At 35.0% G+C, this 72,089-nt stretch overlaps 1 protein-coding gene across 1 annotated transcript; it reads left to right on the top strand.

Annotated features, from left to right (window-relative positions):
• Positions 1-25,218: 25,218 nt before the first annotated feature.
• LOC142242843 (uncharacterized) lies at positions 25,219-37,087 on the top strand. The gene is made up of 4 exons (XM_075314364.1): positions 25,219-25,265; positions 25,482-25,571; positions 32,171-33,151; positions 36,913-37,087. The coding sequence occupies exons 3-4, from the start codon at positions 32,175-32,177 to the stop codon at positions 37,085-37,087; spliced, it is 1,152 nt and encodes a 383-aa protein (XP_075170479.1). The 5' UTR covers positions 25,219-25,265; positions 25,482-25,571; positions 32,171-32,174.
• Positions 37,088-72,089: the final 35,002 nt, after the last annotated feature.

Here is a 72,089-nt window from a genome sequence, read left to right as displayed (position 1 = left end):
CAGGGAAAAAAGTTGATTTTATGCCAAACTATACTATTCGTTCGGGTGTTGCGTTGGCATGTGTGATTGTGCTGTTCCAGAGAATCACATCATGTGTTATTAAAATGTCACACAATTGTTAAGCGGGATCGCTTAACTTACTTGCATAAATCATGTTCCAATAGACGACTTTTTTTATATAGAACAACATTTCCCCCTGCAGTCATTGTATTCATAGTAATAGAAAATTTAATTTATATTGCATATTGTAACTTTATTATCGTGTATTTATAATAAAGGGATATGGGTCGTTAAAAATATAGGACGAGTACTTTAACGCTAGGGTGGTTAGGAAAAATCGACTTCGAATTAAAAGGGGAATATGATACAAATATTTTAATGGTAAATGTGGGAGTGCATGGAGACAATAACCGTTATTTTAAAAGCGTTAAATATACACAGACATATGATAAATATTGATATTTAAAATTATCCCGTTTTACTCCGATTAAATAATTACAAAAAGTCGGTAAGTCAAAAAAATAAAAACTCGTTTTTCCCAAATTTTAAAAAGTCGACTTTGCAATTTTTGTCTATTCATAACCACCCTATTATTGTATTACGCGTCCTATATTTTTAACGACGGGGCCGACTATATTGTACCCTGCACCACTTTGTAGATCTAAATTTCGATACCATATCACATCCGTCAAATGTGTTGGGGGCTATATATAAAGGTTTGTCCCAAAAACATACATATAAATATCACTCGATTTGGACAGAATTTGATAGACTTTTACAAAATCTATAGACTCAAAATTTACGTTGGCTAATGCACTAGGAAGGAACACAATTTTAGTAAAAAAATTTGGGAAACATTTAAATCTGAATCAATTTTAAGGAAACTTCGCAAAAGTTTATTTATGATTTATCGCTCGATATATATGTATTAGAAGTTTAGGAAAATAAGAGTCTTTTTTACAACTTTCCGACTAAGCAGTGACGATTTTACAAGGAAAATGTTGGTATTTTGACCATTTTTGTCGAAATCAGAAAAACATATATATGGGAGCTATATCTAAATCTGAACCGATTTCAAATTTGGCACACATGACTATACTACCAGTTGTACTCCTTGTGCAAAATTTCAAGCTAAACGGGATAAAACTCTGGCTTCTGGGTCCATATCGGGCGAAAGATATATATGGGAGCTATATCTCAATCTGAATCGATTTTAACCAAATTTGACACGCATAGCTACATTGCTAAATCTAATCCATGTGCGAAATTTCAACCAAATTGGACCAAAACTATCAATCAAATTTTGCACACTTGACTATACTACTAATTGTACTCCTAGTGCAAAATTTCAACCAAATTCGGCCAAAAATCTGGCTTCTGGGGCCATATAAGTCCATATCGGGCGAAAGATATATATGGGAGCTATATGTAAATCTGAACCGATTTCAATAAAATTTCAATTTTAATTTCGATTTCAATTCAATAAAAATTGACTATACGACTAAGTGTTATGTTTGTACAAAATTTCAAGCAAATCGGTATAAAACTCTGGCTGCTGGGTCCATATTGGTGCATATCGGGCGAAAGATATATATGGGAGCTATATCTAAATCTGAACCGATTTCTTCCAAAATCAATAGGGTTCTATTCTGACCCAAATTAGGAACATGTGCCAAATTTGAAGGCGATTGGACTTAAATTGCGACCTAGACTTTGATCACAAAAATGTGTTCACAGACAGACGGACGGACAGACGGACGGACGGACGGACAGACGGACAGACGGACAGACGGACAAACGGACATGGTTATATCGACTCAGGGACCCACCCTGAGCATTATTGCCAAAGACACCATGTGTCTATCTCGTCTCCTTCTGTATGTTACAAACATATGCACTAACTTATAATACCCTGTTCCACAGTGTGGCGCAGGGTATAAAAATACACGATAATATAGATACAATATGAAATAAAAATTAAATTTTCTATTACTATTTGGAGTGGACGACTTTCGACTTTGGTATTCCTATGGGTGGTCCGATGAGTACTTAGCCAGTGTTGGCTTTAGTAGTTGGACCTCTCCCCCATCACCTCCATGATACTCCCGTGAATAAAACCCTATATAATCCAATATAATATTTAACTTCTTGGGCATTTTACAGTTTTGTGCAGGGTTGCCATTTTGGTCCGATCCTTTTTCATTTTCGTCAAATCGGTATTTTTTCAAAATTTTCTATAAAAATTAAATTTTGACAAAATTTTCTATAGAAATCAAATTTTGACAAAATTTTCTATAGAAATAAAATTTTGACAAAATTTTCTGTAGAAATATAATTTTAACAAAATTTTCTGTAGAAATATAATTTTAACAAAATTTTCTGTAGACACAAAATTTTGCCAAAATTTTGCACAGAAAAAAAAAACTTAAACAAATTTTATATAGATACAAAATTATGCAAAAATTTTTGTGTAGGAAGAAAAATTTTGTAAAAATTTTCTGCAGAAATAACATTTTGCGATAACTATCTATAGAAATAAAATATTGACTAAAATTTCTATAGAAATAAAATTTTTGCTAAATTTGCTATAGCAATAAAATTTTTGCTAAATTTTCTATAGAAATGAAATCTAAAATTTTAATAAAGATTTCTACAGAAATAAAATTTTGACAAAATTTTCTAATGAACTAAAATTTAAATAAAGTTTTCTACAGAAATAAAATTTTGACGAAATTTCCTATAGAAATAATTTTTTTATACAAAATTTTCTAAAGAAATAAAATTTTGACAAAATTTTCTAATGAACTAAAATTTTAATAACGTAGGTCTCAAACAAAACATATTCTACGTGATACACTCTCAGACATTCATTTTCATGTCATTCATCGAGTAAACCAAACATTTGACCCACTTATGCGTTCTTTGGGGAAATGAAATACACTCTTAAAATATAAGTTTTAGGTAATAAAAAAAAAATAATGAAAAACGGCCGATAGTTCGAATATTACATGCGAAGAAAAAACAAAATGAAATCTAATATTTTATAAAGATTTCTACAGAAATAAAATTTTGACAAAATTTTCTAATGAACTAAAATGTTAATAAAGTTTTCTACAGAAATAAAATTTTCACGAAATTTGCTACAGAAATAATTTTTTTTACAAAATTTTCTAAAAAATAAAATGTTGACAAAATTTTCTAATGAACTAAAATTTTAATAAAGTTTTCTACAGAAATAAAATTTTGACGACATTGTCTATATAACGAAAATTTTTACAACATTTTCTAAAAAAATTAAATTTTGACAAAAATTTCTATAGAAATAAAATTTTAACAAAATTTCTATAGAAATAAAATCTTGACAAAATTTTTTTATAGAAATAAAATTTTGACAAAATTTTCTACCGAAGTAAAATTTTGACAAAATTATCTATCGAAGTAAAATTTTGAAATTTTTTTTAATTTTAAATGATATCAATTTGGAAAAATGGTCCGATGGTACGAATTTTGGTTCAATTTTGGAAAAATGTTGGTCCAAAATAAAAACTCATTGTAACGGTAACGCTGGTTATGTGCACAGTACAGTTTAAAACTTCGTTAGCAAACGAAACACTAACGGAGATTCATGGTATTTGGCGTGGGATTGGTGAACATGTCCTGTCATTATATATAAGTTAGTGCATATGTTTGCAACACCCAGAAGGAGACGAGATAGACACATGGTGTCTTTGGCAAAAATGCTCAGCGTGGGCTCCTGAGTCGATATAGCCATGTCCGTCTGTCCGTGAACACATTTTTGCTTGAAATTTTGCACTAGGAGTACAACTAGTAGTGTAGTCAAGTGTGCCAAATTTTATTGAAATCGATTCAGATTTAGATATAGCTCCCATATATATCGTTCGCCCGATTTACACTCATATGACCACAGTGGCCAATCTTTTACTACGATTTAATTGAAATTTTGCACAGGGAGTAGAATTATCATTGTTGCTATGCGTGCCAAATTTGGTTGAAATCGGTTCAGATTTAGATGTAGCTCCCATATATATGTTTTTCTGATTTCGACAAAAATGGTCAAAATACCAACATTTTCCTTGTAAAATCGCCACTGCTTAGCCGAAAAGTTGTAAAAATGACTCTAATTTTCCTAAACTTCTAATACATATATATCGAGCGATAAATCATAAATAAACTTTTGCGAAGTTTCCTTAAAATTGCTTCAGATTTAAATGTTTCCCATATTTTTATACCCACCACCATAGAATGGTGACGGGGGTATAATAAGTTTGTCATTCCGTTTGTAACACATCGAAATATCGATTTCCGACTATATAAAGTATATATATTCTTGATCAGGGAGAAATTCTAAGACGATATAACGATGTCCGTCTGTCCGTCTATCTGTCTGTCTGTTGCAATCACGCTACAGTGTTCAATAATGAAGCAATCGTGCTGAAATTTTGCACAAACTCGTCTTTTGTCTGCAGGCAGGTCAAGTTCGAAGATGGGCTATATCGGTCCAGGTTTTGATGTAGACCCCATATAAACCGACCTCCCGATTTGGGGTCTTGGGCTTATAGAAATCGAAGTTTTTATCCAATTTGCCTGAACTTTGAAATCTAGAGGTATTTTATGACCATAAAGAGGTGTGCCAAAAATGGTGAGTATCGGTCCATGTTTTCGTATAGCCCCCATATAGACCGATCTCCCGATTTTACTTCTTGGGCTTATAGAAACCGCAGTTTTTATTCAATTTACCTGAAATTTGAAATCTAGAGGTATTGTAGGACCACAAATACGTGTGCCAAAGATTGTGCGTATCGGTCCATATTTTGGTATAGCCCCCATATAGACCGATCTCCCGATTTTACTTCTTGGGCTTATAGAAACCGCAGGTTTTATTCAATTTACCTGAAAGTGGAAATCTAGAGGTATTGTAGGACCACAAATACGTGTGACAAAAATTGTGAGTATCGGTCCATGTTTTGGTGTGGTCTCCATATAAAACGACCTCCCGATTTGGGGTCTTGCGCTTATAGAAACCGTAGTTTTTATCCAATTTGTCTGAAATTGGAAATCTAGAGGTATTGTAGGACCATAAAGAGGTGTACCGAAAATGGTGAGTATCGGTACATATTTTGGTATAGCCCCCATATAGACCGATTTCCCGATTTTGTTTTTTGGGCTTCTAGAATCCGAAGTTTTTATCCTATTTGTCTGAAGTTGGAAATCTATAGGTATTTTCGGGTCATAAAGGGGTGTGCCGAAAACGGTGTGTATCGCTCCATATTTTAGTATAGCCCCCATAAGAACGATCTCCCGATTTAACTCCTTGGGTTGCTAGAAACCGTAGCTTTTATCTGATTTGCCTGAAATTGTAAATATTCTGGTATTTTAGGCTCACTAAAACGTGTATCGGATTAAGTTTTTATCGGTCTATTTGGTAATGCCTCCATATAGACCGACTTCACTTCTTGAGGGTGTTGAAGGCGCACTGATCATGAAAAGTGCTTGAAACTCAATGTAAAATTTCCAGATTTTACTTCTACAGATTTAAGATTTCAAATCAAGACGTTATTTTATAATTTTCTTGCACACTTACAAGAGATGTTAATGATTCCTCTAAAACTCAAACAAAAATGGTTCTTATAAATCCAGAATCTGATATAGTCCTCATAGGTGAAATCTTTAAATTTATCTTCGGGAAGTGTCCTCAAGTTCTAAAGCCCTCCTGAAATTTCAAAGTGAACCCTAATATTTGGTTCATGGTGGTGGGTATTTAAGATTCGGCCCGGCCGAACTTAGTTCTGTATATACTTGTTTTTATTTTCTTTTGTCGCTATCGCACGCAATCCCTGCATACAGAAAGAAGAGTTTCTTTTCTGAGGAATACATTTATAGACAAGCAAAGTTTTCATTTGATGCAAATTTTTTTCTTTAAAAGTAGCCCAGTAACAAAAATTGGAAGTACTTCCCCTTCTCCTCCCAAGGGTTAGGTAAAAAAAAAATGTTAAATCCTTTCTATGAAAATTTCGAATTTTAGAAAATATTTGAGGTCAAATGTTTCAGACATAGAAAACATTACAAATCATAAAATATTATAAAAATTATTTATTCATCAAAATATCACAAATTTTTTTAATTCATATCCAAAACACTGAATTCGGTCACACATTAAGAAGTAATTCAAAATCAGTGTAACGGCTGTTGAAATGGTGGACATCCGTCCTGTGATAAGCCCATGTTAAATTCATCACTTCTGTGTCAATTTTGCACCACTTCCGCATCCAAAAAGAATATTTTCACTACTTATTTGGTGTCGCTTTTTTACTGGGAAATAAAAACAGATTTAAGTCAATCGTTGCAACGTTTGCCAAAAATTCGGATTTATTTGTTCTAAAAGAAAATATTTTGTAATCAAATGGAATTTTGTTTGTCTAAAATTTCTTTCGGGGAAAAAGTATTTTTTCTTTGGGTGTATTTTCTGCGCAAATATTTCATTGTGTACTTCCCTCATGGATGGTAAACTGAACTTAATATTCATGTTAAATGGTATAACATTACATGTGAAAAAATGCCACAGAATCAAATGCGAAAGGATAACATACAACATAGTAAACTGGACATGGATGGAGTTATACAATATGGTGAAATATTTAAATCTCCCCACTCGAAATGTGAATAAATGGTCGCAGTCAGAAACTATGACATAGACAAAGTAAACGCATTCAGTGAATTCTTTTATCACCTCTACATACGTATCTACTTGGCCCACTAACTGGGTGACAAGCACAAAGTATGAATGCCTTACGAAATATTATAATTTAGCATATAACTGCCATTGTAGTAGTACTTGTCCTTACCATGCCCATATAGCTTATATGCGAATATGTTGGACTGTGAGAGCCCTATCATATGCCCAGGATATTAATGTTTGTGATTGTAAGAGGACTACTGGCTTAGAGCCCAGTACAAGCTTTGTCATTTGATTTAATGTGCTTTGCTGTTGCCCTTACCATTTCCAACAATACGTAGGTCTCAAACAAAACATATTCTACGTGATACACTCCCAGACATTCGTTCACGTCATTCATCGAGCAAACCAAACCTTTGACCCACTTATGCGTTCTTTGGGGAAATGAAATACACTCTTAAAATATAAGTTTTAGATAATGAGAACAAGATAATGATAAACGGCCGAAAGTTCGAATCTTACACGCGAAGAAAAACATTTGAAAATAGAGTATAGTAGTTTTTTCCTACAGGTTTTTATACACCATCAAAAAAATCGGAGTAAAATCTGGAAATCTTACTTCCAGTGTCAAGCAATTTTCATGATCAGTGCGCCTGCTATACACTGAAAGACGAGTTTTCTATTCTGAGGAACGAAATTTTAGACAAGCAAAGTTTTTTTTGGACACAGAGTTTTGAGACAATCGTTGAATCGCTTATCAAAAATTCTGATTAATTTGCTCTAAACACAAATACTTTATACGAAAGGGGAATTTCGTTTGTCTAACATTTCATTCCGGAGGAAAATAGGAATTCTAATTTCAGACAAATTGGGTAAAAACTACGGATTCTAGAAGCCCAAGAAGTAACGTCCGGATATCGGTCTATATGGGGGCTACACCAAAACATGGACCCATACACCTCATTTGCGACACACCTATTTGTGATGTTAAAATTTTCAATTTCAAGCAAATCGGTTAGAAAATATAGTTTCTAGACGCCCAAGAAGTAAAATCGGGAGATCGGTCTATATGGGGGCTATACCAAAACATGGGCCGATACACCCCATTTTCGACACACCAATTTATGGTCCTAAGATACCTCTAGATTTTAAATTTCAGGCAAGTCGGATAGAAAATACAGTTTATAGACGCCCAAGAATCAAAATCGAGAGATCGCTCTATATGGGGGCTATACCAAAACATGGAGCGATACACTCCATTTTCGACACGCCAAGTTATGGTCCTAAAATACATCTATATTTTAAATTTCAGGCAGATCGGATAGAAAATACAGTTTCTAGAAGCCCAAGAAACAAAATCGTGAGATCGGTCTATATGGGGGCTATACCAAAACATGGACCGATATAGCCCATCTTCAAACTTGAGCTGCTTGCGAACAAAAAACGAATCTGTGCCTAATTTCAGGACGATAGCGCCATTATTGAAGGCTATAGCGTGATTACAACAGATAGACAGACAGACAGACGGACATTCTTATATAGTCTTAGAATTTCTCCCTGATCAAGAATATATATACTTTATATAGCCCCAAATCGATATTTCGATGTGTTACAAACGGAATGACTAACTTATTATTCCCCCATCACCATTCTATGGTGGTGGATATAAAAATGTTATGTCTCAGACAAGTGTTTTGGATGTGAATCAAGAAATTTTGTGATATTTTGACAAATAAATAATTTTTAAAATTTTTTATGATTTTTAATGCATTATTACGCTTGTCTGGAACTTTTGTGATCAAATATTTTCAAAAATTCGAAATTTTTCTACAAAGGATTTAGCTTTTTTTTCGGCTAAATTTAAATAATTTGTAGCATTGTATTAATCTTAATCGATTTTATCGAAACACAAAATAAAAAAAATATCACATTAAAAATATGAAAAAAAGCGAGTTATAAAGAAATTGACTCAAATAAACTTCCTGTACAGTTAAAATAAAGAACATATTTGGGAGAGCACTTTTGGAAGTTCTTTTAAACTTGTGCCTTGAGAAGAACTTTCAAATTTTCTTATACACAAAAAATTAGGCATAAAGATTTACTAAATTCGAACTTCTGACAAATAAGCTCATGATTTCTTTAAATAAAGGCTGGTTAAAATTTCAAGGGCCGATGTTGATTTTGAATAAAACACAAACTATTTAGGAAATGATTGTAATTGTATTTTATTATGATATATTGGTATTACTCAATTATGTATGGAACAAAATATCGGCCAAATGGGTGCCGCGACCTCGGTGGCACACCTTCATCCGATGGTCCAAATTTTCGATGACGTTGAGGCATAATGGAGGTTCTATGCCGTTAATGTGCCGAATTATCTCATCCTTTAGCTCTTGAATATTTGATGGCTTATCGACGTACACCTTTTCTTTCAAATAACCCCAAAGAAAAAAGTCCAACTGTGTCAGATCACATGATCTTGGCGGCCAATTGACATCGCCATTACGTGAGATAACACGGCCATTGAATTTGTTGCGCAAAAGAGCCATTGTTTCGTTAGCTGTGTGGCAAGTGGCACCGTCCTGCTGAAACCACATATCGTCCACATCCATATCTTCCAATTCGGGCCATAAAAAGATCGTTATCATCTCACGATAGCGAACACCATTCACAGTAACTGCCTGACCGGCCTCATTTTGGAAAAAAAAAATACGGCCCGACGATGCCGCCAGCCCATAAACCGCACCAAACAATCACTCTTTGTGGGTGCATTTGTTTTTCGACAATCACTCTTGGATTCTCATTCGCCCAAATGCGGCAGTTCTGTTTATTGACGAATCCACTGACGTGAAAATGTGCCTCATCACCGAAGATGATTTTCTTCGATTTCCACGGTTGTCATTTCTTGGAACCATTTAACACGTTGTTGGATTGTTTATCTCTCCATGGTTCAAATTGAGTAAGTCTGAAATAGAGAAATGTCAAATAAAATTCGGAAAAAAACTTGGCGTTTAGGTGTGGTTCACATTCAACATTGGCCCTTACAATTTAACCACCCTTTATGTAAATTTTACTACTAGTGCGTCCATTGTGAACTTCGTATGGCACTAAAGACATTCTCGGAATTTTGAACTCCAATTTTCTCCTCCAAACAACAAAAATTTCTTTAACAAGTGAAAAAATTCAATTATTTATAATAAATTTTCTTGAATTTGTCTAAAAATATTTACTTATTTTTGTGATATCGACGTGATGTTACCGTTTGTAATATTGTTTATTTAAAATTTTCTAAAAATAATCTAAATTTTCTAGAATTGACCAAAAGTCTTCTTCCTGGCGGGTTCACTGTTTTTTTCAGTGTAATTTCAAAATGTGTGGAATCTAAATCGGAGACCACATTTTATTTAAAATCTATGCTACCAAAAAAATAAAAAAAATTTTCTCGTTGTAACAAACATTGAATTAAGAGGTATATTCATTTTTCTCAGTGTAATTGAAACAAACATTGAATTAAGAGGTATATGCATTTTACACAGTAACATCAAAAGTAGTACAAAACTATAACAACAATAGCTGAAAAGGAAAATTCCAGGTAAGCATCCCCCGGGGCATATTCATTGTCCCCATTTCAACTTTACGTTCCTTTTCACAAAATGAGCATTTTTCTCAGTGTAATTGAAACAAACATTGAATTAAGAGGTATATGCATTTTTCACAGTAACATCAAAAGTAGTACAAAACTATAACAACAATAGCTGAAAAGGAAAATTCCTGGTAAGCATCCCCCGGGGCATATTCTTTGTCCCCATTTCAACTTTACGTTCCTTTTCACAAAATGAGCAACAACTGGATTAAAATTCATTTGACTTTTAGTTTTACAAGTTCTCGTTTTAGTTGCTTCAGAATATTCTTTTGTATTTTGTATTTTTTTCTTGTTTAAACACGTGATTATATTCACTTGGTTACGTATAACACAATGGGATTGGGGGAAAACTTTAAAAAAGAGCTGTGTGAAAAAATAACTCTTACATACTTTTACAATATAATGAATAACAAATGTGTGGGAAAGAAGCGTGTTGCAACAATTGTAGCAGTAATTGTTGTAGTTTTTCGTTTCGAAAAACTACAACAATTCGAAGTTTCGAAAATATAAATATGTTTTTTTATATTATGTTTGGTAAGAATATTGCAATTGATGAATAAATTCAGTTTGATTCTTTAATAGTTAAAGAATAGAGTTGAAGATAACACATTAACCTTTTCAGTACCCAATATAACCTAATTATTATACTATTTTTTCTTTTCTTTTTTACCTGTACACCGAAAAAAATATTGACCTAATATGGAAGAGTATGCAACTTAAATTTTACGACTCGAAATTTACGCAATGCTAAAGACTAAATTCTTTAAAATAATCATATTTTAATTAAAAGAAAGTTTATAATTCTTTTTTCATTAAATTTAGGAAACAAATCTTAGAATTTTGCGTCCCTCTGTTGAAGTTGTCCTAGATTTATAGCCAAGGAGGTCCCTAAAAAATGTCTTTATTTTAAAGAAGCCGCATCTTTGGCTCGGAATCAATACCAAAATCCTTAAAGGAAAGTCAAAATCTTTGGATCCAAGTAAATTTTTTTTGAGTGTACTAATAGCATTTACAAAAAGAATTATAATTTTGATGGCCTTCCTCAATTAGCTACACGCAAAAAAATAATTCTTTCCTCCCAAACGAAATTTTAGACAAACAAATTTCGTTTCTCATTTGCTGGGAGTGCTGGAAGGAAGTGTATTTGGAAGACAAGTGTATACTTTTTGTGATAAACGTTTATTCTTTTCCAGGATGTAAAAACAATTTCATAAAGACAAACTCAAAAAAAAATATTATTTTCTTGCTAATTGCATTTTCCCTCACAAATTTCTCACATCCACGAGGTTTTTTAGTTCTTAACACCTTTTCCTGTAATAACAACAATGTAGAAGAAATTATACGATTTTATAAATTTTTAAAATTTTTATTACCTTTCGCCTGGACGGAGAATCGAACCGCGGACCATGCACTTTGTAAGCCAAAGTGATTAGTGTCACAGAGCTATGTACCTGTTATGGTCATCAATAGATAATTATCCATATAAGTTATATTTATATAGCATAGCTTGCGGCGCCCACGAACCGAATAAACAAAGTTTATTTAACAGAAACAAACATTTAGTTTGGCACCGTGGTGCAGTGGTTGCTACGTCCGACTTGCATGCCAAGGGTCGTGGGTTCGATCCCTGCTTCGACCAAAGTTTTTTTTTTTTTTGTTTTTTTTTACATATATTCCAGATATGTTCGGAAGATTCCGAAAAAATGTTCGACATTACATTGTAGTGTATAATATGTTGAACTGTCAAATGTGTCTTATTAAAGACCTAAAGTCAGAAAAGAACAGTGTTTGATATAAACGAAATGGACTATGTCGTTGTTTCAAAAATAAAATTTTTTTTATAAAAAAAATAAAAATTTTGTAACAAACGAATTTTTTTGGTGATAAAAGTTTAAAATTTTCGAAGCAATTCAAAAAACTCTAACAAAAGAAAAACGTTTTAGGTACACGTTTTCCAAACGTTTTTTTTTTCTTTGAGTGTAGAAACTTGTACTAAAGACTGTCATCCACAATCGAATTCCTTGGATTGCGGTAACACCTGCCGATGGTAAGTTATCTTAAAACTTCTTAACACCGTCTTCTCAATTGTAAGTTAGTCCATACGGGGTATATATTAAACAAAAGAAGGCTGATTAAATACGTATATAATTCAGTTTGACAAAATTTTCTATAGAAATAAAATTTTGACAAAACTTTCTATAGCAATAAAATGTTGACAAAATTTTCTATAGAAATAAAATGTTGACAAAATTTTGTATAGTACAAAAATTTTGACAAAGTTTTCTATAGAAATAAAATTTTCGTAGATTATTTTTGGGGATCGGCTATATATAACTATAAACCGATACGGACCAACTTTGGCATGGTTGTTAGCGGCCATATACTAGCGCAATGTACCAAATTTCACCACGTACCAAATTTCAACCGGATCGGATGAATTTTGCTCCTCCAAGAGCTCCGGAGGTCAAATCTGGGGATCGGTTTAAAAGGGGTTATATATAATTAAGACCGGTATGGACCAATTTTTGCATGGTTGTTAGAGACCATATACTAACACCACGTACCAAACTTCAAACGGATCGAGTGAATTTTGCTCTTCCAAGGGGCTCCGGAGGTCAAATCTGAGCGTCGGTTTATATGGGGGCTATACGCAATAGTGGTCCGATATGGCCCATTTGCAATACCATCCGACCTACATCAATAACAACTACTTGTGCCAAGTTTCAAGTCGATAGCTTGTTTCGTTCGGAAGTTAGCGTGATTTCAACAGACGGACGGACGGATGGACGGTCATGCTTAGATCGACTCAGAATTTCACCACGACCAGGAATATATATAATTTATGGGATCTTAGAGCAATATTTCGATGTGTTACAAACCGAATGATGAAGGTAATAGGGTGGAGGGTATAAAAAGAATTATAATTTTGAGGGCCCATAATATCCGGATCCGGAAGTGGTGCAAAATTGGCGTTTGACCAAGTGTTTTATTTTTTCAAACTTTTCTAGACTCAATTTAGCATTTTTTCGACAAAATTTTAATAATTTGTACCATATTATTAGTTCGTAATCTGTTCATAACATATTTGAGACATAACAAGTATATACAGCGATATGTTTGGTCGGGCCGAATCTTAAATACCCACCACCATGAATCAAATATTATAGTTTCCTTTGAAATTTCAGGGTGGTTTGATGACATATACATGACATTCTCCCAAGCAGAGCAGATTTATAAGAACAATTTTTGTTTGAGTTTTAAAGGAATCATTAACATCTCTTGTAAGTATGCAAGAAAATGATGAAATAACGCCTTAATTTGAAATATTAAATCTGTAGATTTTCACCCCCATTATTTAAATGATTACGAGAAGTAAAATTTGGAAATTTTACATTCAGTTTCAAGTAATTTTCATGATCAGTGCGCCTTCTATACCCTCAAGAAGTGAAATAGGTCTATATGGAGGTCTTACCAAACAGACCGATAAAAACTAAATCGATACACGTTTTGTGAGTCTAAAATACAATTATATTTACTATTTCAGGCAAATCGGGTAAAAACTATGATTTCCAGAAACCCAAGGAGTTAAATCGGGAGATCGGTGTTATGGGCGCTATACCTACACATGGACCTATAGGTTAGGGTAGGCTAGGTGGCAGCCCGATGTATCAGGTTCACTTAGACTATTCAGTCCATTGTGATACCACATTGGTGAACTTCTCCCTTATCACTGAATGCTGCCCCATTCTATGTTAAGCCCAATGACATGGGACCTCCTTATTATTGCCGAGTACGAATGGCGTTCCACATTGCAGTGAAACCACTTAGAGAAGCTTTGAAACCCTCAGAAATGTCACCAGCATTAGTGAGGTGGGATAATCCACCACTGAGAAACATTTTGGTATTCGTTGGAAGCAGGAATCGAACCCACGACTTTGTGTATGCAAGGCGGGCATGCAAACCATTGCACCACGGTGGCTCCCATGGACCGATACTCAACGTTTTCGGCACAACTCTTTATAGTCCTAAAATTCTTCTAGATTTAAAACTACGGTTTCTAGAATCTCAAACAATAAAGTCATTTCTTGCACATCTATTTATAGTCCTAAAAATCCTCCAGATTTTCAATTTCAGGCAAATTGGAAAACAATTTGACTGAAATTGTAAAGTAAAATCAGGAGATCGGTCTATATGGGGGCTATACTAAAACATTGAGCGATACTCACCATTTTCGGCGCACCTCTTATGGTCCTACAATACCTCTAGATTTCTAATTTCAGGTAAATTGTATAAAAACTACGGTTTCTATAAGCCCAAGTAGTAAAAAACGGGAGATCGGTCTATATGAGGGCTATACCAAACCATGGACCGATACTCACCATTTTTGGCACACCCCTTTATGGTCCTAGATTTCCAATTTGAGGCAAATTGGATAAAAACTACGGTTTCTATAAGCCCAAGACCCCAAATCGGGAGGTCGGTTTATATGGAGGCTATACCAAAACATCGACCGATACTCACAGTTTTTGGCACACCTCCTTGTGGTTCTAAAATACCTCTAGATTTCCAATTTCAGGCAAATTAGAAAAAACTACGGATTCTAGAATCCCAAGAAGTAAAATCGGGAGATCGGTCTATATGGGGGATATACCAAAACATGGATCGATACTCACCATTTTTGGCACACCCCATTATGGTCCTAAAATACATCTAAATTTCCAATTTGAGGCAAATTGGATAAAAACTACGGTTTCTATAAGTCCAGGACCCCAAATCGGGAGATCGGTTTATATGGGGACTATATCAAAACCTGGACCGATATAGCCCATACTCAAAATGCGGACAAAAGGCGAGTTTGTGCGAAATTTCAGCACGATTGCTTCATTATTGAAAACTGTAGCGTGATTACAACACACGGGCAGACCGACAGGCAGCCAGACAGACGGGCAGACGGACATGGTTATATCGTCTTAGAATTTCTCCCTGAACAAGAATATATACTTTATATAGTCAGAAAGCGATATTTCGATGTGCTCCAAACGGAATGACTTCCCAGCAAAAGAATTTGGAAGTTCTTCCAAAGGCAAACCTTCAAATCACTTCCAGAAGATGCACTCCCAATGAAGTTCTTTTAAATGTTGAAATGAAGGACATTCGTCCTATGATAAGCCCATGTTAAATTCATCGCTTCTGCGTCAATATTGCACCACTTCCGGATCCAAAAAGAACATTTTCATTACTTTTTTGGCGACGCTTTTTTTGCTGGGTTATTACACCCCCGTCACCATTCTAGGTGGTGGGTATAAAAATATGACAAACGGGAGTTATGTTAAAGTGGCGCCCGATTTAGTTTCAGGCTCGCTTAGATATTTAGGTTAGGTTAAAGTGGCATCAAAATGCAGTTTTAAAAAATTGAATTAAAAGAACTTCCTGTGTAGTTAAAATAAGGAACCTCTTTGGGAGGACATTTTTGGAAGTGCTTTTAAAGTTGGGCTTTTGGAACAACTTCAAAATTTTTTTGCTGGGTTGTCAAAGGGTTAAGTATACACTAGTATTTTATAGGAAATATTATCTATCTTGATAAGTATTTATGTCCGTGCATTTCAAGTTTTATTTTATTATAGTTGTTCAAACTGGGCTTTTTGATATACGGTTTCTGTGAGTCCATCTACACTGAAGCAAATATCTAATATTATTAATTATTTAAGGTTTGTAGTTAAGCTTGAGGTCTGACCATTGATTACAAACCTAAGAGAATTAAGAATTTGAACAAAAGGTCGATTACCAAACACAAAACAACAACTGAATTTAATTTTTATTAAAGAATACGCATGCAAAATTTTAGGGTGCGCAATTTACACAATATTAAGGACAAATTTCTTTAAAATAATGAAATTTTAATTATATGAAAGATTTATTCAAATAAAAGTAAGGTTTATAGTTAAAGTTTTTAAAAAAATATTAAATTTTGGATCCAAATTTTAGAAATTGGCGTCCTTCCATTAAAGTTGTATATCATTGGACTAAGGCAAATTTTCCCTAAAGTAAAGAAAAACATTGTTAATGTAAACAAAACATTAAAAATCGTCCCTAAATTAATTAAATAAATAAAAAAAGCTTCATATGTAGGGCAAGGCTTATTTTGAGGATTTTTTGTTTTTGGTTTAAAGTTTTTGGGCAAATCATATTTTACTTTGAAGTGTAAAACTGACATTTGTTTGTCCGTGAATGGCTTTAGTAATATATGTATCGCAAAAATAAATAAAAAATCATTTTTTTTTTTAAGAAGCCACATCTTTTAATCGGAATCAATACCACAATCCTTAAGGGAAGGAGTGTAGCAGTAGTATAGCTCTCGTCAAGATCGAGATTTTATGTTAATATATATCGGATTATTCATCCGATCAATCGATCGGATGAAAAAACCCTGCAAAGGTTCAGTGTTTGGTTTCGTTTGTAGCTAATTAAACCTACGAGTACTTGTTAATTTGTTGCTCTTTTTCTGGCATGCAAATGTAATTTCTTCTCTTGCATGGGGCAAAAAACCAACACATGCATATCGCAAGAACTTGAAATAACTGTTTCTGAAGAGTATGTGACATTTGCAGTTACATTCATATTTGGCTTCTCTGTGTCAGCGAGTGTGACAGTGATAAAAGTCAAATATTTATTTTATCCATAGCCCAGAGCGAAAGAAAAATCCTCCAAAGCCAGAGAAATACTTTCAACTCAGCTAGCTTGGCAGGGAAAATTCTTCCATCCACAATGCGCGAAGCTTCACCAAGCTTCAGAGAATTATTTTGCGTAATTTCCACAACGATTTGGTTTTGTTGTTTTTTTCTTCTCGCTTTTATATTCGCATAACATGGAATTTATTGCGGCGATAATAAAAAGCACAGTCTCGCTTCACATGACTTTATTTTACAGCAATAAATTTGAAATTGCCAAGAGGGGAGGGCAAGGCTGTGGATGCTGACATATAAAACGCAATTCCAATGCGTCAAAGAGTGGAATCTGATGTTGTATGGAGTTTTTCCTCTTTATTTTTGGGGAGTGTAGAGTAGAATGTGTAATAATTTAATTTCCTTTTTTTTGCCTTATAGACTTTTACCAAAAGCGAATGAAAACTTGATTCGTTTGGCAAAATGGTGTCATCATGTGATAGCTCAAGATATTCCCTGACTCGGGGCCATTTGCCATTAAGAGAATTGTAGATTTTTTTTAATGTTTTGCATTTTGAGTGGTACAGCATAGGGAAATTGAATATTTCTCGGTACTTCTCACACAAAATCATACGCACAAAATCAATTAAAGGCAGAATAAAGTCGGGGCAAAGGATCTAAGAAATAACATTTAATAGGGAAAACGAAGCACATAGAAAATTAATTTAAATTTCCTTAAATAATCCATTATAGCCATATAGACAAATAGCTAAGATTCTTTAGATCCACAGGTAGATTTTACACAATATTCTCCCCTAACTAAGAGGTAACTCATAAATAGAAATAAAATTTTGACAAAATTTTCTATAGAAATAAAATTTTGACAAAATTTTCTATGGAAATAAAATTTTGACAAAATTTTCTATAGAAATAAAATTTTGACAAAATTTTCTATAGAAATAAAATTTTGACAAAATTTTCTATAGAAATAAAATTTTGACAAAATTTTCTATAGAAATAAAATTTTGACAAAATTTTCTATCGAAATAATATTTTGACAAATTTTTCTTGAGAAATAAAATTTTGCAATTTTTTTTAGAAATAAATGTTGCACAAATGTTCTACAGTAACAAAATTTTGCAAAAATTTTCTATAGAAATAAAATTTTGGCAAAATTTTCAATAGAAACAAAATTTTGACAAAATGTTCAATAGAAATAAAATTTTGCAAAAATTTTCTATAGCAACGAAATTTTGACAAAATTTTCTATAGAAACAAGATTTTGAAAAAAAAAAAAAAAAATTCTAGCGATATAAAAGATTGATAAATTTTCTATCGAAATAATATTTTGACAAATTTTTCTTGAGAAACAAAATTTGCAAAATTTTTTTAGAAATAAAAAGTTGCAAAAATTTTCTACAGTAATAAAATTTTGCAAAAATTTTCTATAGAAATAAAATTTTGGCAAAATTTTCAATAGAAATAAAATTTTGAAAAAATGTTCAATAGAAATAAAATTTTGTAAAAAGTTTCTATAGCAACAAAATTTTGACAAAACTTTCTATAGAAACAAAATTTTGACAAAATTTTCTATAGATATGAAATTTTGAAAAAATTTTCTATCGAGATAATATTTTGACAAATTTTTCTTGAGAAATAAAATTTTGCAGTTTTTTTCGAAATAAAAGATTGCAAAAATTTTCTATAGAAATAAAATTTTGCACAAATTTTCTATAGCAACAAAATTTTGTCAAAATTTTCTATCGAATAATATTTTGACAAATTTTTCTTGAGAAATAAAATTTTGCAAAATTTTTTTAGAAATAAAATATTGCAAAAATTTCCTACAGTAATAAAATTTTGCAAAAATTTTCTATAGAAATAAAATTTTGCAAAAATTTTCTACATAAATAAAATTTTGGCAAAATTTTCTATAAAACGAAGCACATAGAAAATTAATTTAAATTTTCTTAAATAATCCATTATAGCCATATAGACAAATAGCTAAGATTCTTTAGATCCACAGGTAGATTTTACACAATATTCTCCCCCAACTAAGAGGTAACTCATAAATAGAAATAAAATTTTGACAAAATTTTCTATAGAAATAAAATTTTGACAAAATTTTCAATAGAAATAAAATTTTGACAAAATTTTCTATAGAAATAAAATTTTGACAAAATTTTCTATAGAAATAAAATTTTGACAAAATTTTCTATAGAAATACAATTTTGACAAAATTTTCTATAGAAATAAAATTATGACAAAATTTTCTATAGAAATAAAATTTTGACAAAATTTTCTATAGAAATAAAATTTTGACAAAATTTTCTATCGAAATAATATTTTGACAAATTTTTCTTGAGAAATAAAATTTTTTTTAGAAATAAATGTTGCAAAATTTTTTTCTACAGTAATAAAATTTTGCAAAAATTTTCTATAGAAATAAAATTTTGGCAAAATTTTCAATAGAAACAAAATTTTGACAAAATGTTCAATAGAAATAAAATTTTGCAAAAATTTTCTATAGCAACGAAATTTTGACAAAATTTTCTATAGAAACAAGATTTTGAAAAAAAATTTTCTAACGATATAAAAGATTGATAAATTTTCTATCGAAATAATATTTTGACAAATTTTTCTTGAGAAACAAAATTTTGCAAAATTTTTTTAGAAATAAAAAGTTGCAAAAATTTTCTACAGTAATAAAATTTTGCAAAAATTTTCTATAGAAATAAAATTTTGGCAAAATTTTCAATAGAAATAAAATTTTGAAAAAATGTTCAATAGAAATAAAACTTTGCAAAAAGTTTCTATAGCAACAAAATTTTGACAAAACTTTCTATAGAAACAAAATTTTGACAAAATTTTCTATAGATATGAAATTTTGAAAAAATTTTCTATCGAAATAATATTTTGACAAATTTTTCTTGAGAAATAAAATTTTGCAATTTTTTTAGAAATAAAAGATTGCAAAAATTTTCTATAGAAATAAAATTTTGCACAAATTTTCTATAGCAAAAAATTTTGTCAAAATTTTCTATCGAATAATATTTTGACAAATTTTTCTTGAGAAATAAAATTTTGCAAAATTTTTTTAGAAATAAAATATTGCAAAAATTTCCTACAGTAATGAAATTTTGCAAAAATTTTCTATAGAAATAAAATTTTGCAAAAATTTTCTACATAAATAAAATTTTGGCAAAATTTTCTATAGAAATAAAATTTTGACAAAATTTCCAATAGAAATAAAATTTTGACAAAATTTTCAATAGAAATAAAATTTTGACAAAATGTTCAATAGAAATAAAATTTTGCAAAAATTTTCTATAGCAACAAAATTTTCTTTATAGAAACAAAATTTTGACAAAATTTTCTATAGATATAAAATTTTGACAAAATTTTCTAACGAAATAAAAGTTTGATGAAATTTTCTATCGAAATAAAATTTTGACAAATTTTTCTTGAGAAATAACATTTTGAAAATTTTTTTAGTAATAAAATGTTACAAAAATTTCTACAGTAATAAAATATTGCAAAAACTTTCTATAGAAATAAATTTTTGGCAAAATTTTCAATAAAAATATAATTTGTTCAATAGAAATAAAGTTTTGCAAAAATTTTCTATAGAAACAAAATATTAACAAAATTTTCTATAGAATTAAAATTTTGACAAAATTCTCTATAGATATAAAATTTTGGCAAAGTTAGAAAATTTTGGCTTTAGTGGTATATGGGGTACACTTTTGTTTTGAGTGCGTTAAAAATTCTCTTAATTTGCAAAACCTTCTCAAACGAACTTCCATGGAAGTGAGAAAGTCAAACATCATAGGTTTAAATCTCAGCAGAAAGGGAATTTATTTTTATACCCTGCTCCACACTGTGGAACAGGGTATTATAAGTCAGTGCATATGTTTGCAACACCCAGAAGGAGACGAGATAGACACATGGTGTCTTTGGCAAAAATGCTCAGGGTGGGCTCTTGAGTCGATATAGCGATGTCCGTCTGTCCGTGAACACATTTTTGTAATCAAAGTCTAGATCGCAGTTTTAGTCCAATCGACTTCAAATTTGGCACAAGTATGTGTTTTGGCTCAGAATAGATCCCTATTGATTTTGGAAGAAATCGGTTCAGATTTAGATATAGCTCCCATATATATATTTCGCCCGATATGGACTTATATGGCCCCAGAAGCCAGAGTTTTAACCTAATTTGCTTAAAATTTTGCACAAGAAGAACAATTAGTACTATAGTCAAGTGTGCCAAATTTTATTGAAATCGGTTCAGATTTAAATATAGCTCCCATATATATCTTTCGCCCGATATGGACTAATAGAATTAGCAGAATTAGCATTGTAGCTATGCGTGCCAAATTTGGTTGAAATCGGTTCAGATTTAGATATAGTTCCATATATAGCTTTCGCCCGATATACACTCATTTGCCCACAGAGACCAATTTTTTGCTCCGATTTAGTTGAAATTTTGCACAGGGAGTAGAATTAGTATTGTAGCTATGTGTGCCAAATTTGGTTGAAATCGGTTCAGATTTAGATATAGCTTCCATATATATGTTTTTATGATTTCGACAAAAATGGTCAATGTTGGTAACATTTTCCGTGTAAAACTCTAATATTCCTAAACTTGTAATACATATATATCGAGCGATAAATCATAAATAAACTTTTGCGAAGTTTCCATAAAATTGCTTCAGATTTAAATGTTTCCCATATTTTTTACTAACATTGTGTTCCACCCTAGTGCATTAGCCGACTTAAATTTTGGGTCTATAGATTTTGTAGAAGTCTGTCAAATTGTGTCTAGATCGAGTGATATTTAAATGTATGTATTTGGGACAAACCTTTATATATAGCCCCCAACACATTTGACGGATGTGATATGGTATCGAAAATTTATATCTACAAAGTGTTGCAGGGTATAATATAGTCGGTCCCGTCCGACTTTAGACTTTCCTTACTTGTTTTACCCCCATTTGCATAAAGCTCTGTTAGTGTTCCGTTAACTAACCAACTTTTAAACCGTATTATAAACGAAGCTGTCATCTTGCATATATGTTCCATATACTAGTTAGGATCTTAACTGACGAAAATTTTTCAGTTAAAGTTAACTGGAGAGAAGATATTTGCAATTTACTTTCTGTTAACTGGCAGTTAAAGCCTAACGGAGCTACATGAAAATGGCCGTTATTATTATTTTTTATTGGTTTACTGTTTTGTTTTGCAACATTTAATTGTCTAAAACTTAAAATTTCACTTTCTAAACTTATAAATTGCAGGACTTGAACGCGTTTGAATTCTTTGTATTATTTTTTTCTGAGAATCTCTGAGTCCCATTGATTTACATTAAAATTTCTGCACTTCGCTACAATAAATCTAAAGATGTTCTACAATAAATGCTTTATATACCTGATGCTGTCGTGAGTCCTGAACAAAATCTATCTGACACTTTAATGAGTTTTCATTTGATGTGATGACATCATCGTAAAAGGTTGTTTGATTTCTACTTTTGACGTTTATGACGTTCCTGCCAGACAATAACTGCCATCAACACTGTGCACAAAAAGGGATTCTTTCGTTCCAATTTTACATCCTGACATATGAAAAGGTTCCATCATTGTATTTGTCACATAGAATAAGCTGCTTGTTAAATGTGTGAGAGTGTGCCAGAAACGAACATAAAAATTATGTGTTAATCGATTTTACGCTTTTAACAAGCGCTCACATATATACACGTACACAACACACAATCACATTCTCATATGTAGCCCCAACAAATGATGAAGGATATTTTTCTGTTTCTATGCCTGAGTGCATATGAGAAAAGGATAGTGAATGTCAATGTGTATGTGGTTGTGTTTGTTGGTACTGTTGATATATTGTTTGTTGTGTGTGTACAAGCCATTGGTACAAGACATGCAACATCTGTTGTTTATGTGTATGAAGTTTTATTTTATTGCTTACAAGGTTGATAATTGTTATCGTCATCGACGCCAGTGTCGATACTGCATCAATGTTGTGCAATTTTTATTCTCTGCATGTATAGCCATTTACTCACCCTTCGAGGGTGGTATAAGTTTGGGGTACTAAGATTTCAATGATTCCGTATTTAAAGATATTGTTCGAGATTATTAAGAGAATTTCGTTGTTTGATTTATTTTCGCAATTAGTTACCATTTTAGTCAAAAGGGGGAATGTCGACATATATTCAGTATTTTCCGACACCATAGCAAACCTAAAAAAATTGGTAGTTGTTCCACAAATATTTCATTCTCTGCTATCAACTTGATGTTCTCTTGGGCAGCTCTTATACTTTACGCTTTTTGGTCGCTTTAAGTATTTTAATTTTATCATCAATCAATGTAACAATACAGAAGCGAAAATTATTATTAAAAATTAAAAACAAAACAATGAAGATAGAATTTAACCCCGACTTCCTGCCGGGGTGAGCTGACTGATTTCACTCCCAGCAATATAAAAGTCGCCAAAAAAGTAGTGAAAATGTTTGGATCCGAATGTGGTGCAAAATTGGCGCAGAAGCGATGAATTTAGCACGGGGTTGTCTTAGGACGGATGTTCCCCATATGAACAGCTGTTCCACAGAATTTATATGACTTCTTAAGGAGTTACACGTGTTCAGTGTTTTAGGTGTGAATTCAATTTTTTTAAATATTTTGCCAAATAAAAAATTTTTATAATTTGTTTTAATGAATTTTAATGCATTCGAACGCTTGTTTGAAACGTTTTACCTAACAAATTTTTTAAATTAAAAGTTGCATTTTTTTAGCATTTTAAAAAATTTCACCATCTTTTTAATTCTTACTCTGTTTTTAAGGTTTAAATTACCAATTAAAAATATGAAAAAAACGAGTTATAAACAAGTAAGGGGCCGACTATATTATACCCTGCACCACTTTGTAGATCTAAATTTTCGATACCATATCACATCCGTCAAATGTGTATAGCACATATAAAGGTTTGTCCCAAAAACATACATTTAAATATCACTCGATTTGGACAGAATTTGATAGACTTTTACAAAATCTATAGACTCAAAATTTAAGTTGTCTAATGCGCTAGGGTGGAACACAATTTTAGTAAAAAACAAGTAAGGAGAGTCTAAAGTCGGGCGGGGCCGACAATATTATACCCTGCACCACTTTGTACATCTAAATTTTCGATACCATATCACAAATGTGTTGGGTGCTATATATAAAGGTTTGTCCCAAATACATACATTTAAATATCACTCGATTTGGACAGAATTTGATAGACTTTTACAAAATCTTTCAAATTTCAGTTGGCTAATGCACTAGGGTGGAACACAATTTTAGTAAAAAACAAGTAAGGAGAGTCTAAAGTCGGGCGGGGCCGACTATATTATACCCTGCACCACTTTGTAGATCTAAATTTACAACTTTTCGACTAAGCAGTGGCGATTTAACAAGGAAAATGTTGGTATTTTGACCATGTTTGTCGAAATCAGAAAAACATATATATGGGAGCTATATCTAAATCTGAAACGATTTCAATCAAATTTGGCACACATGACTATATTACTAATTGTACTCCTAGTGCAAAATTTCAACCAAATTGGGCCAAAACCCTGGCTTCTGGGGCCATATAAGTCCATATCGGCCGAAAAATATATATGGAAGCTATAGCTAAATCTGAACCGATTTCAATCAAATTTAGCACACATGACTATACTACCAATTGTACTCCTTGTGCAAAATTTCAAGCTAATCGGGATAAAACTCTGGCTTGTGGGTCCATATAAGTGCATATCGGGTGAAAGATATATATGGGAGCTATATCTAAATCTGAATCGATTTCAACCAAATTTGACACGCATAGCTACAATGCTAAATCTACTCCCTGTGCCAAATTTCAACCAAATTGGGCCAAAACTCTGGCTTTTAGGACAATATTAGTCCATATCGGGCGAAAGATATATATGGGAGCTATATCTAAATCTGAACCGATTTCAATCAAATTTTGCACTCTTGACTATACTACTGTTTAAGTTCGAGTAAAGATTAATTGGACTTAATAGTGTTCGTTAGAATTTGTATACTACTTTTTGGTACATCCCTGCCAGAGTAGAAATGTCATAATTTGAATATTAATTTATCTTGTCAAAAGCCCCGCCTTCCGCCATCTTGGTTGAGAGCATCTCTCACTTTACTTGTTATCGATAAGCCAATTGGTGCGGTTGCAAATTTATCCATATCGTTGGAAATTATAGGTAATATTGTTTACCATTAATTATAATAGAAAACACCTTAATAAAACCTTCTGCTCTTGTTATATATTGAAAATATTAAACTATCGTGTTTTTATTTTTCTCTATATTTCCATACTTTTCGCATTCGGCGAACATTTTGATCCATTCGTACCGGATAATTGGACTTCGGAGTGGAAGAATTGGTTTAACCGGTGTTTTTCTTGGTTTTTGTTATAGACACAGTCCACCTGACCTGGTCATCAATTTCACCTTAAACTCAAACCAATCAGTTCATCATCCTCAACATCTGTTTCATCGTTTTATAAGGTAAGTGCAGTGCATTTTCCCTTATAAAGTGAGTTCGCGGTCGGTGCAACAACAAATATAGTGGTCGTCCGTCCATTTAAAGAAAAAAAAAGGTTGTTTTACAACGCTACGCGATCGGTTTTTATTATAAATATTCCTAAAAGTGGTGTACAAGTTCAGTGATATCAGTGAATATTAGTGTTTTTTTATTTAAAGTGGTTTATTTGCCTTTATTTGCGTGAAAATATCGTTTTTCATTGTTTTTAAGTAAATTTTCATTTGCCGACGGCAAAACGCATTCAAGGTTTTTGTTTTTGTATTTCCATTTTGACGTCTGTGCAAATAATTTCGGAGAGAAATAACTTAAAGTACATATTTTCACCACTTTCGTACACTAATATTCACTATACACATATATCACTCTCTTTGTTTCGTATATTCACCACTTTTTCGCGTTTTCTGTGCTGAAATTTCATTTATTAATTATTGTTTCGTTCATTTGCATACATTTGAGAACATACAAAAGCTTTCATTTTGTTTTGTTCTCATCAGTGTTGCGCTCTTAGTCGATTGCTATAGTATAGTGACTAATCGGGCACATCTCGTACTATCGTGTTATCGGATATCGATCATCATTTGAATTCTTAAGGGGGCTATACACTACGTGTAATTCCCACATTAGAATTCAAGTTGAATTCAAAGGTTTGAATATTTCCCGGTTGGAATCGGGGCTTGAATTAAAACTCGGTATATTTTGAAACTTTTACGCTCTCACACTGAGAGAAATTATTCGATCATTCAAATATTTGGTAAATTTTGAATATTTATTGGACAGGTATTTATTATTATTGATTTATTTATACCTTTGTTTATTATTATTATTATTATAATTTTTCTTGTGTCAAGCGTTCGGGGGTAATATTTTGTGCACCCTACATTCAGTATTTTCGGTTTCTGCGAACGTTTGATCTTTTGTCGGATTTTCGCGAGTTGTGGACTCGAATTAATCTTTGTAACTCGAGTTACTTTTGCGTATTTTGCTATTTTTATTGAACGGAACCTTGTCTGAGTTTGGTAATTTTATTGGCCGTTGCTTCTTGGCTATATTGTAATTTCGTATTTGGTTACATTCTTCAATTTGGTAGTTGAACGTAAAGTTAGAATGTCTGTATCTCCCTTTGATCGCTTTATTCGCGTTTCGGACGCTCTTATTAAATTCCACGCCCATTTTAATGCCATGAAAGATGAGGAGTTAGACGTCTATAGCCTCGAGATTCGAAGTGAGGAATTGGGGAAGTTGTGGACAAAGGTTCAGGATTGCTTTGAGGAATGCGTGGCTAGTTTACAGGGTGCCGGAACAACGCAAACGAGCGATATTGAATCGGTGGACGGGAAATATGACGCGTCCCATCAGGCTTATATGAATTGTTTGTCCGCGATAAATCGAAAATTGGGCCAGTTTCGTCGGTCACGTAGATCATCGATCACTTCGTCTGCGTCTTCGGTCGTTGCAGCATCGAGACGGAGTATCGGGTCTCATAAATCGACTCAAGGATCCGAAGCGATTTGGGCTAATAACGCGACTACTTCGATACCGGCTGATCGGGATGGGCAGTCGCTGCCTAATGGCAAAGCCGAGTTTAGGGGTGAGGTGGCCGTTAGTGGCCCTCCACTTTGTGATATGGTTCACAATTTGGCGTTGCCACCGTGCGATACGGATGTATTTGAGGGCAATTTTCTAGACTGGCCTACATTCCGGGATTTGTTTCAAGCAGTTTATGTTAACAATTCAAGATTAACGGACGTCGAGCGTTTGTGTCATCTTGTGCGGAAGACCAGTGGCGAAGCTAGGGAAATTGTCTCGAAGTTTCCGCTGACACATCGAAGTTTTGCCCTCGCGTGGAAGGCCCTCGTTGATGCATACGACAATAAGCGGGTTCTAGTTCACAATCAACTTAAGTCTCTCTTTGCAATTTCGGCAGTATCGGTAGAGACAAGTGCGGGTTTGAAATCGATTCAACGTGGAATCAATGGCTGTCTTTCGGCATTGAATACGTACGAAGTTTCGACCGATAATTGGGACCAGATACTCGTTTTTATTTGCCTTCAACGTTTGCCGCGGCTCACACAGACTCTTTGGGAGCAGAGTGTTAGGGACAAATCAGCCCTTTCGTCGTGGGCGGATTTAGACGCTTTTTTGTCCGAAAGGGTTCGTACGTTGATGTGTTTGCATGATTTGCGGGAAGACACGTCTTCGAAGCGTTCTCAGGAAAAGAAGGTAAAAGCGCATTTTACCAATGCGTCTTCTTCTAAATCGTCGCGTGCTTCGTCGGAATCTAAGTGCGTTATTTGTCCTAAACATAATCATAGACTTTCGGCTTGCGTTAAATTTGGTAAACTCTCGGTATCGGAACGTTACATAGTGGTAAAACGTAACCGGTTGTGCTTGAATTGCTTAATGAAAGGTCATGAGATGAAGGATTGTCCAAGACAATATTCGTGTGCAAAATGTAATTCGAGACATCATTCGCTATTGCATCGCGATTCTACGCCGTCTAATAGCGCGACTTCGGCGACGGGTTCGACCAACACCTTGTCGAGTTCAGCGGCTAGTTTTCAACCGAGAACTATGCCTTCGGTTGATCAGCCGCAACCTTCTACCTCGTCGGCGTGCCTACCTCGCCAGGCATTTCATACGACGCAAAATAGGGCCGTGCTTTTGGGAACTGCGATGATTAATATCATGCACGATGGGGTTTCATATCCGGCACGCGCTTTGATTGACCCCGCTTCAGAATCTTCGTTTCTGACGGAACGCTTTCGAAATCGGGTGAAACTACCGGTTCACGCGGCTAATGTTACAATTTCGGGGGTAAATAGCGCAATTTCGGCCAAATCGAGTAAAATGTGTAATTTGAAAATCGGATCTCCACTCAACGCGTCGGTTTTGTTGGAAACTATGGCTATAGTGCTCCAATCTATATCCGGGAATTTACCTTCCTTTACGGTGTCGCAGGAAGTTTTGTCTCAGATTCCGGATATTCGCTTAGCTGATCCGAATCTTTTCGTGTCGAGACCGGTCGATATTCTACTAGGCGCTGACTTGTACCCGAGAATACTATTAGAAGGTTGCCGGCAGATTGCGGCTCAATCATTGATAGCACAGAACAGTGTTTTCGGCTGGCTAGTAACGGGTCCGATTTCTACATCGCAAATTCAAACATTTACTACGACTATAGCGGTTGATGAAGAGGAAAATTTAGATAGAACGCTTTTACGGTTTTGGGAGTTGGAGGAAACACCACGTAAAGGGGTTTTGTCCCCCTCCGATAAGTTCTGTGAGGAAAATTACGTTCGGACAACGCGCAGAGATTCGGAAGGTAGATATATAGTTACACTTCCGCTAAAGGAAGAGCTCGGTCCTCGTGGATATTTGGGTGAGTCCCGAACAACTGCTTTGAGGCAATTTTATCGTAATGAATCGTCATTATCGAAAAAGCCGGACGTGAAATCAGTTTATGATAGTGTTGTTAAAGAATATTTGCATTTGGATCACATGAGGCCAGTATCCGCCATTTCTGCAAGTGATACACTTTCGTGTTATCTTCCACATCATCCTGTCATTAACCTCGAGAAGAAGACTTCCAAACTTCGCGTCGTATTTAATGCGTCTAATAAAACGTCCAACGGGAATAGTCTTAACGATATCCTTCACGTAGGTCCCACTTTGCAGCAGGACTTAGTCCTTCTTATTGTGCGATGGCGACTATTTAAATACGTGTTCAACTGCGATATTACACAGATGTATAGGCAGATTCGAGTGGACTCTTCTCATGCTCCGTTGCAGAGAATTGTTTTTAGGGATTCTCCGACAAGGACAGTCCAGGACTATGAACTACAAACGGTGACCTTCGGTGTAAACTGTGCACCATATCTCGCGATACGGACACTGTTACAGTTAGCTGAAGACACTGAGGAGGAGTTTCCACTCGCGGCCGATATATTACGTAAATGTATGTACGTTGATGACGTTTTGACCGGAACTCATGACCTTGAAACTGCGATAATGGCTCGGGATCAATTAATCGCGGCGCTTGCGACGGCTAAATTTGAACTGCGGAAATGGACATCGAATTATAGAGAAATTTTAGATTCACTACCGCCGGAATATTTGGTTGATGCTCAATTGCTGGCATTTGTCGAGGCTAGCAATTCGAAACCATTGGGTGTGAGATGGAATGCTCAATTGGATGCATTCTACTTCGCGGTCGAGCCTATAGCAAAAAGGTGTGGATACACTAAACGGGAAGTGTTGTCGGCTATCGCGAAATTATTCGACCCTGTCGGTTGGTTAGGTCCAGTGATAATTGTGGCAAAGATTATCATGCAGAAAGTTTGGCTTGATCGCGTCGGCTGGGATGAAATACTGCCTTCGGCAACGGCATCCGAGTGGGAAAAATTTGTAGATAGTTATCCGGATGTCAATTCGATAAATATTCCTCGGTGGATTCGTTACACACCGTGCACTTCGGCCGAGCTTCACGTATTTTCAGATGCCTCGGTTAAGGCATACGCGGGGGTAGTATATATTCGAGTTTTGGCCCCAAATGGCGAGATTGTCGTTAATTTGCTATCGTGCAAGACGAAAGTTGCTCCGTTGAAATCGGTTTCTTTGCCTCGTTTGGAGCTTTGCGGCGCTGTTTTAGCGTCCGAACTCGCAAGAACGGTCATTCGAGAAATCGGTATTGATTTTGGTCGAATTTATTGTTGGACGGATTCGACTATTGTACTAGCCTGGTTAAAGAAAACGCCTTCGGCTTGGACAACATTTGTCGCGAATAGGGTATGTCGCATTCAGGAGAACGTCGGTGGTACGAATTGGTATCATGTGAGGTCGGAGGATAATCCTGCTGATCTTGGCAGCCGCGGTGTGTCCCCTTCGGATTTGGCCGCCTCTCGACTTTGGTGGCATGGGCCTCAGTGGCTATCGTGTAGTCAATCGGAATGGCCGGTTCGTGACACTTCCTCTTTTGACACCGACGTAGAAATTCGGTCTGTGAAGGCACATGCTTCTTTCGTTAATTCATACGAGGATGTTCTCGATAGATTTTCTTCTCTGGATAGAGCGCTGCGTGTTATCTCATATGTTATGAGATTCTTTTATCGGACGCATCCCGCTCATAGGCGTGATTGTAGCTATGCGGATCACAGTTTATCATCGTCTGAGATTAGGGCAACTAAAAGTCGCTTGATAGTGCTTGCTCAAAAAATGAATTATGGTAATGAATATAAGGACTTGATGGATAGGTCTTCGTTAGGTACTGGCAGTTCACTTGTTTCTTTGAACCCGTTCCTTGATGAAATGGGTGTAATGCGGATGTATGGTCGTTTGAGCCGCTCGCCTATTCTTTCGTATTCGGAGCGGCACCCTATAATTTTGCCCTACAGCTGTCGATTCACGAAGCTTTTGGTGGAATTTGTTCATTTGATTTCCATTCATGGAGGAAATCAGTTGATGTTGCGTATTCTTCGTATAGAATACTGGATACCTCGGGTGAGGAATCTTATTCGTTCGGTTATACATAGGTGTAAACCATGTCTTTTGGAGAGGAAACGGGTTTGTAGTCAGGTGATGGCTCCTCTTCCTCCGGAAAGAACTGTTCTCGACAGACCTTTTACTACGACTGGCGTAGACTATGCAGGCCCCTTTGAGGTGAAGTCGTTCACCGGACGTTATTGTCGCATAACTAAAGGTTATGTGTGCGTTTTCGTGTGTTTTGCTACTAGGGCGATTCATTTGGAAGCGGTTTCCGACTTGTCGACTGCCGGCTTTCTTGCGGCATTTCATAGGTTTGTTGCTCGTCGGGGTTGTCCTGCGACCATTTTCTCGGACAATGGGACAAATTTTGTCGGTGCGTCGCGTGAGCTTGAACGAAATTTCCGGGATGTAATTAGGGGAAGCAGTGATGTCGTGTCCTCTAAGTTTGCACACCAGGGCCAATCGTGGCGATTTATCCCAGCTGGTGCGCCTCATATGGGAGGCCTTTGGGAAGCTGGGGTGAAGAGTTTTAAGTTGCATTTCAGAAGGCAAATAGGGAATGTTCGTTTCACGTTTGAAGAGTTTTCGACGGTGTTGGCTCGTATTGAGGCTTGTTTGAATTCAAGACCTCTTTGTCCCCAATCGGATAACCCGCAGGAGCTTGACGCTTTGACACCGGGTCATTTTCTTATAGGTGCCCCTCTACTCGCCCCTGCTGAGCCAGTTATAACCGAACAGCCTCTTTCGTTGGTGAATCGGTTTCGTAAGGTACAGGCTCTTGCACAACAGTTTTGTGTACGTTGGAAAGAGGAATATTTGAAGAATCTGCATATGAGATATAAGTGGAAATTTCCTCAGCGCGATGTTATGGTAAATGACCTAGTCGTTATTCGTCATGAACAGCTTCCACCAACTTCTTGGAAATTAGGTCGAGTCGTGTCGGTTCACCCGGGCGTAGATGGTCACATTCGGGTCGCGGATATACGTACGGAGAATGGCGTTGTAAGACGACCTATAGCTAAGTTGGTCTCATTGACCGACACTTCGGCGAACTCTTTGTAATTCGTATATTTTCTCGCAGTATCATGGAAAATACCTCGTGCTTCGCTGACGACTTGGAAAATTTCGAGGTTATTATGGATCAATCGGATGATGATACTGCGTGCCCCCTTGATATGTCGGCGGTCGAACGGGCATTGTTGGAGGAGCCGATGGCGATACCGTCGCCTGCCATTCCGGAGGTTCAGCTATCGCCCCAAGAAATTGAGAGTCCACCTCCGGTAGTTGTGGATGAGCCCGTGGTGGCGCCTGCTGTAGTAGAGGCTACTGATGTTGGTCGAACTCCTGCTCCATTGGTTTGCAGGGTTTGTGGAGGTCGTCACGCATTGCGGCGGTGTCGGAAGTTCCTCTCTCTTTCGATTGAGAAGAGGATACGTATGGTGGTACGACATCGCTATTGCTACAGATGTCTAGCACAGACCCACCAGTCGAAGGATTGTCCTAGCCGGCGTAGGTGCCCCAGTTGCTCCGGGGACCACAATGTTTTGTTACACGCTGCGGCTGTGGCGCCTCGAATTGAACATGGGAGCTCGAGGTCTGCTCAGCGGATTCGTAGTGGGAGCCATACGAATCGTCCGTCCGATCTTGCTGTGGCACGGTCATATTCCGATTTTGGCGGCGTCGGAGTTCTGCCTCTGCAGAATGTCGTTACTCTGGCGCCCAGCCTCGTAGTCCGCGTGTCCCCCCATGGTGTGTCCGTTCCGGTCCGTGCAGTAATCGACAACTGCGCGCGCCAAAGCCAAATCTGTCGTTCTATGGTCGAGAACTTAGGGCTACCGGTTACAAATATTGAGGGGGTCCAATTTTGCCGGTTGACAGTATCGTCCGCTTATGATCCAGACCATCGACTGACGTTTACTGCTCGTGTGCACGATCTAGGTCGTGTGTTGACCCCCGCCGAAGCCGTGCCAGAACGGATCAAGGAATCCTTTTTGGGATTACCTTTGGCAGATCCGCAATTTTACCGAGTGGGACGGGTTGAGATCGTTTTTGGTCCTGAGGTGTATGGGCGAATCATAACACATAGGGTGTATACGTCGCCCGGTCTCCCGGTGGCTCATTATACAATCTTCGGTTGGGTTCTGTCCGGGTTGTGTAACTGCTAGGGTAAATGCGCGAGAGCCCCCCTTTTGGGTTCTAACGGCCCCCTTTTGGCCATCGTTTTATTGTATCTCTTCGCGAGAGCCCCCTTTTTGGGGTTCTAACGGGTCCCCTTTTGACCCATCGATATATTGTCGCGAGAGCCCCCCTTTTGGGTTCTACCAGGTCCCCTTCTGACCTTACGTAATTATTTTTATTAGTTTTTTTTTTGTAATCTAGTCTTAGGTTGAATTTGGAAAGATAAATGAATTAATAAATTGGATTTATGGTAAATGAACTGAAGGAAACTCACTTTGCACTGCACTTAGCCTCATTTTGTATTTTAAGTTTAGTTTTAGTTACAACATACCTTGATGTTGCAAGGCGGCCGGCAATGTTTAAGTTCGAGTAAAGATTAATTGGACTTAATAGTGTTCGTTAGAATTTGTATACTACTTTTTGGTACATCCCTGCCAGAGTAGAAATGTCATAATTTGAATATTAATTTATCTTGTCAAAAGCCCCGCCTTCCGCCATCTTGGTTGAGAGCATCTCTCACTTTACTTGTTATCGATAAGCCAATTGGTGCGGTTGCAAATTTATCCATATCGTTGGAAATTATAGGTAATATTGTTTACCATTAATTATAATAGAAAACACCTTAATAAAACCTTCTGCTCTTGTTATATATTGAAAATATTAAACTATCGTGTTTTTATTTTTCTCTATATTTCCATACTTTTCGCATTCGGCGAACAACTACTAATTGTACTCCTAGCGCAAAATATCAACCAAATTCGGCCAAAAATCTGGCTTCTGGGGCCATATAAGTCCATATCGGGCGAAAGATATATATGGGAGCTATATCTAAATCTTAACCGATTTCAATCAGGTTTCGCACACTTGACTATACGACAAAGTGTTATGTTTGTACATAATTTCAAGCAAATCGGTATAAAACTCTGGCTGCTGTGTCCATATTAGTGCATATCGGGCGAAAGATATATATGGGAGCTATATCTAAATCTGAACCGATTTCTTCCAAAATCAATAGGGTTCTATTCTGACCCAAAGTAGGAACATGTGCCAAATGTGAAGGCGATTGGACTTATATTGCGACCTAGACTTTGATTACAAAAATGTGTTCACAGACAGACGGACGGACAGACGGACATGGTTATATCGGCTCAGGGACCCACCCTGAGCATTATTGCCAAAGACACCATGTGTCTATCTCGTCTCATTCTGGGTGTTACAAACATATGCACTAACTTATAATACCCTGTTCCACAGTGTGGCGCAGGGTATAAAAATTGAATGAAAAGAACTTCCAGTGTAGTTAAAATAAATAACATCTTTGGAAGGAAATTTTTGGAGTGCTTTTAAAGTTGTGACTTTAGAATAACTTCTAATTTTTTTGTGGTCTTAGTTTTCATACATTTTTGTTTTTTTATTTTTAATGCATTCTGACGCTTGTCTGAAACGTTTGACCCATATATATTCAAAAATTCGCAATTTTTCTAGAAGGGATTTAGCATTTTGTTCAATATAATTTTAATAATTTGAAACATTTTATTACCCACATGATGCAAATGCAGTGCAACGGCTGTTGAAATAGAGGACATCCGTCCTATAACAAGCCCATGTTAGATTTATCGCTGGGAGCCACTGTGGTGCAATGGTTAGCATGCCCGCCTTGCATACACAAGGTCGTGGGTTCGATTCCTGCTTCGACCGAACACCAAAAAGTTTTTCAGCGGTGGATTATCCCACCTCAGTAATGCTGGTGACATTTCTGAGGGTTTCAAAGCTTCTCTAAGTGGTTTCACTGCAATGTGGAACGCCGTTCGGACTCGGCTATAAAAAGGAGGTCCCTTGTCATTGAGCTTAACATGGAATCGGGCAGCACTCAGTGATAAGAGAGAAGTTCACCAATGTGGTATCACAATGGACTGAATAGTCTAAGTGAGCCTGATACATCGGGCTGCCACCTAACCTAACCTAACCTAGATTTATCGCTTCTGCGTCAATTTGGCACAACTTCCGGATCCTAAAATCTTCTCTACTTTTTTGTGCGACGCTTTTTTTGCTGGGCATATCTTTCCATACACAGAAAAAAATATCACCAAAATATTTCCAATTAAAAAGTTAATTGAAGTTGAAAATTTTTTCAATTAATAAATTAATTGATAAAATTAACTTTTTAATCATGATAGAAACATTAAGTTAATTAAGTCAATGATTGAAATTTTTAAAATGTTTAATTAAAAAATTAATTGATACAATTAACTTTTTAATCAAATTCGGAAGACTAATTCAGTTAAAAAAAGTGCTGATTTGTTTTTTTTTTACTTTCTTGATTAAAAATGTATTTCAAACAATCATTTGTTAATCCAAATAAAAACTCTAAGCCAATCTAACTAAGTAATTAAAAATAGTTACCTTTTTTAATTAATACATTAATTGCGTTTTGCAATCAACATCAATTAAATTTTTAATTGAATCAATTAAAAAATTAATTGAATTTTGCTGAAAAAATCAATTAATTTTTTAATCAAGAATTTTTTCTATACCCAATTAATACTGTGATTGATACTATCATTTTCGTGATTGAAGACATTTCAATTAAAAAATTAATTGGATCAATTAATTTGGTGATTGAATCAGAGAAAAAAATTTTTGTGTGTAGATATAATTAAGATTAAGTTAAACCTCATACTTCTGAAAATATCGCCCGATTTGGCCAAAAATTGTCCAAAAACACACAATTCGCCACCTGTATTGGTGCGATCTATTCGAAAAATTTTAAAATGTTTTTAATTTACCTATATTTCTAATTCATATATATCTCCCGATCAATCATAAATGCACTTCTCAGAATTGCATAAAAATGCCTTTAGATTGATATATTTTCCATATTTTTTTAGTAACATTTTTCTCCGTCTCATTAGTTGGTTTGAATTTTAAGTCTAGATATTTAATTTCTATATTAATTGCAAATACATTGGAAAATTGTCCTCAATAAAAAATTTAAATATTTTTTTATAACGAATAACACATTGATATGAGACGAAGTATGCTAAGTCGACTTAGCGTACTCTGGAATGAGGACATTGATATGTGTCTTTTATAGTATTATAAAAAAAATAGCATACGATATTCAGAGACAATAAAAGTTTGTACAATTTTTCCACTGTACCCAACAAATATTAATCGCAATAAAACGAAGATCTTTTTTTTTTTTTTTGAATAAATCATACCCTTTTAGAAAATCGTATTATGCGTTAAGTTGTATTTGACATGTAATTCCTTTGCCATAAGTTCAAGATAATAATTTTTCGATATCTATTCTCTATGGTCTTGACATGTGTTAAATCACCTCGTAATCTATGGTCACTTTCAAAAAGCATTTTTTTGACCACAACATAGTTATTTTGGGGAGAAATTTCAAATAAAAATGCAAATCCACCTTGTTAACACCAACTTGAATAAATTATCACCTCGATTGCAGCCAGCAAATGGAGGTTTTCCCCAATTTGGATATTTGCCAAAAATCATATGTCAAAAGCATTTTCTTTTTCCTTGTGCTTCTCCAACCATTTGCTGTTGGTCGTTACTATTTTTTTTTTTCAATTTCCACAATGGCTATTATATGTCAATTCCATTCAATCATCATTTCCATAGCTGTCATCCAACTACTCCTATGAGGTCAATATCATTGGCTTTAATGTCTTTAAAATTCTGTCTGGAAAACCCAAAACGTCCAACAAAACAAAAACTCAATATGCTAATAATTCTAGAAGTCACCCACACTGATAACCATCAGAATACGGACACACACATATACAGACTCACATAGATTGCTTGATGATATATCCTTGTGGCGAAAAGCTATCGCAAAATACTTGGAAAGAAGCACTAGGCAGAGAGTGAGAGAGTAAGAGAGAGAGGTAGAGAATATAAAGTAAGCCATTCAAGTATATAATGCACAATTTATGCAAATTCCAAAATATTCTAGCAGTGTCTCATGCATCATCGTCATCTCGCCATCATCATAGTCTTATTCTTGACAGTTTTCGGTAAAACAAAATTCACTCAAGTCATCATCTGGCTCTAGTGCTGAACAAAAAAAACATGAACTTGTACATCTTCACAAGGCGAAATCAATTTTTCCTCCTTTGCATCAACTTAAAGAGTCGAGCTTAAAGATGTCCCACGACATGATGTTGATGTAAAGAGTCAAGTAAAGCGTAAGTGAGATTGGTATGAAATAAATTGTACCAACTAAAATAAATTATTTCGAATTTTCAAATATGGCTTACAAGCTTACAAAAGCATTTTGATCTATTGCATTCAGAAATAAATGTATTGGTGATGAAATTCAAGCGTAATGGTTAGCTTATGTTAGGTTAGGTATAGTGGCTATGACCCGTTGAAGCTATGAATATGGACCCAATGAAAACTAGCCCCAAAACTGAAATGAAATGAATAACGTTTCACTTTACGTTGGAACCACGTAGAGAAGCTTTGAATCGTACAGAAATGTCACCAAGATTAATGAAAGAGAATAATCCAACGCTGAAATCCTTTTTGGTTATTCGTCGAAATTGGGATTGAACCCATGGGCCTTTGTATGCAAGGCGGGCATGCTAACCATTGCACCACGGTGGCTCTCATTAGAAAAGAAGGGCAGATTTGATCGAAATCCAATCCGAAGTGGTAGAAAACATTCTAGTGAGCTGATAATATTGCTAGAACCGATGCAACACACGTGGAAAAATGAGCTTAAACTAAAGCCACTGAGTTCCGAAAAGAGCTTAGGCTTAACGATGCAAGGTAAGTTGCTGCGCTTGCATGAAAGTGGACAGTTACCTAATTTTGTCTTCTTCTATGAGCACCCTTTTCCAAATTGAGCAGTTTGAGAACAAACAAAAGAATCGGGTTAACTTTCCAAAGACGTCAGCTGAAAATTTTCATCTTCGTTTGGACCGCAAATGTGGGACGACGTTTCATAATGAATATGAGCCCCAACAAAATGTAAATGAAGCACGAAAATGGACCCCAAAATAGAATTAGGACGCATTTTCACTTCTAATTTAAATGAAATGAAGCCTAAAATCGAAAATTTTATTATAAGTTGTTGTGGGCAATGATTCTAAACAACAATTGAAAAAATGTGCTTTCGTTAAAATGAATTATTACAGAAAAGAAATTGGATTTATTTTCATTTGAAATATTGGGGTTTATTTTCATAATATGTGGGGCAACGTTTCATAATGAATATGAGCCCCAACAAAATGTAAATTAAGCACGAAAATCGACCCCAAAATAGAATTAGGACGCATTTTCACTTCTGATTTAGAAGAAATGAAGCCTAAAATCGAAAATTTTATTATAAGTTGTTGTGGGCAATGATCCTAAACAACAATTGAAAAAAAAAAATGTGCTTACCTTAAAATGAATTGTCACAGAAAATAAATTGGGTTTATTTTCATTTGAAATATTGGGGTTTATTTTCATAATAAAAAAAATAAATAAAAGTCTATGAACTTTTCAACAAAAATCTATAAAACCGAGTTCCACAAATAAATTGAAGTTACTCGCCAAAAACCATAAAAACTTGGTTGTTTTCAATATAATTTTTGGGGTCCTATTTCATTTAGGCTTTGGGGCTAATTTTCATGGGGCCGTCTTGAGCAGTTTAGAGAGTACGACTGACGCTTACAAATAGCAAAGTGTCGGTCCTTTCTAGGCGGCGCTTCTTCGGAAATGGCCTAAAATACTGCAGAGCCACTACCGTGCAGATGACAAAGGTAGGTAGTCAATTCGATGACAACGGTAGGTAGTCAATTCCATAATTGATGACAAAGGTAGGTAGTCAATTCGAAAAAAGCTAAACTGATTCTAAAATTTTATTTTCGAAATTTTTTGTATTCACTTATTATACCCTCCACCATAGGATGGGGGTATATTAACTTTGTCATTCCGTTTGCAACAAATCGAAATATTGCTCTAAGACCCCATAAAGTATATACATTTTGGGTCTTGGTGAAATTCTGAGTCGATCGAAGCATGTCCGTCCGTCCATCTGTCTGTTGAAATCACGCTAACTTCCGAACGAAACAAGCTATCGACTTGAAAGTTGGCACAAGTAGTTGTTATGGTATTGCAAATGGGACATATCGGTCCACTTTTACCTATAGCCCCCATATAAACGGACCCCCTTGCGGATCCTCCAAGAGAAGCAAATTTCATCCGATTTGGCTTGCGGAGCCTCTAAGAAAAGCAAATTTCATCCGATCCGGCAGAAATTTGGTACATGGCGTTAGTATATGGTCTCTAACAACAATGCAAAAATTGATTCACATCGGTCCAGAATTATATATAGCCCCCATATAAACCGATCCCCAGATTTGGCTTGCGGAGCCTCTAAGAGAAGCAAATTTCTTCCGATCCGGCAGAAATTTGGTACATGATGTTACTATATGATCACTAACAACCATGCAAAAATTGTCCCACATCGGTCCATAATTATATATAGCCCCCATATAAACCGATCAACCGATTTGGCTTGCGGAGCCTCTAAGAGAAGCAAATTTTATTCGATCCGGCTGAAATTTGGTACATGGTGTTAGTATATGGTCTCTAACAACCATGCAAAAATTGGTCCACATCGGTCCATAATTATATATAGCCCCAATATATATGTTAAACCGATCCCCAGATTTGGTTTGCGGAGCCTCTAACAACAAAATGTAAATGAAGCACGAAAAATAGAATTAGGGCGCATTTTCACTTCTGATTTAATAGAAATGAAGCCTAAAATCGAAAATTTTATTATAACTTGTTGTGGTGAATGATCCTAAACAACAATTGAAAAACAAGTAAGGAAAGTCTAAAGTCGGGAGGGGCCGACTATATTATACCCCGCACCACTTTGTAGATCTAAATTTTCGATACCATATCCGTCAAATGTATTGGGGGCTATATATAAAGGTTTGTCCCAAATACATACATTTAAATATCACTCGATCTGGACAGAATTTGATAGACTTTTACAAAATCTATAGACTCAACATTTAAGTCGGCTAAAGCGTTAGGGTGGAACACAATGTTAGTAACAACATATGGGAAACATTTAAATTTGAAGCAATTTTAAGGAAACTTCGCAAAAGTTTATTTATGATTTATCATTCGATATAAAGGTATTAGAAGTTTAGGAAAATTAGAGCAATTTTTCCAATTTTTCGACTAAGCAGTGGCGATTTTACAAGGAAAATGTTGGTATTGTGACCATGTTTGTCGAAATCAGAAAAACATATATATGGGAGCTATATCTAAATCTGAACCGATTTCGTCCAAAATAAATAGGGTTCTATTTTGACTCAAATTAGGAACATGTGCCAAATTGGAAGGCGATTGGACTTAAATTGCGACCTGACTTTGATCACAAAAATGTGTTCACAGACGGACGGAGGGACGGACGGACGGACAGACGGACATGGTTATATCGACTCAGGGACCCACCCTGAGAATTATTGCCAAAGACACCATGTGTCTATCTCGTCTCCTTCTGGGTGTTACAAACATATGCACTAACTTATAATACCCTGTTCCACAGTGTGGCACAGGGTATAAAAATGTGTTTTATGTAAAATGAATTATTACAGAAAAGAAATTGAGTTTATTTTCATTTGAAATATTGGGGTTTATTTTCATAATGCAAACGAGTTCCAAAAATAAATTGAGGTTACTCGCCAAAAACCATAAAAACTTGGTTGTTTTCAAAATAATCATAAAATTAGCTCACTTATATTAAAAAAGCGCAACGACTTTTCTTATAAAGGAAAAGTTACAATTTAACTCATTTATATCGGTATTTTATATAGAATTCTAAATTAACTTTTTTTTTAATTTTGACCCTCACTTTCCTAACAATCATCCTCTATTCATTTAAATGAAACCCATTCCTTGAAATGTAATATTCAGGGGGTTAGCACAGTTTATCCAATATAGACAATTTCCTTTGCATAATTTCACACTTTACACAATTCCATTTGAAACACTGTGGAAAGAAATTGCTCATCTTGAACTTCGTTTGGCGCTAAGGACATTTTTACAAGTGTAAAAAAAAATAATTTTATCTAACAATTTCCTTGGATTTGTCGGAAAATATTTACATATTTTTGTGATTTCGGCTTTTGTAATACAGTATAGTTAAACATTTATAAAATTAATCTTCATTTTCCTTTTACAGTAGTTAAATAAGGTTTGACCCGATTGGGTATATTTTAATCTTCTGTAATATATCTTTTCTCAAAACAAAAAAAATTAAATTTTTATTATTGAAATTCAATAACATAATCATATATTTTCTGAATATTTTCATTTTTCCAATTCAAAATATTATCACACAAAATTACCGCGATCTAACATCGTTCTTTACATTGCATAAATTTCGTTGGTTTTGGTATTCGTGTTGGCCTCCTCACTACTTTTCTAGCTATAAACAAAATTGTTTGGCCACTAGCCAAAAAATTGCTGAAAGCTCAGAATGAAAAAGAAAACAGCCAAACTAAAAGTCAAGTGAAGTTGTTTCAAAAGTAGCATTATTGTCTATTATTCCATCATTATTTTGATGGAGAGAGTGAGGAAAAATGATTCCACTCTTAATATAAGCAACTCGAGTAAGATGAAGAAATGAATCAAGATATTTTATAATAACTTTCATAACCTCAGGTTAATGGCAACGAAATGACATCGTATTCTGTTATTTATATCTTGGGTTTTCTTTTCTATTGTGAAAATGGCCGCATTTCGAATGTTTGAGAAAACCTATTGTAGAAATATTAATGAAAGTCCTTTGCAGAGAAAGCAAAAGAGTGAGTTAAAACAAAGTATGTCTTGGATATTAAAATTTATTATTTATTATTTTTGAAATCAAATTGAGTTTAAGGAAAATTAATAAATATTATTTGAATAAGTATTCATTTCTCAATCCAGTTGTATTATTATTTTTCAACTTTTTTCAATCAAATTTTAATGCTATTGTTCTTTTAATACCATCCACCATAGGGGGTATATTAACTTTGTCATTCCGTTTGTAACACATCGAAATATTGCTCTAAGACCCAATAAAGTATATATATTCTGGGTTGTGGTGAAATTCTGAGTCGATCTGAGCATGTCCGTCCGTCCGTCTGTTGAAATCACGCTAACTTCCGAACGAAACAAGCTATCGACTTGAAATTTGGCACAAGTAGTTGTTATTGATGTAGGTCGGATGGTATTGCAAATGGGCCATATCGGTCTACTTTTACGTATAGCCCCCATACAAACGGACCCCCAAATTTGGCTTGCGATTGCTCTAAGAGAAGCAAATTTCATCCGATCCGGCTGAAATTTGGTACATGGTGTTAGTATATGGTCTCTAACAACCATGCAATCACATCCATATCGGTCCACTTTTACGTATAGCCCCCATATAAACGGACCCCCAAATTTGCTCTAAAAGAAGCAAATTTCATCCGATCCGGTTGAAATTTGGTACATATTGTTAGTATATGGTCTCTAACAACCACGCAAAAATTGGTCCACATCGGTCCATAATTGTATATAGGCCCCATATAAACCGATCCCCCGATTTGGGTTGCCGAGCCTCTCAGAGAAGCAAATTTCATCCGATCCGGCTGAAATTTGGTAAATGGTGTTAGTATATGGTCTCTAACAACAATGCAAAAATTGGTCCATATCGGTACATAATTATATATAGCCCCCATATAAACCGATCCCCAGATTTGAACTCCGGAGCCTCTTAGAGGAGCAAAATTCATCCGATCAAGTTGAAATTTGGTACGTGGTGTTAGTATATGGTCTCTAACAACCATGCAAAAATTGGTCCAAATCGGTCCATAATTATATATAGCCCCCATATAAATCGATTCCCAGATTTGGTTTGCGGATCCTCTAAGAGAATCAAATTTCATCCGATCCGGCTGAAATTGGGTACATGGTATTAGTATATAGTCTCTAAGAACCATTATTTAAAATGGGTCCATATCAGTCCATAATTATATATAGCCCCTATATAAACCGATCCCCAGATTTGAACTCCAGAGCCACTTGAACGAGCAAAATTCATCCGATTCGGTTGAAATTTGCAACGTGGTGTTAATATATGGCCGCTAATAACCATGCCAAAATTGGTCCATATCGGTCTATAGTTATATATAGCCGATCCCAAATCACACAAAAATTGGTCCATATGGGTTCATAATCATGCTCGAGTAAAAATAATCTAGCAAAATTTTATTTCTATAGAAAATTTTGTCAAGATTTTATTTCTATAGAAAATTTTGTCGAACTTTTATTCCTATAGAAAATTTTGGCAAGATTGTATTTCTGTAGAAAATGTTGTCAAAATTTTAATTCTGTAGAATATGTTGTCAAAATTTTAATTCTATAGAGAATGTTGTCAAAATTTTAAATCTTTTGAAAATTTTGTAAAAATTTTATTTCTATAGAAAATTTTGTCAAAATGTTATTTCTATAGAAAATTTTGTTAAAATCGTATTTCTATAGAAAATTTTGTTCAAATTTTACTTTTATAGAAAATGTTGTCAAAATTGTATTTTGTCAAAATTTTATTTCTATAGAAAATTTTGTCAAACTTAATTATATACGTAATTAATCGGCCATTTTAAGTTTAATATATACCACGTATGGACTACGTGGTATATATTACGGTATTAGGAAGTTTTAAGATACCTTGTCATCGGCAAATCTGCATTAAGCAAAAGGTACCGCAACCCAAGTAATTCGATTGTGGATGACAGTCTTCAGTAGAAGTTTCTACGCAATCTATGGTGGAGGGTACATAAGCTTCGGCCTGGCCGAACTTACAGCCATATATACTTGTTGATTTTTCCTTTTAATCATAAAAAATCTATTTTTTTAGCTTAAGATCTTTTTCTAGTTTTTATTAGTTTTATCTTCAACATTTCGCAATTTGCTTAAAAAAAAATTGATTCTTTTATGTTTTGAAACAATCTAAATATTTGTTTCTTAAATGTCTATTAAATCTCTAATTCTTTCATAGAAGTTTTTTTTTGAATTTTTTTAACATGGGATTTATATACAAAGGGGAAAGAGTAAAAACTTTGTTTCATAACGGTTTTATTGTTTTCATGTTATCCGGGTGAAAAATTACTTTACTTAAGAAAACCCAAACAAAATGGTTGCATGTTGACATTGCGAAATCATCACTTTTATCTCAAAGCTCATGTGAGTAAATTTGTGAGAGAATATAAGGTGGGTCCTTTATTAAGGTTTTTGGGGTACACATACAGAAAAAAGTCGGTAATTAAACAAACGCAAAATTAACTTGTTTCATTTTTATTTTTAAAAATTAGCTCAATTTAGCTCAATTTTCGCACTAGATAATTCATTCTTCCTATAAAACGGTTTAATTTTTTTCTCTGTGCATTCATAGCTTGAAAACAAAATAAAAAATCCTTGAAATGACTGTGAAAATGAACGAGAAAACACTATAAAGATATCAATTAAAATTGCACATCTTTGCTTTACCAATATTTGGCTATGATAAAGGTTTGTCCGAAGTGGATCCAACGCGGAATCAATTATGATCAAAAATCAAGAAAATTTCATCATTCGGTGCAATCTATATTATCACTTCGAAGTGCAATCGGCATTAAGCATATAAAAACCGTCTTCGTTTCTAGTGAAAGTTTGCCCACTCTATTATTCAAAATAACCTCTACATATTTCGTTATGCAAACAAATTTGTAATGATCTATGATATCAAAATAAACATATCCTTCTACGCATTTATTCCCACATAACACATAGTAACATGTGCTGTCTCCGAAACAATCACTACTAATCCTTACTCCTGCAAAAAAAAAAAAACAGCAACAGCAATGCGAACAATAAGAAACATGAGGTTTTCTTGTTGACAAAACGTAAGAAATATAAAAGCTCATTAATCAACCTGTCTGAGTGGATGAGATGCGGGTAAATTCTAAGATGGCATCTATAGAGCAAAAAAAAAAAAAGAAATGAAACAAAACAACGACGAATAACATATATTCGAGGGTGGGTTGATAAGTGTAACAAATCACCCTTGCACTCCCAGTAATATGTTATACAATATGTTAAGATCCTTGTGACACGGTATTTTTGTCCTAACGATGTTTATATAGCTAGAAATTCCATGTAATCAAAATCTAATAAATTTTGTCTCTTATGATTGTTGCGACAAATTGGATCATAAATTAGAATCACTTATTCCCGAAATTCAATTTAACGAGAGATTCAATAATATTTGTGGGAATAAATTTGGGCAAAGTTTACAATTATTCTTTCGACTGTTTAATGAGTTCTTAGGAGAAAATGATGCCGCTGAATCGCGTCCAAATTGGCGGCACCGACTCATTGAACTTTTCAGTTGACACCACTGATCCGCCACTTAACCAAACCTTATTTATGTAAACCAGAGAAAATTTATTAATAATTGTTGTATTTTTTTGCCAAAATTTTGAACTTCTACCCACAAGCAATGAATATCAAGCTGCTATAATAATTTTGGAAAAAATTTAATAAAATTTAAATTTGATTGTATGATTGGTTGTACAACTAATCTCTATATCATTCGGTTAACTTCAAATTTATTTTAGAATGGATAATTGACAGTCGCTAAATTAACAATTTTATGACGGATTAGCTATCAAGCCGCCGGAGGCAACAATTTAATGTCAGCCGGCGCCGACAAAAATGGTTCGGCTTCATTCTCTGGTTCACTGGGGGCTAATCACGGCATTCGATATCGAATTCATAATCGTATCGAAAAAATTGTCGATACGATTAAAAGTTTGGATCACGGGATTCGATCGAAATTTGATGCAATTTCTCAAGCGTTGCCAACAGCAAAAAACGAAGCAGAACAAAATGAAATGACAAAATTAAGTTAGCGTCACAAAATAGAATGTAGAAAAAACATGTTTTTGGAGGTTTCAAAGTAAAAAGTAAATTGTATTGCGTTATATCTTATGGACCCATATCTCTTTTTACATTTCTCCGAATTCCTTCCTAATTGGAGGATGAGATGAATATAAAATAATTCGGCGACAAATAAGGAATAAAAGTGCACATTGTTATTGGTGTAAGTACATGGGTTTGAAATGGTGTGCACTGTTATAAAGTCACCTTTTGCAGGCTCAATGGACGATTTCGGCTGACGAAGGAGGCGTTCAAATGGAAAATAATTTTTGGTGGCATGTCAACGTCAATTCTGTCACTTTATGATTGTCTGCCGTCTTAAAACTTTTTGCGAGTGGAAGCCTTCATAATTCACTATTCTTACAAGATGGTCCAGAAGCGTTATGTTGTCACTGAATGGTACGGTATTTGGTTGATCACAATCTCTTAGATATCGATCTAGCATGTTCACTTTATGTATGGTTCTTTGCCAAGCTAGGATGCTCGCTGCCGAACTCGACTATTACCAATTTTTGTTTAACTTTTATTGGAGTTGCATTAGTCCTAAATATTCAAATTAGGTTCATTACATGTAAATTTACTACAAACTAGCAACAATTCGAACTAAAACTAATATATTTACTATTCCTATATGGCGAAAACAATATAAAAAACAAGTGAAAAATCTTTTACGATTGCAATTTACCAATCGAAAAAATTGTCGATCAAAAAACTCGATATCGACTCCCGTGATCCGAAAAATTTAGATTTCGATCAAAAGTTCTCGATACCGAATGCCGTGATTAGCCCCCTATATTCATCAAGTATATACGGCCAAATATCCTCCACCATGGATTGTGTGTTGTCTTGTAAACCGTAAGTTAGTCCAAATGAAGTTTCAAGCTATCGACTTGAAACTTGGCACAAGTAGTTGTTATTGATGTAGGTCGGATGGTATTGCAAATGAGAAGCAAATTTCATTCTATCAGGCTGAAATTTGGTACATGGTGTGAGTATATGGTCTCTAACAACCATGAAAAAATTGGTCCATATCGGTCCACTTTTACGTATAGCCGCCATATAAACGGACCCCCAATTTTGGCTTGCGATTGCTCTAAGAGAAGTAAATTTCATCCGATCCGGCTGAAATTTGGTGCATGGTGTTAGTATATAGTCACTAATAAGCATGCAAAAATTGGTCCACATCGGTCCATAATTATATATAGCCCCCATATAAACCGATCCCCAGATTTGACCTCCGGAGCCTCTTAGAGGAGCAAAATTCATCCGATCCTGTTGAAATTTGGTACATGGTGTTAGTATATGTTCTCTAATAACCATGTCAAAATTGGTCCATATCGGTCTATAGTTATATGTAGCCGATCCCCAATCACACAAAAATTGGTCCATATCGGTTCATAATCATGGTTGCCACTCGAGCTAAAAATAATCTACCAAAATTTTATTTTTATAGAAAACATTGTCAAAATGTTATTTCTATAGAAAATTTTGTCAAAATTTTATTTCTATAGAAAATTTTGACAAAATTTTATTTCTATAGAAAATTTTGTCAAAATTTTATTTCTATAGAAAATTTTGTCAAAATTTTATTTCTATAGAAAATTTTGTCAAAATTTTATTTCTGTAGAAAATTTTGTCAAAATTTTATTTCTATAGAAACTTTAAACTTAATTATATACGTATTTAATCGGCCTTTTTTGGTTAAACCCTCGGACAGACACATGAGTCTGACCAGACATTTTGCGATTCTAATTGTAATTAAAATACATTTATAATATAGCTAGTGACTTGAAACTTCTGGTACCCTCCTAAAATTATTATCTATCGATGTGTGAAAAAATCAGGACGGAAAATGCGACAGTAATAATGTAATAATATCAACAAAATAGCATATTTTCCATATATATACATTAAAATGCATAATGGGTCTGGCCAGGCCCCATGTGTTACGAATGTGACTATCGAAACATGTGTATGACGGAGGGTTAATATATACCACGTATGGACTATGTGGTATATATTACGGTGTTAGGAAGATTTAAGATACCTTGCCATCGGCTTCAGTAGAAGTTTCTACGCAATCCATGGTGGAGGGTACATAAGCTCCCGCCTGGCCGAACTTACGGCCGTTTATACTTGTTGTACTTTTTAACTGCAATTCACGAAATTACGCTCTCTCATAGGAGAAAAAATTAACACAAACAAGTATATACAGCACTAAGTTCGGCCGGGCCGAATCTTAAATACCCACCACCATGAACCAAATATTTGGGTTTCCTTTGAAATTTCAGGAGGGCTTGAGAACTTGAGGACAGTTCCCGAAGATAAATTTAAAGATTTCACCTATGAGGACTATATCAGATTCTGGATTTATAAGAACCATTTTTGTTTGAGTTTTAGAGGAATCATTAACATCTCTTGTAAGTGTGCAAGAAAATTATAAAATAACGTCTTGATTTGAAATCTTAAGTCTGTAGAAGTAAAATCTGGAAATTTTACATTGAGTTTCAAGCAATTTTCATGATCAGTGCGCCTTCTACACCCTCAAGAAGTCAAGTCGGTCTATATGGAGGCGTTACCAAATGGACAGATAAAAACTTAATCCGATACACGTTTTTGTGAGCCTAAAATACCAGAATATTTACAATTTCAGGCAAATCAGATAAATCAGATAAAAACTACGGTTTCTAGAAACCCAAGGAGTTAAATCGGGAGATCGTTCTTATGGGGGCTATACTAAAATATGGACCGATACTCGCCGTTTTCGGCACACCTCTTTATGACCCGAAAATACCTCTAGATTTCCAATTTCAGGCAAATAGGATAAAAACTTTGGATTCTAGAAGCCCAAGAAGTAAAATCGGGAAATCGGTCTATATGGGGGCTATACCAAAATATGGACCGATACTCACCATTTTCGGTACACCTCTTTACGGTCCTAAAATACCTCTAGATTTCCAATTTCAGACAAATTGGATAAAAACTACGGTTTCTATAAGCCCAAGACCCCAAATCGGGAGGTCGTTTAAATGGGGACCATACCAAAACATGGACCGATACTCACAATTTTTTTCACACGTATTTGTGGTCCTAAAATACCTGTAGATTTCCAATTTCAGGTAAATTGAATAAAAACTGCGGTTTCTATAAGCTCAAGACCCCAAATCGGGAGGTCGTTTAAATGGGGACCATACCAAAACATGGACCGATACTCACAATTTTTGGCACACGTATTTGTGGTCCTACAATACCTCTAGATTTCCAATTTCAGGTAAATTGAATAAAAACTGCGGTTTCTATAAGCCCAAGAAGTAAAATCGGGAGATCGGTCTATATGGGGGCTATACCAAAACATGGGCCGATACTCACCATTTTTGGCACACCTCTTTATGGTCATAAAATACCTCTAGATTTTAAATTTCAGGCAAATTGGATAAAAACTGCGGTTTCTATAAGCCCAAGAAGAAAAATCGGGAGATCGGTCTATATGGGGGCTATACCAAAACATGGGCCGATACTTACAATTTTTGGCACACCTCTTTATGGTCATAAAATACCTCTAGATTTCAAATTTCAGGCAAATTGGATAAAAACTACGATTTCTATAAGCCCAAGACCCCAAATCGGGAGTTCGGTTTATATCAAAACCTGGACCGATGTAGCCCATCTTCGAACTTGACCTGCCTGCAGACAAAAGACGAGTTTGTGCAAAATTTCAGCACGATTGCTTCATTATTGAAGACTGTAGCGTGATTACAACAGGCAGACAGACAGACGGACATCGTTATATCGTCTTAGAATTTCTCCCTGATCAAGAACATATATACGTTATATAGTCGGAAATCGATATTTCGATGTGTTACAAACGGAATGACAAACTTATTATACCCCCGTCACCATTCTATGGTGGTGGGTATAAATATAGATGAAAATCATTGGCGCCAAATCATTTATGATTTATCCAGGAATGATTTATCCAGGAATAATTCTCGATCATCTAAATGATCGAGAATTATGAAATGAATCATCTCCGCGCTCCAGATCTATACTACAGATTATGGAAAATCGAGTTAGCCGTCGATGAAATGTATGAATAGTCAGCCTTGTATGGATTAGTATCTGACATTTTCTCTTCAATAACTTAATATTAACAATTCCTCAATAGTTATGTTCAATTTGACGCAAATTAATGTGAAACTCTGGTTCCTGGGATCAATTAGGTGCAAAAGATATATAATTTGGAACAAATTTGTGCACACTTGACGATGCTTTCAGTGTGCACCTGTACCAAATTTGGAGCAATTCAAGGTAAGGTCCCAAAGCACTAGTGCCAAATTTGAAGTCAATTATGTCAGTCCAATTCGACCTGGACTTTGATTAAAAAAACTTGGTCACAGACAAACGGATATTGATAAATCGGCTCAGGGCACCGCCAAAGACACCCTGTGTCTACTTCCAAGTCTTGCAACCATGTACTAACGTATACCCTGATTCACAAGTGATACAGGGTATAAAGATATACACTTTGATCTTCTTTTAATTCAAAGCTTGCTTTTTTAAAGAACCAAGATCGCTAAACGTCTACTTTGACATTTTTATTCCATTTTTTAAGTGCTTAGCTTAGATAACAGGTTGGCTGATAAGTCCCCGGTCTAACAAAGAAAAACACATTTTTTTTGTCAAAATTCGTTTTTATTATTCAATATAGTTCCCTTCAAGAACGATACGACGATTATAACGACCTTCCAATTTTTTGCCACCATTTTGGTAGTACTCCTTCGGTTTTGCCTCAAAATAGGCCTCAGTTTCGACGATCACCTCTTCATTGCAGCCAAATTTTTTCCCTGCGAGCATCCTTTTTAGGTCTGAGAACAAGAAAAAGTCGCTGGGTCCAGATCTGGAGAATACAGTGGGTGTGGAAGCAATTCGAAGCCCAGTTCATGAATTTTTGCCATCGTTCTCAATGACTTGTGGCACGGTGCGTTGTCTTGTTGGAACAACACTTTTTTCTTCTTCATATGGGGCCGTTTTGCCGCGATTTCGACCTTCAAACGCTCCAATAACGCCATATAATAGTCACCTCTTTCGGGCGTTCACTGCGTTCACCGTCCTCCGTGCTCATTTCACCACGCTTGAATTTTGTATACCAATCAATTATTGTTGATTTCCCTGGGGCAGAGTCCGGAAACTCATTATCAAGCCAAGTTTTTGCTTCCACCGTATTTTTCCCCTTCAGAAAACAGTATTTTATCAAAACACGAAATTCCCTTTTTTCAATTTTTTTCACACTAACAAAAGTTGCTTCACAAAAGACGCTCTATCTCACAAACTAATTGACTTACAGACGTCAAATTTGGACACAAATCATTTGAAGGTTGGTACTATATAAAAATAATATGCATTTAATACTAGCGACGCCATCTATGTGTCAGACCTGGGACTTATCAGCCAACCTGTTATAGTGCCAGTCCGAAGTTTTAGGCTCACTATAGTCTAAGTGAGCCGAAAAGTCCATTGTTGTACCACAGACTGTGAACTTCTCTCTTATCAAAGATTGTTGACCGATTATATGTTACGCTCAATGCAAGGAGAGACATGCTTCTTATAGCAGAGTCCGAACAGTGTTTCACCTTATGGCAGTGTTGCCAGCTGATTTTTGAATCTTCCCCCCAAATCTTAAGAAAAAAACCCCTAAATTGGTCTAGAGTTTTTTCAAAAACCCCCAAAAATTTAAGAATGTAAAAAATTTCGTGAAAAAATCCTGTAGTGATACATTTTAAAAATTTAATTGAATAAAAATACATAATAATACGATATCAGTTTAAAAAGCAGGTAAAACAGACTAATTTAATGTATAAATATTTTAAATCGAATTAATTTAAAAAAATCGGTTTACAAAGTAAAAAAATAAACGAAATTCGGTAAATATATACTTTATTAAAATTTTAAATCGTTTGCCGTTGCAGTCTACAAATTGTGGGTGTTCAATTATGAGACCTATATGTTAGGTGGCAGCCCGATGTATCAGGATCACTTAGACTAGTCAGTCTATTGTGATACCACAGTGGTGAACTTCTCTCTTATCACTGAGTGCTACCCGAATCGATGTTAAGCTCAATGACAAGATACCTCTTTTTTTATAGCCGAGTCCGAACGGCGTTCCACATTGTAGTGAAACCACTTAGAGAAGTTTTGAAACACTCAGAAATGTCGCCAACATTAATGAGGTGGGATAATCCAGCGCTGAACCATTGCACCACGGTAGCTCCCTAAGACCCATAATTGAATGAAAATTTAACTCTAAAAATGCTTTCAGCTGCTAAGTTAAAATACGATTTTTTTAACTGTGTCAAATATTTAAAAATTAAATTAAAAAGAAGCAATTGAAAAGGATAATGAAAATAATGGTAATGACTACTTGTTTATATTTAAGAACTTGGGTTGATTTCCTGCATCTTTCTCCCCCAATTTCATGTCCGAATTGTTCCAAATTTGGTTGAAAATTGCTCCACTTTATGAGGTCTAGGATATTTGTTTACCCCCAAAAATCCCCCTAAATAAATGTTACCCCTAAAAATTTTGGGGGAAAACCCCTAACTTGGCAACACTGCCTTATGGAGTTCATCGCTTGGAGAAGCTTTAAAACATGTACAAATGCCACCAGTATTACTGAGAGATGAAAAACCACAGGTCAAAACTTTTTGGTGTACGGTTTAAACTAGGATTAAACCCAGGACCATTCTATAAGGCGGGCAAACATTCAACGGTGGACCCGAAATACAAAAATAAACTATTTTTAAAAGTTCATGTTATAACAATGAATTATTAATTTAATTTTTTTAATTATAAAAAATAAATAGTATTGTTACTTATTTTTATTGTTTCGGTTTCAGCAGTTTAACCGGTTTTAGGCAAAATACAAAACCAATTTTTATTTTCGAACGAACTTAAATCTCTTTTATAACGTTAGTTTTATGCAGCCTAAATGCAATATCCTTCTACTTCAGTTCTTCATCTCCAAAAAGTCTTCCTAAAAGTTAAAGCATTTTCCCCAAAGCTTTTTTCCACAAAACCAAGAGCAAGGAAAAAAATTAGATTTTTTTTGCCTTTTTATCGCTTTAGTATTCGATGTCTGGGTGGTGACAGCGATAAATTGTTGTCGGTTGTTATAATGAAACCGTAAAAAGGATCCTATCTTGATGTGATAACAATGTAGTAATAGTTGCTACAATCGTGGCTTGACCACCGGCCAATCCGAACCATGGTAACGTCAAAGGCAAGAAAGTTTCAAATGTCATTTGATTTATTGATCAATTTGAAAATGGTCAACCAACAGAAAAATCTCAAAAGAAGAAAACTTAAATGATTACGACTATCACATCATGATGGCCAAATGATTGATGAGAGCCTTAGGGGAAAGGGGACAATGACAAACGTAGTGGGGAAAATTGACTTTAAGTGTTATTTATGGTCTACGTAGTGCAGAAAGTCATTACAAAGAGATTAATCAACATTGGGCGATTTAATGCAGAAAATCGTAAACCTGTCCCTTTTGAGGTTTATAGAAGTGACTTGAAATTGAGCTTTAATGGAGAAACTATTTAATTTAATTTACCTTTTAAGCTCTCAGTGGAAAAAGGTATACTAGGATTTTGACGGGACAACATGTAACCCAAACTCTCAATTTATATAGGATACGAGTAATAAAAGAGGACATTAAGACAAAAGCGAAGAAATCCAGCGATACATAGTTTTGGGAGTTGAGGATATAACAGAGGACAGATAACGTCCTAAAGTTGTTTTAATGATGTGACCATTTTGTGATAATCGGGTGATACATATTCATGGACATAAATCCAACTTTGACTCAATTCAGAGATGATCCGAATGTTTTTTTTTCTAAATCTTATGTCGCTTTCATATTATTTAATAATTTTAAAATTTTTAGATTTTGATATTTCGAAACTCTTTCTCAAACGGAAGTTGTAATTTTTCTCCCAATAAAAATGTCATCTTGAAAAACGTCTGCATGTAACTCGTTTGCACATTTTTGAAACCGCATTGGATATAAGGTTTTCGTCAGACCATCTCTGCTACGATTTATTTTAAATGCACTAGAATTCCTTGCACAAAAGAAGCTACACAGAAAAAAATTTTACTAAAATTTTTCAAACTAAAGTCTTAATTGAGTTTTAAAAAATATTCAATTACAAATTTAATTGATTCAACAAATAGTTTTAATTGAAACAAAAACTAATCACAAAAATCTGAAAATGTTCTTTTTGAAAGTGGTACAAAATTGGCGCAGAAGCGTAGAACGTAACATGGGCTTTTACTGAATTCGCATTACTTCTCAAGGTGTGATCTGAATTAAGTGTTTTGGATGTGAAGTAAACAAGTATATACAGCAGTAAGTTCGGCCGGGCCGAATCTTAAATACCCACCATCATGAACCAAATATTAGGGGTTCCTTTAAAATTTCAGGAGGGCTTGAGGGCACTTCCCGAAGATAAATTTAAAGATTTCACCTATGAGGCAATATCAGATTCTGGATTTATAAGAACCATTTTTGTTTGAGTTTTAGAGGAATCATTAACATCTCTTGTAAGTGTGCAAGAAAATTATAAAATAACGTTTTGATTTGAAATCTTAAATCTGTAGAAGTATAATCTGGAAATTTTACATTGAGTTTCAAGCAATTTTCATGATAAGTGCGCTTTCTACACCCTCAAGAAGTGAAGTCGGTCTATATGGAGGCATTACCAAATGGACCGATAAAAACTTAATCCGATACACGTTTTTGTGAGCCTAAAATACCAGAATATTTACAATTTAAGGCAAATCAGATAAAAACTACGGTTTCTATAAGCCCAAGAGTAAAATCTGGAAATCGTTCTTATGGGGGCTATACTAAAATATGGACCGATACTCACCGTTTTCGGCACACCTCTTTATGGCCCGAAAATACCTCTAGATTTCCAATTTCAGGCAAATTGGATAAAAACTACGGTTTCTATAAACCCAAGAAGTAAAATCGGGAAATCGGTCTATATGGGGGCTATACCAAAATATGGACCGATACTCACAATTTTTGGCACACATAATTGTGGTCCTACAATACCTCTAGATTTCCAATTTCAGGCAAATAAGATAAAAACTTCGGATTCTAGAAGCCCAAGAAGTAAAATCGGGAAATCGGTCTATATGGGGGCTATACGAAAATATGGACCGATACTCACCATTTTCGGCACACCTCTTTATGGTCCTAAAATACCTCTAGATTTCCAATTTCAGACAAATTGGATAAAAACTACGGTTTCTATAAACCCAAGACCCCAAATCGGGAGGTCGTTTTATATGGGGACCATTCCAAAACATGGACCGATACTTACAATTTTTGGCGCACGTATTTGTGGTCCTACAATACCTCTAGATTTCCAAATTCAGGTAAATTGAATAAAAACTGCGGTTTCTATAAGCCCAAGAAGTAAAATCGGGAGATAGGTCTGTATGGGGGCTATACCAAAACATGGACCGATACTCACTATTATTGGCACACCTCTTTATGGTCATAAAATACCTCTAGATTTCCAATTTCAGACAAATTGGATAAAAACTACGATTTCTATAAGCCCAAGACCTCAAATCAGGAGGTCGGTTTATATGGGGACTATATCAAAACCTGGACCGATATAGCCCATCTTCGAACTTGACCTGCCTGCAGACAAAAGACGAGTTTGTGCAAAATTTCAGCTCGATTGGTTCATTATTGAAGACTGTAGCGTGATTACAACAGACAGACAGACAGACAGACAGACGGACAGACGGACATCGTTATATCGTCTTAGAATTTCTCCCTGATCAAGAATATATATACTTTATATAGTCGGAAATCGATATTTCAATGTGTTACAAACGGAATGACAAACTTATTATACCCCCGTCACCATTCTATGGTGGTGGGTATAAAAATACTGTGATATTTTTCCAAATAAAATTTTTATAATTATTTGTGATTTTTAATGTATTTTAACGCTGGTCATAAACGTTTATCTTCAAATACGTTTAAAAATTCGCAATTTTTCTAGAATAGATTTAGCATTTTTTTTTTCGACAAAAATTAATAATTGGCAGAATTTTATAAATTCCTACACGCTCACAAAAAATCGCTTCTGTAACATATACTCCCAAAACATAATTTGCTTCAAGCATATATATTTTTGGGTATTGCCCAAACATTTATATGTTTGATCTCTTCCAATATATAATATGTTTGAAAGCATATTGGTCTAAACAATATATGTTTGGGTAGTCTAAGTTCCAAACATTTTGTATTTTTGCATCCAAATTCAATAATGTTGTCTTCCAAAAAACAATATGTTATTATGTGAACATATAATATGTTTGGAAGCATTTTGCACCCAAAAATATTATATGCTTAAAAAAATTCTCCCAAACAATATTGTGCTCAAAATTTTATTTATTTATATATTTACAATCATAATGAATTATGAAAATAAACAGGTAATATAGGTGCTGACAACATAGGTTCATGCTCAAAATTTTGTTTCTGCCCAATTGTATATTCCCCCACATCTTTCTCACTTCCACGAGATTTTTTAGTTCTTAGCACCTTTTTCTGTAATACAAACATTGTAGAAGAAATTATTCAATTGTATGATTTTTTTATTTTAATTTTACCTTTTGCCGGACGGGGATTCGAACAGCGGACCATACAGTTTGTAAGGATCAAAGAAGTAGCTGATCAATTGCCCAAGGAAAAATAAAATGTTAATTTTGTAATAACAAGCAACAACCACCAACTTAATTCAATATCGCTCCCTGTTAAATAGCGCTCCAAGCTACTAAACACATATATGTTTATAGGCTATTTCTAAATTAATATATGTTTGCATCCAAGCATATTATATTTACAAACATTTTATGTCGCAAACATAATATGTTCTAACATATTAACATATATGTCCCAAACATGTTATGTTAGTTTATGAACATTATATGCTTGCACTCAAAAATATTGTGTTTAAAAATTTGTGTTCCAAACATATAATGTTTATAGCCAAACATATGAAAAACAGTCTTTTTCATCCGTGTATAGACCGATATGGACCAAGTTAGTCATGGTTGTCTATATACTAGCACACTTTACCAAAATTTCAACTGAATCGGATGAAATTTGCTCCTCCAAGAGGCTCCAAAACCAAATCTGGGGATCGGTTTATATGAGGGCTATATATGATGGACCGATATGGACCAATTTTTGCATGGTTGTTAAACACCCCATACTAACATCAAGTACCAAATTTCAACCGGATCGGATGAATTTTGCTTCTCCTAAAGGCACCGGAGGTTAAATCTGGGGATCGATTTATATGGGGGCTATATATAATTATGGACTAATATGGAGCAATTTTCAAAAATCGATTAATTAAAAAATCAAAAGTCGGTTAGTCAAATATGAAGATTACAATAGTTCGACGTTTATTTTTTTCTGAGAAAAAAATAGGCGATTTTCTACTTTTGTAGCCCTAGTATGTCAAAAGTCAAATTTTCAACCATCAAAAGTCCATGTTTACAAATCTAAACGTTAAAAAGTCGATTCCAAAGTCCAAACGTTGACTTTCCTAAATTGTGAAAAGTCGACTTTATGATACTGATTACAATCCATAATTAACTGATTTTGATTATAATTCTTAAATGGCACATATGCTCCCTTCATTAGCTAATACAAAGATGTTTGTCATCATAGACATAAATAAAATGATCTCAAAACCTTATAGAAGCCAAGCGTTGAAAATTAATTCTGTATAAGTTTTCCGTTGTCACATTTAAATGGGTTGCTATAATTCAATGAACATTTTTCAACCATTTACCCATAACCATTGCGACATTTACCTATGTGTATGCAATTCTGGGGATGTTCTAAAACTTTTATGCTTAAGGTGGAAGGGAGTAATACTAGAATTTCTATGCCCCTTTCCATCCTTTTGTCTGGTTTATATATTGGCTCCAATAGCCGCACAACAACCGCATTTGACAAAATGTTATGGGGCGAAAGGATGAGTTTCCGAATTGTGCTCTGTAACATATCCCCATGGAAATTCAATGTCGACATTAGCCATGAAAGCCATGGTGTGCGTCTTTCAGCCGTAATTCATTTTTGTCACATTCACAATTTTCATTACAAAGTCAGCGCCTTGACATTCACAATACCATTGCGTCGCCATTGCTGCTCCATGGCATGGAGATACAAGGCTCCATAACAGGAAACCGTAGAACTAACACACGCATACACACCAACAACAATTTCTATTTCCGCTCACAATTGCGATAAGGTTTACCACAACAAGAACAAGGTGCCGATGCTTTACAATGTAACATTCATTCATTCTTTCTATTGCACTAGCACGTACACACCTACACTCTCAATTGTATCTGTAGATGTATTTTCCCAGTGGTGCAAGGGATTAGCGAGAAACGTATATATTCGCTAGATCGTTGGGCATTACCCCCGGTCCCATATAATAACTTTGTCATGTATGTGACGGTCCTACAAAGGTTTTCAGCGGTATATTACCGATCTCAGTAATGCTGGTGAAACGCCTTTCGGACTTGGCTATAAAATGAGGCCTTTTCCGTGAGCTAAACGTGGAATCGGGCAGCACACCTAGGGGCCCAACTACACCCTAAAAAATCGCTTCTGTAACATATACCCCAAACACGTTGTGCTCCAAGCATATATATTTTCAGGACAAAATATTGTTTGTAATGTCCAAACATATTTTGTTTCACCTTAGACATACACCCACCACCATAGAATGGTGATGGGGGTATAATAAGTTTGTCATTCCGTTTGTAACACATCCAAATATTGATTTCCGACTATATAAAGTATATATATTCTTGATCAGGGAGAAATTCTAAGACGATATAACGATGTCCGTCTGTCCCTCTGTCTGTCTGTCTGTTGTAATCACGCTACAGTCTTCAATAATGAAGCAATCGTGAAATTTTGCACAAACTCGTCTTTTGTCTGCAGGCAGGTCAAGTTCGAAGATGGGCTATATCGGTCCAGGTTTTGTTATAGTCCCCATATAAACCGAAATCCCGATTTGGGGTCTTGGGCTTATAGAAATCGTAGTTTTTATCCAATTTGCCTGAAATTGGAAATCTAGAGGTATTGTAGGACCACAAATACGTGTGCCAAAAATTGTGAGTATCGATCCATATTTTGGTACAGCCCCCATAAAGACCGATCTCCCGATTTTACTTCTTGAGCTTATAGAAACTGCAGTTTTTATCCAATTTGCCTGAAATTTGAAATCTAGAGGTACTTTATGACTATAAAGAGGTGTGCCAAAAATGGTGAGTATCGGTCCATGTTTTGTTATAGCCCCCATATAGATCGATCTCCCGATTTTATTTCTTGGGCTTATAGAAACCGCAGTTTTTATCCAATTTGCCTGAAATTTGAAATCTAGAGGTATTTTATGAGGTGTGCCAAAAATGATGAGTATCGGTCCATGTTTTGGTATAGCCCCCATATAGACCGATCTCCCGATTTGGGGTCTTGGGCTTATAGAAACCGCAGTTTTTATTTAATTTATCTGAAATTGGAAATCTAGAGGTATTGTAGGACCACAAATACGTGTGCCAAAAATTGTGAGTATCGATCCATATTTTGGTATAGCCCCCATATAGACCGATCTCCCGATTTGGGGTCTTGGGCTTATAGAAACCGCAGTTTTTATTCAATTTATCTGAAATTGGAAATCTAGAGGTATTTTATGAGGTGTGCCAAAAATGGTGAGTATCGGTCCATGTTTTGGTATAGCCCCCATATAGACCGATCTCCCGATTTGGGGTCTTGGGCTTATAGAAACCGCAGTTTTTATTTAATTTATCTGAAATTGGAAATCTAGAGGTATTGTAGGACCACAAATACGTGTGCCAAAAATTGTGAGTATCGATCCATATTTTGGTATAGCCCCCATATAGACCGATCTCCCGATTTGGGGTCTTGGGCTTATAGAAATCGTAGTTTTTATCCAAATTGCCTGAAATTTGAAATCTAGAGGTATTTTATCACCATAAAGAGGTGTGCCAAAAATGGTGAGTATCGGTCCATATTTTGGTATAGCCCCCATATAGACCGATCTCCCGATTTTACTTCTTGGGCTTATAGAAACCGCAGTTTTTATCCAATTTATATGAATTTGGAAATCAAAAGGTACTTTAGAACCGTAAAGAGGTGTGCCAAAAATGGTGAGCATCGGTCCATGTTTTGGTATGGTGCCCATATAAACCGACTTCCCGATTTGGGGTCTTGGGCTTATAGAAACCGTAGTTTTTATCCAATTTGCCTGAAATTGGAAATCTAAATGTATTTTAGGACCATAAATAGGTGTGCCGAAAATGATGAATATCGGACCATATTTTGGTGTAGCCCCCATATAGACCGATTTCCCGATTTTACTTCTTGGGCTTCTAGAATCCAAAGTTTTTATCCAATTTGCCTGAAATTGGAAATCTAGAGGTATTTTCGGGCCATAAAGAGGTGTGCCGAAAACGGTGAGTATCGGTCCATATTTTAGTATAGCCCCCATAAGAACGATTTCCAGATTTAACTCCTTGGGTTTCTAGAAACCGTAGTTTTTATCTGATTTGCCTGAAATTCTAAATATTCTGGTATTTGAGGCTCACAAAAACGTGTATCGGATTAAGTTTTTATCGGTCCATTTGGTAATGCCTCCATATAGACCGACTTCACTTCTTGAGGGTGTAGAAGGCGAACTGATCATGTAAATTGCTTGGAACTCAATGTGAAATGTCCAAATTTTACTTCTCGGGTGAAAATCTACAGATTTGAGATTTCAAATCAAGACGTTATTTTATAATTTTCTTGCACACTTACAAGAGATGTTAATAATTCCTCTAAAACTCATACAAAAATGGTTCTTATAAATCCAGAATCTGATATAGTCCTCATAGGTGAAATCTTTAAATTTATCTTCCGGAAGTGTCCTCAAGCCCTCCTGAAATTTCAAAGGAAACCCTAATATTTGGTTCATGGTGGTGGGTATTTAAGATTCGGCCCGGCCGAACTTACTGCTGTATATACTTGTTAAGGCTCCAATTGGTTACTTCCATTATTTTACTTGCAGCTTACCCTCTAGGTCTCTCATCCTAACCACATATAAGGCTGTAGGCTATTTCTAAATTAATATATGTTTAAATCCAAACATACTATATTTACAAAAACGTTATGTCCCAAACATAATATGTTCTAACATATTAACATATATGGCGCAAACATGTTATGCTAGTTTATGAACATTATATGCTGGCCCTTAAAAATAATGTGTTAAAAAATTTGAGTTTCAAAAGTATACTTTTAACACCTAAACATATGAAAACAGTATTTTTCGTCCGTTTTCTCCCTTATCAGTAACGGGCTGCCACAGTACCTAATCCAAGCTAGGGATCTCTGAGCAAACCACAACACCCTTTAAAACTATGAATGGTAGCATATAGGCGACCACTTTGCCACTCGTTTGCGGCAATGGCTAATTTTTGTACCGCTGGATTACTCTCTATACACACACAGAGGCATTGCCACATGTATACTAGGCATTACTGTGACAACCAAAAATTCCAAAAGAAAGTTCTATAAAATATTACATTTTCTTGACTTTGGTTTGTCGCTCTACGATGCGAGAACCAATACCAAAACTGTTGAACGGAAAAAAAATTATGATTGCGTTCTCATTTTTCTCTTTTTCGTCCGATACAAATGGTTAAATGGTTCCTTTTAAGGTAGTTCACAGTGGTTTGATTCAAGGGAAAAAATCGTATCCCATGGTAATTTCTTATTGCTTTGATGCGGTCGTTATCATCTGTAATTGGACAAAGAGCATGCTTCATCTTTGTGCGAAAACCATTAGAACCAAAGGTCGACAAAATAATTTTGACGATCTCGTTCTTTTGAGGCTTCATCACCAAATACAACCAATAATATTTTGAGAGCTTGCGATACTTTTTTTATTTTTATGTAAATCGCTATATATTTTTATACCCTCCACCATAGGATGGGGGGTATATTAACATTGTCACTCCGTTTGTAACACATCGAAATATTGCTTTAAGACCCCATAAAGTATATATATTCTGGGTCGTGGTGAAATTCTGAGTCGATCTGAGCATGTCCGTCCGTCCGTCCGTCCGTCTGTTGAAATCACGCTAACTTCCGAACGAAACAAGCTATCGACTTGAAACTTGGCACAAGTAGTTGTTATTGATGTAGGTCGGATGGTATTGCAAATGGGCCATATCGGTCCACTTTTACGTATAGCCCCCATATAAACGGACCCCCAAATTTGGCTTGCGAGGCCTCTAAGAGAAGCAAATTTCATCCGATCCGGCTGAAATTTGGTACATGGTGTTAGTATATGGTCTCTAACAACCATGAAAAAATTGGACCACATCGGTCCATAATTATATATAGCCCCCATATAAACCGATCCACCGATTTGGCTTGCGAGGCCTCTAAGAGAAGCAAATTTCATCCGATCCGCCTAAAATTTGGTACATGGTGTTAGTATATGGTCTCTAACAACCACGCAGAAATTGGTCCCCATCGGTCCATAATTATATATAGCCCCCATATAAACCGATCCCCCGATTTGACTTGCGAGGCCTCTAAGAGAAGCAAATTTCATCCGATCCGGCTGAAATTTGGTACATGGTGTCAACATATGGTCTCTAACAACCATGCAAAAATTGGTCCACATCGGTCCATAATTAGATATAGCCCCCATATAAACCGATCCGCCGATTTGGCTTGCGAGGCCTCTAAGAGAAGCAAATTTCATCCGATCCGGCTGAAATTTGGTACATGGTGTAAGTATATGGTCTCTAACAACCATGCAAAAATTGGTTCACATCGGTCCATAATTATATATAGACCCTATATAAACCGATCACCAGATTTGACCTCCTGAGCCTCTTGGAAGACCAATATTCATCTGATTCAGTTGAAATTTGGTACGTGGTGTTAACATATGGCCTCAAACTCCCATGGTCGAAATCGGTCCATAATTATATATAGGCGCCATATAAACCGATCCCCAGATTTGACCTCCAGAGCCCCTTGGAAGAGCAAAATTCTTCCCATTCGGTTGAAATTCGGTACGTGATGTTAGTATATGGTATCCAACAACAATGCAGGAATTGGTTCCTATTAGCCCATAATTATATATTGCTCCCACATAAACCGATCCCCAGATTTGACCTCCGGTGCCTTTTGGAGAAGCAAAAAACATCCGATCTGCTTGAAATTTGGTACGTGGTGATCGTATATGATATTTAACAACCATGCCAAAAGTGGTCCATATCAGTCCATAATCATATATAGCCCTGTATAAACCGATCCCGAGATTTGGTTTTGGAGCCTCTTGGAGGAGCAAATTTCATCCGAGTGAGTTGAAATTTGGTACATTGTGCTAGTATATGGTCGTTAACAACCATGCCTAACTTGGTCCATATCGGTCTATAGTTATATATATCCCTCAGATAAATCGATTTCCAATCACACAAAAATTGGTCCATATCAAGTTCATAATTGTATATAGCCCCCATATAAGCGACCCTCATATTTCAATTCTGGCTCTCTACGTACAGTGCAAAAAGTCCATATTGATTCCTAAGTATTTGTAGACTTAACTATACATAACTTTTTTGTCTAATATATACCACGTATGGACTAACTCACAATATAGAAAACGATGTTAAGAAGTTTTAAGATACCACAACCCAAGTATTTCGATTGTGGATGACAGTCTTTCGTAGAAGTTTCTACGCAATCCATGGTGGAGGGTACATAAGATTCGGCCTGGCCGAACTTACGGCCGTATATACTTGTTTTAATTGTATTGTTCAAAAGCAAAAAATTTCGGAAATAACAACAAACTTTAGAATCATTTTAAACTTGTTCGAATTGTCGACTTTTGGCACGAATTATATCCTTCTCCCATTCTCGCAGAAGTGTCGACGTGAGAACATCAACACTGTGATGGTTTTTAGTGTAAATCTTAGGATAGGTTAGGTGGCAGCCCGATGTATCAGGCTCACTTAGAATATTCAGTCCATTGTGATACCACATTGGTGATCTTCTTTCTTATCACTGAGTGCTGCCCGATTCCTCAATGACAAAGGACCTCCTTTTTATAGCCGAATTCGAACGGCAATCCACATTGCAGTGAAACCACTTAGAGAAGCTTTGAAAGCCTCAGAAATGTCACCAGCATTACTGAGGTGGGATAATCCTTAAACCTTAATCTGCAAAATTCTCCAGGCGCAAAAGTACAATGGATTGAGACCACAGTTGCCGCAGTTGATAGAATTCTACCAAAAATTGTAGATTTTTTATTGTCTGGTGGATTGGTAGAATTCTTGATGTTTTGGTAGATTTTGTAAAATATTCCTCTCCAACAAGAGGTACCATCTTAATTTTTATAGAAATAATTTTTTTATAAAATTTTCTAAAGAAATAAAATTTTAGCAATTTTGGGGGTCCGTTTATATGGGGGCTATACGTAAAAGTGGACCGATATGGCCCATTTGCAATACCATCCGACCTACATCAATAACAACTACTTGTGCCAAGATTGAAGTCGTGCCAAGTTTGTTTCGTTCGGAAGTTAGCGTACGGATATGCTCAGATCGACTCAGAATTTCACCACGACCCAGAATATATATACTATATGGGATCTTAGAGCAATATTTCGATTTGTTACAAACGGAATGACAAAGTTAATATACCCCCATCCTATGGTGAAGGGTATAAAAATTGAAATAAAAGAACTTCCTACACTACACTGAAAAAAAGCATACTCGGTTCCAAAGATTTTGTCTTTACTTTAAAAAATTTGGTATTGATTCCGAGCCAAAGAAGCGGAGAATACAAGTAAGGATACTTTTAAGACACAATTTTCTTTTAAATTTAGGTTTTGTGTACTTGCTTCTAGGAAGCAAATTTTAATTTTTCGCTTTCTGAGATTTTTTTCTTCATGTGCTATCAAAGTCCTTTAAAAACGAGTTAAAGGCAACTTTATTTTCCAAATTAGGACTCGACTTCCAGTAGAAATTATGCTATGTTTGAAGTAAAAAACTTCTTCAAAATAAAGTTTTGAAAAACATGTCCTATATTTGAACGATTTTTTGCTTTGTAGTCAAGATGCAAAAAGACAACAAATTTAAAGACAATTTCATTAAATTTAAAGAATTTTTCTGAATTATTAAAATCAAGTTGACCTTAGCCTATACATTTTTCTCTTTCATGTTAAAATACCCATTTTTAAGTCAAATCACTTAATTATAAGGACAATACGACTTCATTGAAAAGTTTATCGACTTTTGGACAAGGAAACTAGCTTTATTTTAGAGAAATGCGTCTTCTATGCTAAGTAAAATTTGTATTCGTATTTTAAAGACATGAAATCTTTGACCTAACGACAATATTTTTTTCAGTGTAATAGAAAAAATTGCGTTTCACAATCGTGAACGGACGTTGTCAAAATTAAACGGAAACGTTCACAAAAAATCAAAACGGAATGTTCACGATTTTGTCCACGGGCGTTCACAATTTCATGGACAGCATTTGTTTTTCTTTGGCCATGAAAAGTCTTAAAATAATCGTTAGCCGTTGTCATGACAACTCCACCGTTGGTGTAATATGCTAAGACGACGGTTAACGCGTATCTTGCAGGCAACAAAGGTTCGAGTCACGGTAGCGGAAATATTTCTTTAATTTTGTTTATAAATTCGTAACCATTGCTTTTTCAGATCATGAAGGCTGGTTGTTGTTTTGACAACGTATGGTGTCATTTTTACGTTGTCAGATTGATCCCATCTGTTCTCTGTTTGACAACACATGTGTGTTGATTCACTTTCATGAACGGATCGATTCGAAATGACTACGTCGTTCATGATTTCTTCTACGGGTGTGTGTAGTTAAAATAAAGAACATTTTTGGGTGGATATTTTTGAGAAGTGTTTTCCAAATTGTACCTTTAGAACAACTTCCAAATATTTCTACTGGATTTATTTGTCTTCACTATGTTTAATGCACAGTATAATTCAGAAAATTTGTAAACATCTTCTTAAGAATTGAAAATTGAGTCCATCTCTAGAAGAGTAATGACTTAAAAATAACATCTAAAAGATTTTCCTGGTTTAGAGTTAACTTTTACTTTAGCTATACGCAAATTTTAACATTTCTTAAAATGAGTCTCAAACACCTCATATCTAGCTTTCGTACTAATTTACCAAAACGACTAAAAACAAATCGCCAAATCTGTTTATAAACGTGAACACTTTCACCAGTTGAGTTATCTGCTTAGTAACTCTGGAGATAGTCGATTTCAATGAAATCTGTTGAGAAAATACGGAAAAACTTCTTTGGCCACTCAATATACGTGGGAGCTGTGTCTAAATCTGAAGCAATCGTGCTGATATTATGCCAATTTGGCTTGACTCAGGTAGATTTAGTCTCTTAATATTGCAGAAAGTTTTTTTTTGGCATATGGATTGCTATAAGATTCGAACAAGTATGGCTAGATTTGAGTATACATTCCTTAAAATACGTATCTGCTACTGTCGACTTTAGTTCAATCTCACTTATCCAAGCCTTAACGAATATCTGTTTTTTATAAATGTTGAACCTTTACAATCTCATCTCAGCTTAACTTTGTACTATGTCTAACTCAAACATTTATTTTTTCGAGACAATGTGCATTGACCATCATACCCATGTTAAAGCCCAATAGGGGAAGAAAACGTGAATAACCGTGAAAGAATAAAAATATGTCTCATAGGATGGAGGTCGCCATGGCAACGTGTTACAACATTTGTTTGGTATTGGCATCTATAAAATTTCTTAACATTTATTTCCTACATTTGCCGACGGCGACCTTTTTTAATACCAAAACGCTTTCTTTGAGCTAAGAGGGGGATACGCTAAGGACTCATCCCAAGTCTCTTTATGCGGTTGAACCATTCGTGCTTTTCTCATAATAAACTCTGCCATTAAAAAAAAAAGTAAAGAAGTAAGGACCCGCAAGCTAACACAATGATGTTAAAGGAATCCGGTAAAGTGCGTCAGACTGCGTTATTTTTGGCTATGTGGTGGCTTACGATTTGAGAGGATTGCTTTCTTTGCAATTATGGTTAAAGAAGAATGGGGATAGAAATCGTCGTTGTCTGGAACTTGATGTGCCAGAACATGGACGCACTTATAAACGCAAAACTCCTTACTTTAGCCAATAGCCCAGTGAAAGATGACTTAAAAGTTCAAAACGTTTTATTGTTGTACGCTTAAGAACATCCAAAAAATTTGTTTTTATTGTTTTCCGCCGGCATTGGTTGCTCGATTTTTTTTCTTTCTTTTTCCAACCCACCACCTTGCTCTTTTAGTTGGCTGACATGGGTTTTTTTCTTTTTGTGAAATTTTTGGTTATTGTTTGTGAATGTTGACTGTGTTATGTTGAAGGTTAGAGAAGTTGGGCATATAGCCTGGGGTTATCTTCCCCCCACAGATATTCAGCATGAACTTCAATGAAAGAATGGGAATAAGGAAATTTAGTATAAATACTTTTGTGATAATATCATAATAAAATTTTGTGATTTTCTTAACACTTACTTTGACTTAAAGATGACGTTGGCAAAAATGAAGATTAAGGCTAATGTCATGATAGCACTAGAAAGATTTTATGGAAAAAATCGCAGGGAGACATTTACAATAAACGTATATCCACTTTATTCAATTTAAGTCTGTTATAATAGAGAAAAAGAGTTCTGGGGTTTTATTTTATTCTATTATTCTTATACAATTACTATAATCCTCGCTAAAAGCTTTTAGAAGCAATATTTTACATATACACTATGAATTACAAGGACCCTGACTTGAAGCTTTAGCTTTTGCTGAAAAATTGATTTCGAGACTACAGAATGGAAAACATTTCGTTTCCCATTCCCATAGCTAATCACATTCATAGTGACTGTCGGTAGGCGAGCCAATATGGCTTTTTGAGCATGTGGGACAGCGTTGGTAAAGTTGACACTTTTGTGCTTTTTTGATACTTTTCGACTGGCAAAAACACCGTGGCACGACCGTGAGCCATTTCGTACTTTTTCATCACAATTACTCTATATAGAGTTATTCTGTCCTAAATGTGAACGTTTCTCAGATATCAACTCATCTCTAAAAATTATGAATAGTGGACATTGAAGAAATAAATATATTCCAAAATGAGGATATTTTAGTTTTTATTACAGGATCTCAACATCTTTGAGAGGAATATTGTCTATAGCACATTCGTTCGCAAATGCGTGTTTTTTTTTTCGACATACTAAGGAACAGAGTACTATAAGAAGTAGTATTTTTATATAGTACCCACCTTCAAATGATTCGTGTCAAAATTTGACGTCTGTAAGTCAATTAGTTTGTGAGATAGAGCGTCTTTTGTGAAGTAACTTTTGTTATTGTAAAAAAAATTTAAAAAAAGGAATTTCGTGTTTTGATAAAATAATCTTTTCTGAAGGGAAAAAATACGGTGGAAGCCAAAACTTGGCTTGATAATGAGTTTCCGGACTCTGCCCCAGGGAAATAAACAATAATTGATTGGTATGCAAAATTTAAGCGTGGTGAAATGAGCACGGAGGACGGTGAAAACAGTGGACGCCCGAATGAGGTGATTACCGACGAAAACATCAAAAAAATCCACAAAATGATTTTGAATGACCGTAAAATGAAGTTGATCGAGATAGCAGAGGCGTTAAAGATATCAAAGGAACGTGCTGGTCATATCATTCATCAATATCTGTGCAAAATGGGTGCCGCGCGTGCTCACATTTGACCAAAAACAACAACGTGTTGATGATTCTGAGCGGTGTTTGCAGCTGTTAACTCGTAATACAACCGAGTTTTTCCATCGATATGTGACAATGGATGGAACATGGTTTCATCACTACACTCCTGAGTCCAATCGACAGACGGCTGAGTGGACAGCGACCGGTGAACCGCCTCCGAAGCGTGGAAAGACTCAAAAGTCCGCTGGCAAAATAATGGCCTCTGTTTTTTGGGATGCGCATGGAATAATTCTTATCGATTATCTTGAGAAGGGAAAAACCATCAACAGTGCCTATTATATGGCGTTATTGGAGCGTTTGAAGGTCGAAATCGCGGCAAAACGGCCCCATATGAAGAAGAAAAAAGTGTTGTTCCACCAAGACAACGCTCTGTGCCACAAATCATTGAGAACGATGGCAAAAATTCATGAATTGGGCTTCGAATTGCTTCCCCACCCACCGTATCCTAAAGATCTGGCCCCCAGCGACCTTTTCTGGTTCTCAGACCTCAAAAAGATGCTCGCAGGGAAAAATTTGGCTGCAATGAAGAGGTGATCGCTGAATCTGAGGCCTAGTTTGAGGTAAAACCGAAGGAGTACTACCAAAATGGTATCAAAAAATTGGAAGGTCGTTATAATCGTTGCAACGCTCTTGAAGGGAACTATGTTGAATAATAAACACGAATTTTGACAAAAAAAATTGTTTTTCTTTGTTAGACCGGGGACTTCTTAGCCAACCTGTTACGCACATGGTGTCTTTAACATTAATCCTTAGAGCTGACCCTTGAGCCGATTGCAACATTTGGTAGAATTCTACCAAAAATGGAAAATTTTTACTGTTTGTTGATTGGTAGAATTCTTGATTTTGGTTGATTTTGCAAAGGGGTACTTCATAAATTTTCTATTGTAATAAACTTTTGACAACATTTTCTATAGAAATAGAATTTTATCCAAATTTGCTAAAGAAATAAAATGTTGACAAAATCTTCTACGGAAATAAAATTTTGACAAAATATTCTATAGAAATAAAATTTTGACAAAATTTTGTATAGAAATAAACTGTTGACAAAATTTTGTATAGAAATAAATTGTTGACAAAATTTTCTATAAGAATAACATTTTCCTATAGAAATAAACTTTTGACAAAATTATCTATTGAAGTAAAATCTGACAAAATTTTCTATATAAATAATATTTTGACAAAATTTCCTATAGAAATAAAATTTTGACAAAATAGAATTATAGAATTAAATTATTGACAAAATTTTCTATAAGAATAAAATTTTTCTATAGAAATAAACTTTTGATAAAATTATCTATTGAAATAAAATTTTGACAAAATTTTGTATAGAAATAAATTATTGACAAAATTTTCTATAAGAATAAAATTTTCCTATAGACATAGACTTTTAACAAAATTTTCTATTGAAATAAAATTTTGACAAAATTTTCCATATAAATAATATTTTGACAAAATTTCCTATAAAAATAAAATTTTGACTAAATTTCCTAGAGAAATAAAATTTTGACAAATTTTCCTACAGAAATAAAATTTTGATAAATTTTCCTACAGAAATAAAATTTTGACAAAATTTCCTATAGCAATAAAATTTTGACAAAATTTTCTATAGAAATAAAATTTTGATAAAATGTTCTATATAAATATAAGTTTTACAAAATTTTCGCAGAAATAAAATTTTTAAAAAATTTTCTATAGAAATAAAATTTTGCAAAATAAGATTTTTTTAGAAAATCTAAACAAATTGTGCAAATAGGTGTAGATTTAAATATACGTATACTTTTACAATAGTCTTTTAATTTGATATTATGTAATTTTAGCACATTTTGGCTTCGAAAAGTAAATTTTTAGTACTTTTTCGTCAACATCATTTATCATCCCTGATGTGGGAGATGATATTGGAAGACGATGAAACATAGCTCCTCTCTCTTAAAAGACCGGATGTCAACAACTTGCTCTAGTGACTTTTCAACAATGCAACGCGTTGTTAATAATAGGTTCACAATTCGCGTTATCTTTTCTACTTTCATTATGTGTGCTTTGGAGCAAAGCTCTGTAGATTGGAGTGTAATCCCTAAGACCGTTTGACTTCGAAGTTTTTCTGCCTACATCACTCGTATTATAAAGAGCTACTTAGTGGATGGGATACTGCTATGTTATATCATAGTGATAATGGTATTCTACTTCACTATAAAGTATCAGCAGGATTACCGCAAGTGTCCATATTGCGGTATGAATAGAATAATTCCAATATGAGAGGTCCTGAACAACCAATCAAAATCGACTGGCGAGAATGGATGGTCATGCGATTGTCATCAAGAAATACCATAAATATCTGAGAGCTGTGAAGGAGCATTTTAGGATCGCAACTGGTAAAGTTCTACCGACTACGGCGAAGCTAGCAAGATTAATGCCAAATATGTTATGAGAACTCCTGGATTGACAATCAGAAGACTACTGTCGATAGTGAGAGGTCCTGAATAGACGATCCGAAAAATACTGGCGGAAGTAGATGGACACGAGATAGTCATCAAGAAAGACCTTAAATATCTTAGAGTCTATTTGGATAGCAAATTAATGGAGCATTTTAGAATCGTAATTGATAAAGCTCTATAATGAAGAATAATTCCAAGTATAAGAGGTCCTGCACAAACAATCAGAAAACTACTGACGAGAGTGAATGGACACGCGATTGTCATCAAGAAAGTCCTTAAATATCTCAAAGTCTATTTGGATAGCTAATTGACTATGAAGGGGCATTTTAGGATCTCCACTGGTAAAGCCATATTGACTACGACGAAGATTGCACGAATAATTCCAAATATGAGAGGTCCTGGACAGACAATTAGAAAACTACTGGCGAGAGTGGATGGATACAAGATTGTCATTAAGAAAGATAT

The sequence above is a fragment of the Haematobia irritans genome, unplaced genomic scaffold (genome assembly GCF_050003625.1).
Source record: "Haematobia irritans isolate KBUSLIRL unplaced genomic scaffold, ASM5000362v1 scaffold_8, whole genome shotgun sequence".
In the NCBI taxonomy this organism is placed as follows: domain Eukaryota; kingdom Metazoa; phylum Arthropoda; class Insecta; order Diptera; family Muscidae; genus Haematobia; species Haematobia irritans.
Note: the sequence above shows the minus strand (reverse complement) of the source record. Positions and strands in the feature narration are given on the sequence as shown.

Coding starts and splice junctions, on each gene's coding strand:
- LOC142242843 (XM_075314364.1), top strand. CDS start 32,175: ATGGAAAATACCTCGTGCTTCGCTGACGACTTGGAAAATTTCGAGGTT. Junction 33,152..36,912: donor ATCGTTTTTGGTCCTGAGGT/GTATGGGCGAAT, acceptor TCATTTCCATAG/CTGTCATCCAACTACTCCTA.